Below are 71775 nucleotides of genomic sequence, written 5' to 3' on the forward strand. Positions count from 1 at the left end.
TCTTCTATAGCTGATACCACATGGTCAAATTTTGGCGTCAAGCTTCTCAAAACTTTCGCAACAATCTTTTCGTCCGAAATCTACTCGCCGTAGGATCGCATTTGACCGACTATTGCCATTGTTCGTGACAAGAAGTCAGCAATCAGTTCACCATTTTTCATCATCAAGGTTTCAAAGTCACGTCTTAGTGACTGCAATCTTACCATAATGACCTTTGAATCACCTTGAAATTCCTTCTGCAAAATTAACCATGCTTCTTTTGACGTAGTTGCTGCTGCAATTCGTGAGAATATAGTCTCATGGACTGCTTGTTATAGGATAAACAATGCTTTGGCATCTCTCTTTCTGGTTTCTTTCAGTCTCATATCTTCTTCTTCATTGGGTTCAAATATTTCAATAAAACCATATTCCACCAGATCCCATAGCTCTTGCAATTTGAGCAACATCTTAGTTTTGATACTCAACTACTCGTATTTCTCACCATTGAAAATGAGTAGGAGTGGTTGAGAAGAAGAAAACCTAGCTGCTGCCATTCTTATAGAACTCTGATACACTTGCTCACCTAAAGACCAATAAAACTCTTATACCAAATTTGTTGAGGAAAAGTAACGTGAAAGAGACAAAACAAAAAAAGAAGAAGAGAAAAATAAAGTTCTGATGCTTAGTTGTTATATAACTTACTGAGAAAAAAAATTGAATACATAAAGACTACGTAGAGGTGCCTTTTATATAGGATTACATCAGAACTTATCCAACATATATCTCGAACTATTTATTATTTGCGTCTAGCTTGAATAGTGGAAACAAATCTAAACAAAGACAGAGTCAAATTTTGAATCATTCTTCAACACGGACCATGTTGTCGAAGTAGTTTGCAAAAACATTCGAAGTGACCCAACCAATCGCACAGGTAACAAAAAACCAACAGCCTCTCATACCTGAACAATGCATATAAAGTTGTTCCATTCTGCAGTTGCAATTTCTTCCGTTGAAATAAAGGTTTGGTGACATCTATTACAATGCAAATTCGCATGACACCCTGAGGAGGAAAGTTTGATGTCTTAGTATCATTATCTATAAAGCCCCCAAGGACGTTACAAACTATTCTGTCATGTGTTCCAAGATATAGCCGACCAGTAAAGAATGAACCTGAACCCAGAAAGGACAACTATGTATGGAAACATTCTTCGGGGTCCTCTCCAGGCTCCTGTCTATGTGTAACAAGAAGATGACTTTTGAAAGTCCAAGGGCCTCCATTTATAATTCTTTGAATGTCTACCTCGTAGAAAAAACGAAACAAGATACGACCGGACCCCAGATCCTTAACACTAACACTAACACTGCCAAGGGTTCGCCATACATCCGCTAGTATGTTATGTATATGTTCAGACTTTAACTATCGCCTCTATTAGAAAAGGCCCCACTAAATAGAAGTCATATGTTTCTGGATGGGCGTGGATAGTTTTGGAGAGGTCACAGCCTCCCTCCTCTGCGGCAGTTATCGATAGCGCGGCCAGATTTATCTATGTGTCCATTAGTAAACGTAATTTAATGTGATTGAAAAGATGTATGGATGAAATGTGCCAAGAATGCAGACAAGAAATACGTGCCAAGAATGGCAAACACTTTTAGGAGTGCGTAATAATTCAATTATATGAGTTATTCTTGTTATTATTAAACATCTTATAAACATATATATTAATATATATATATACAAATGACCATAGATCTTAAGTTGTCCCAAATTATTATAATATATATTATATATATATGCGTGTATATAGCCCGTAAAACAAACTACGTATTTTGTTAAGCCCAAAGAGACCCAGTAATTTTATCTTTTTTAAAATCTAGGTTAGGTATATGTTCCTCTTTCTTTTTTGAATTTGCCGCTGCTGTTATCTGCTTTCTCCACTTTCTCAGGCTAGTCGCAGACTCGTAGTCCAAGTACTCCTCGCAGTCACCATGGGGTATGTTTTCTCTTTCAGGTTTCTCCTTTTCGCTAATTCTGACGGCATGGCTTTCAACATCCCCCAATTTTATTAGATAAATTAGCGTTTTTTTGCTCCATGCGGTAATGTGATTTCAGCATTCACGGGTATGTTCTTACTGTACAGTTTTGTGAGGTTTATTCTTGTTTTGGTTCTTTGTTTCTAACTTGATGGATGTTTTAGGATTAGCTGGATTATAGGCTATTTGCAGCAGATTCATATTTTGATTTGTTTTCTTGCAATTTTTAATTTTCGACTAGAGTCTAGGTTAAATTATTCCTCTTGAAGTGAGACAATTGGGAATGGAACTAAAAATTAGTTTATTCCTTTACATTATTCTGAAGAAAAATCAGCTAAGCTTGTTTTTAAGTTTGAGAGAGTGTATGTAAACCCCTGAAACTAAATTGACTCGGAAATTAAACTTCAATGATGATAGGAAGGCACTCTCATTTAAAGAGTAAAAGCGTATTTTTGTATCATTTGATTTTTTCAACAAGAAAACATTAAGTTTGTGGTATTATGTCAGTTGCTTGAAGGTAGATCTGGCATCTAGTCCACTTTGATGTCAAACATGTTTCTGGTTTGTATATGTAAATGTTAAAACTGTTAAGGGACTCGAAGCAATTTTTTTTAGAATGTCAAGTTCCATATATATATATATATGTATATGGAAAATACTAAAATGTCTTAAAACAAGCAGACATGGGTGCCCCTTGATACTGTTTATTCTAATTGGGTGAACTCTTATTTATAAGTAATTAGAATGTCAATTGTAATATTATGATATTGTTTGAATTCAAAATTCTTCCTATCAAGACAGAAAAGCAAATCGGTTTCAATGTTTTACTTTTCATTCTGTGATAAATATGTAAACAATGAGTATTCTTCTCAGGAAGACACGTGGTATGGGAGCTGGTCGCAAGCTGAAGTCCCACCGGAGAAGACAAAGGTGGGCTGACAAGTCATACAAAAAGTCCCACCTTGGGAATGAGTGGAAGAAGCCATTTGCAGGATCTTCTCATGCTAAAGGCATTGTTCTTGAGAAGATGTAAGCCTTTTAACTCTGTTGTACTTGGCATTCATTATGTGATTACTGGCATTTTTTAACTTTGCAAGTGGCTGTTTGATGTGCAGAGGTATTGAGGCTAAGCAACCTAACTCTGCCATCCGTAAGTGTGCTAGAGTTCAACTAATAAAAAATGGAAAGAAGATTGCTGCATTTGTGCCAAATGATGGTTGCTTGAACTTCATCGAAGAGAATGTAAGTACTCTTTGTGCATTTTCAATTTACTTCTATATTTTTACGTATGATTTTTCCTGCTCTTTAACTGAGTCCACGCGGATTCTATATTTGGTTATAGGATGAGGTGTTGATTGCTGGATTTGGACGTAAGGGTCATGCTGTTGGTGATATTCCTGGTGTCAGGTTCAAGGTTGTGAAGGTTTCTGGTGTCTCCCTTCTTGCTCTTTTTAAAGAGAAGAAGGAGAAACCAAGGTCTTAAATTTTATCTTTTAATTATCTTCTATTTACTGTATTAAATGTTACCCATCTTGCAATTTTGTCAGCTTTGGTACTTCTGCAGGGTTGATAACAACCTAAACCAGTTCTTTCTGTACTCACTGTGTCAACCATTATATGAGGAATCTGTGTTTTTGGATTACCATATAGATTATGTGATTAAAATATATATATATATGTATATATAGTTGAAATAGAGTCCTTATATTTTAAATCTATGATTTACTTCTAGAAAATAAAGTTTCTGTTTGGCTGATGGCTTTTGCTGTCAAAAAGTTTGGCTAAATATTAAAATAACAGAAAGTTAGTTTATGTAAAAACAGAAACTTTAATTTATTTTGTAATTAAATTAATTTCTCCACAGGTAAACAAATTATCTTATTAAGCGGTTGCTCGCTCTGCTACAAGTAATTTCAAAAGCTATGTTTGCAGAAGTTGATCATTTTAATAGAAATAATGAAGTCTATGCTCCTAGGAACTAAGTTAAAGGATCTTCTAGTGGACTTTCTTAAATTCAATGTAAAATTTTTTATATAAAATTTTATGTGCAATTATAATAATGTGTTTTAAATTTGTTAACTTTTTTTTTTTTTTCATTTTATGTAGATTTTTCAAATGAGTTTTAAGTTAAAAAAATTATATATGTTTTCAATTCTAAAATTTAGTTTATATAAGTGAATGAGGGTTGAAATTCTTTGTTTGCATGATGCATATCTACACATTACATCGTAATATAAACTACGTGTCAAGATTGTGTGATGCATATTCATATATTACATAAAAGTTCTAATTCTTTGCATCATAATTTTTTTTTTTAAAAAAAAAGAAGAAAATGAATATCTAAAATATGAAACGCCAAATCCCTAACCCTTCAAAACATTTCTTAATCACTTCCTCAGTCATCTTCTCGTCCTCTTTTAGCAATTCTTTCTCTATTTTCCTTGCATTCTTTTCTCTTGCTAATGCTCAAAAGACCACATTGTCACATTTTCGGTTTCTAGTCTCTCCTTCACTCTCTAAAATTTATCATGATATCTTGCTACAAACATTCTCTGAAGCCCTTCAATCTCCTTTTGCCTCTCTTGTTTCTCTTCCACCAAGGCCTTCTATCAATGAGGACAAACGAGAATTTGCCTCCCCATAAGCAATGTCAAACTCCAGGACTTGTTTATACATCACTCATATTCCTCTTCACAAATAGGTAAATCTCTCTTACTTTTCCTTATCCAAATTTAGCATAAAACATGATTAGGGTTAAAAAGATAGGAAATTTTTATTAGCACTACTAATAGAGTTTATTTTAGACTAGTTAGACCTTTTTTTATACAAATCTTTGCAATTTTTTTAATAAAAAAATTACTTCCAAACTTCTTTTAATAAATTCAATAATAACTGTAAAAATTTTAGAAAACTGGGCTTGATTCTTCTCTTGACAATTTTAAATTATGATATTTTGAAATATGTTTTTGAGTTCTTTTAATCATGCATTACCCTATATTATGACATAAATCATTTGTACTTCTATTTACTTTCCACAATTACTTATGAAAGCTAATTATTTTGTAGTCTACTTCACCACACTCTGATGTTTTCCAACTTAATCTTCCTTGCAAAACCAAATAGAATAGAAGATGAAATTTCATATTCATTTTCTCATAAGAATAAATTTACAACTGAAAGTCTATTTTGAGATTTAATGAAGGCTCAAGAAAAACATGAAGAATTTCTTTCTTAAATTTGAGAATAAATCTCTCGAGCTTATTTGAAATGATACAAAAAAAAATTTAATTTCGAAGTAAAAAAGAACTATTAGATAAAAAGAAGATATCATATTTAGACATTAAAAGCTAAAAAAGTTGTGTCCTAACTCTTTAGCTGTAAAACATGTCAGGTGGTGTAGTGCTCAAATTATTTGTCATACTCTTTTATAAAAAAAAATGTGAAAATCTTTCGTAATGCACTAGATGCACTTCACACATACCTAAAACATTCTCAGTTTATCGCAATATATGATATATTAGGTCACACCACATACTTGGAACACTTATCAATGAGTAATGGAATGGGATACACTATATTATATCACATATTTGTAACACCTAGTGGTGTGTCACAATATATATCATTATGCATAACATACTTGGAACACTTTTTGGATGTCATGACATGTTGTAAATTGAGTCACATCACATATCTCGAAAATCTCTTGATATATTGTGGTTTATGTCGACATTGCATCGCATCACATATCTTAGAACACCTCTCATGTTTTATAATATGTAGCAAATCATATTATATAATTAAAACATATCTCGATCTATTGCAATATGTGATGTATTGGGGCATATCACATACTTGAAACACCTTTAAATCTATCATAATATGAGATATACTATATTATATCAAATATTTGTCACATCAACTAATATCTTGTAATACGTAATTTGCTACCTTTAAGATGATTAAACTATTTTTAAGAAATTCATTTAAAAAACTTTCAGATCTCAATAATTTCACAAAATAATCATTTTTTAAATATTTTTTTACTAAAAATTATAAAGAACACTGTAACGATTTGAATTCTCTAAAGAGAAAAGAGTATCACCCCACATGTGAACCTGATAAATTTTTTGCGCAACATTATGTTGATCTCCATAAATCAACAATATATCTCTTGTACGGAATCATAATTCATGAGACTCAAAACAATCTTTTGACATTTTATAATAATAACACATTTAGGTCTACTTTACAATAAGCGTTCAAGGTAGCTAAAGGATTCTTCGAAGTCTTCCTTTAATCTTGAACTCCCTCATGACCTAAACTAATCTGCACTGGGAGGGGAGGCATGAATTGAGGTGAGCTTCACGGACTTAACAAGAATAAAGTAGTATTCAGAGCAGAGATATGCAAACATACATTCATAAAGTCTTGATAAAACCAACACAAATTTCATATTCGTAGAAATCCAATTTGTAAGACAACCTTACTCATCATCGTTATCGCAAGTACAACAAAAGAAACAATCAAGAACCACATCCTTTTCATTACTCATTCCAACATTTATATCTAGGTACCGTACATATTATTCTCATTTATAAATATCATCATATCATATTGGATTTATATTCAAATAATTTCGTTTCGTTTACAAATACCATCAATCACACCAGATACGCATCCAGATCATCTCAATTTTCATTACATATTGTCATTTTTCTTATCGATATTACTAGGGGCCCATAGGGATCCCCGCTACAAGTGGATGTACAAATATTTATTTTAAAGTTCATCGGTCGTCCTTATACCCCATTCGGTAATGGGCACCACAACTATAGATTGTTTCAATACCCTGTCCAGTATGAACGTAATTAAATCAATTCTCCACTCTGTCCGATATGGGACTTCCCAGCATTGTACAGCTGAGGACTCATCCGTAGGGTTCACCCTATGTACCAAGTTCGTACACTCTCTCCCATGATACCCGATAAACTTTTTCTTCTTCAAAGATTATTTCTATTTCATATCCCAATTTCAGAAATTCTAACATTTTTTATATTTTATTCTTTTTCTACCCAAATCTTATATTTATATTTTTGAAGAAAAATTTACATCCAACAATGGTATCAATTTATATTCTCATTCACACAGTCAACAACCAATCTCATCACTCTCACATATCTATTTACACAACTGATATGCGCACTCATTCCACTCATAATGAGTATACATAACAACAAATTACTCATACAAAATCATTTGAGCAAACAATCACATGCATACATGTATGTCCAACATATACAGTTTATATTGTATTAAACATACACCCAACGTACTACATAAGCAACAAGCAATCGTAATCTATATCTACACACATTGCTTACTTTAATTTATCTTGTTACCATTATATTTAACCATATACCTATTCTAATTATGTACATATATATACTTTCTTACAATATACATATTTCATCTAATTATGATTTAACATACATAAACCACTTATACTCATACAAAATACATACATCTATATTCTCACTTCAAATATGCATATAAGCAGTTTCTACAACTACGTAACTACTAACATTATTTTACACCTACACACATACGGATTCAATGCGTAGGACTATTTACAGTCATACCAACATACATGTATATCTATTTACATGTCATACAATTTCGTATGTATCAACATATTACATACTCACACATATATATAGCTATATACGTAAACATGCCCTAGAATCCATCTACTTTTTATACATGGAATCCTATACGTTAAACAACAACAACCTATTCATTCACGCATGACATGTCTGTATTTATACATATACCCTATACGACACTAACGCTCAATACACACTCACTCACATACATATGAAACTTTGCAAACCTTTCAGGAAAACACTTAAATCATCCATCAAACTTTTAAATTAATAATTTTGAAATCAATAAATTATTTTATGAAAACATAAAATCCTCGAATAAAAACTAATTTAATTCTTACCAAGATCTCCAACGAAAGAAGAAATAGCAAAGCTTTCACACGACTTTGGTTCCATACAATTGCCTCCCTTTTCAGTTTCATATTCCTAATTTTTCTAAAACTTTCATATACATGATTAAGGATTTAATTTAAAGTAATAACTGAATGTAAGGTGGAAGAAAATTTACCAAAATCAGTGTCGAATTTGGGCATTTTTATCCGAAAGAGTGGCTTCGGTCTCTCTATACGGTTCCCTAATTTTTGGCATCGCACGGATCTTTGAACAGATCTGGAACGCTGCATCGTGGTCTGCTTTACATGGATCAAGTCCGCCGAACACACACTTTGCTTATTCTTCCTCAGCAACACGCGCTGCGTGCCCGACATAATGCGTCAAGCACTGCGCGTCGCGCGCCGTGCGCCCAGCACCGTATGTTGCGCGTCGTGCACCCAGCACCGTGTGCTGCGCGCCGCAGGTTCAGCACTGCGTGCAATTTTGCCTTTTCGGCTGCATGCCCTACTTCCTTCCTCTTTCTCCTTCTCCTTCTCCTTCCTTTTTTATTTCTTTTTTTCCTTTTTCTTTTTCTTCTTCTTTGTCAGTGCGCACCACACACCCAACACTGCGCGCTTGACATCCTTTTTCCCGGCCCTGCGCGCCATGCCATATTTTTCCTCCTTCTTTTCCTCCTTCTCTTTTTTCTTATGCTAGGGTTTATTTGTCTCCTTTTTTTTTCCTAGCCTGGGTCTGCGCTCCCTTCTCTTCCTTGGGCCTGGTTATTATAATCTCTCATCCTTAAAAAAATTTGGTCCTCCAAATTTGATCTTACTCTGGGTTTGTGAATTATTAAGCATTTTAACTTTTCAATGGCTTCTTCAATAGAATGACAGTGTGATTATATTTTATCTATATGAAGGAATATCATCCTGGTTTATGTTGTGTTTCCCAATTTCATAATTATCTAATATCTCCCAATTACAACTCAAGTGATTGTCGTTACCATTTAGTATTGGGAGGACCATGACATGTTTGGTCACTATTCCAAATAGTCTCTTAATAAATCATGCATTTTCTATTCCTCACAACAATGAGTTCTTAATTACCTAGATAACCTCAACCCTATGGTATGTTTATATTCTCTCAAGGTTCATATCCTTAAGTGAAAATCATTTGTTTTATGACCTTCGAAATTACCCTTGGAGATTCTAAAAATGTTCTAGTATCAAAGCTTCCTCTTTTTTTTTTATATATATAAACAATTATGGAATTTATATTTCTTATGTAGAATCATTAGGAGTATTTGATATAAGGGTCATATAATGGGTTGACTAAGATTGATTATATTATCCACCTATTCCAATCTTCCCGGGGTTAAGTATTACACTGCTTCCAAATATTAAGGTGATTACTCTTAGGCATTACCATGAGATATGATCCATGGGTTTGTCATGTTCTCATTTATTCCGTGTTGATTTGAAAAAGAATTACTCTATGTGTTTAAATTTTAATTTGGGAGTGCCTATTTTATGGGTCTATCTGATGTCTTTGTGTAACGTACAAATTTTATGTTTCGATTTCAGAATGAGGAAATAATATGCAATCGTTATTCATACTAAGGATTTTGTTGTTAGAACATATTGCCAGAGATACTCTCTCTTTAGGAATTTAATTTAGGAGGGACAAGGTCCTTCAATAAGAGTTTCCATTCAAATGTATCATTTTTCTTAAAATGTTTGATTATGTGCTGAGAACATACCATTATGGCTACTAGCAAATGAAGGTTTAGTTGGGTTAGTTATTAATTTAGGTCATCTGAGTTTTACTAATAATCATATTATGTTTAGGAATTTTGCTTTTGGTAAGATTCTTTTTTTTTTCTTTTGGTATATCCTAATAGGATGTCAATCTTGTAGGACATTGAATTTACGATTGTTGCCCCCCCCCCCCCCCCACCTTTTTTACTTTAAAACTCGATTAGTTTTTCTAAAAGCCCTCTTGAGTGTACTTGGTGATTTGTAGAATTTATAGTTATTATTGACAGTCATTATGAGTTTCTTATGCGGGAGGTCATTTAATAGCCTTGTTACTAATGATAAAACTTTTCCTTCTTTTATTCTTTTGAGGTAAGGTATTATACCCTTTTGGTTTTCACATTTTTTGTGTGATCGTTCATATGTATAGTCCTGGGGTGTAAATCTCATGTTTATCCCATCAATAATTTCTCTGTCCATTCGAGAGAAAACTTTCATGTGTTATGGTCATGGGTCCACAACACACTTCCGTTGCGCTACTTTAATAGTGTTGCCTTTAAAGGTTTATCTTGGTATGTTGCATCTATTTTTGTGTTCCCTTTTGGTATAAAAGAATTATATTCCAGATTTATTTTTATATTATCAATGATTTAGGGTCATAACATGTCCCTAGGATATCCTCTTCTTCCTTAGAACTTAATTTAGGAGGAATAAAGACTTTCAATAATATGAATACTAATAAGGTGTACTCTGTCTCATTTAATATATATATATATATTTACCAGGCACTTGATTTATTTCATCTCTCATGATACTTTCATCCACGAGGTACATGAGTTGCAATGTGGAACCTTGATGGGAATTCGGAACAAGCAAGATATCCATTTTTCATAAAGGAAATTTTGTGGGGAGTTCTAAAAGGCATCAAAATATTGGATAATTATTTAGTCTTCCAAAATATTGCTTACAAGTCTACTTTTTTTTCTTTATTTTTTTATTCTCTTTATTCTTAGTCTCTAAAGGGTCTTCTATTTCGTAAGTAATCGATTAAAGGTAAATTATCTATTAACCAAAATTATCTGTAGTAATGTCTATTGCTAGAGATAGTAGTATTAGAGCATCAATAACCTAAGTGTTTGTACAAGCATAGATAAGGAAAATAAGAGGCTAAAGGCTGCCTCGCCTCGTAAAATAATTATCTATTATGAAAATCCAATGATATCCACAAAACAAGTAACTAAGTAATTAAGATTATATCGAAGCTTTCTAAGATGAAAGAATGGTCCAAACCTCCAAGCTCTCTATTATTTCATGATCTTGATATAGGTCATGACACAGTCAGCAATAGTAAACTCTTTGGTCCCCTTTTCCAAACTCGAGGGAAAATTTAATTCCCCCCTTCCGCCCAAACAAAATTTTACTTTAGTATTTTACTTTTATTGGATCAACTTTTCGGTATAGAAGTTTAAGCTCCAACAGTTTTATAAATTCACCATTCCCAATTGGCTTTGGAGTAGAGCTCTAACCTCTTATTTCCTAGACTTATCACATTCTTACTTATGCAACTCCTATCTCCTTAGAATTCAAAACTTATAATTATGCTTTGCCATGTTTTCAGAAGAAGTTTCAAAAAAATCTTTTAAGGTGTATATCACCTAATTTCCTTTGACTTTAAACCTCATAATAACCCTACACCTCATGATACAAGGAATAGTTCCGAGAAACGCGGCTCTGATAGTAATTGTAACGATTCGAATTCTCTGGAGAGAAAAGAGTGTTACCTTATATGTGAACCTGATAAATTTTTTTGCGTAACATTATGTTTATCTGTAGAAATCAACAATACATCCCTTGTACGGAATCATAATTCATGAGACTCACAACAATCTTTAGAAATTTCATAATAATAATACATTCAGATCTACTTTACAATAAACGTCTAAGATAGCTAAAGAATTCTTCGAAATCTTCCTTTGATCTTGAACTCCCTCCTGACCTTAACTAATCTGCACTAGGAGGGGGATGTGAATTAGGATGAGCATCACAGATTTAGTAAGAATAAAGTAGTGTTCAAAGTAGAGATATGCAAACATTCATTCATACAAGCTTGATAAAACCAATGTAAATTTCATATTTATAGAAATCTAATTTGCAAAATAACCTTACTCATCATCATTTTCACAAGTATAACAAAAGAAATGATTAAAAACCACATCCTTTTCATTACCCATTCCAACATATTTATATCTAGGTACCGTACATATTATTCTCATTAATAAATATCATCATATCTTATTGGATTCGTAATTAAATAATTTTGTTTCATTCACAAATACTATCAACTACACTAGATACATATCCAGATCATCTCCATTTCTATTATATATTGTTATTTTCCTTACCGATATCACTGGGGGCCCATAGGGATTTTTACTACACGCGGATGTATAAACATTTTTTTTACAGTTCATTGGCCGTTTTCATACCCCGTCCGGTAATGAACGCCATAATTATAAATTGTTTCAATACCCCGTCCGATATGAACGTAATTAAATCAATTGCTAACCATGTTCGGTATGGGACTTCCCAACCCCATACGACTGAGAACTCATCCACAGTAGGGTTCACTCTATGTACCAAGTCCGTACACTATCTTCCATGATACCCGGTGAGCTTTTTCTTCTTCAAAAATTGTTTCTATTTCATATCCTAATTTTAGAAACCCAAATATTCTTGATATTTTATTCTTTTTCTACCAAAATATTATATTTATATATTTGAAGGAAAATTAACATTCGACAATAGTATCAATTTATATTCTCACTCACACAACCAATAACCAATCTCATCACTCTCACACATCTATTTACATAACTGATATGCGTACTCATTCCACTCATAATGAGTATACATAACAACAAATTACTCACACAAAATCATTTGAGCAAGCAATCACATGCATACATGTATGTCCAACATATACAGTTTATATCATATTGAACATACACCCAACGTACTAAGTAAGCAACGAGCAACTGTAATCCATATCTACACACATTGCTTACTTAAATTTATCTTGTTACCATTATATTTAACCATAAACCTATTCTAATTATGTACATATATATACTTTCTTACAATATACATATTTTATCTAATTATGATTTAACACACATAAACTACTTATACTCATACAAAATATATACATCTATATTCTCACTTCAAATATGCATATAAGCGGTTTCTACACCTACGAAACTACCTACATTATTTTACACCTACACACATACGGATTTTTGTATTTACGGTCATGCCAATATACATATATATATATATATACATTTTTGTATAGTTTCCTATGTATCAACATATTACATACTCATATATATATAGCTACATACGTAAATATGCCCTAGAATCCATTTACTTTTTATGCATGGAATCTTATACGTTAAATAAACAACAACCTATGTATACTATATTTTTACCTATTCATTCACGCACGACATTTTGTATCTATATTATTATACATATACCCTATACGACACCGATGCTCAATACACACTCACTCACATATATATGAAACTTTGCAAAATACCTTTCAGGATAATACTTAAATCATCTATCAAACTTTTAAATTAATAATTTTGAAATCAATAAATCATTTTATGAAAACATGAAATCCTTGAATGAAAACTAATTTAATTCTTACAAGGATCTCCAATGAAAGAAGAAATAGCAAAGCTTTCGCACGACTTTGGTTCCATACAGTCGCCTCCCTTTTCAGTTTCATATTCCTAATTTTCCGAAGATTTTCATAGACATGATTAAGAATTTAATTTAAAGTAATAAATGAATATAAGGTGGAAGAAAATTTACCAAAATCGGTGTCAATTTTGGGCTTTTTATCCGAAAGAGTGCGATTTCAGTCTCTCTCTTCGGGTCCCTGATTTTTAGCATTGCACGGATCTTTGAACAGATCTGGAACACCACGTCGTGGTCTGCTTCACGCGGATCAAGTCCACCCAACACGCATTTTGCTTCTTCTTCCTCAGCAATACACGCCGCACGCCGGACACAGCGCGTCAAACATCGTGCATCCCGCACCGTGCGTTGTGCGCCGCGCGCCCAGCATCGCACATCGTGAGTTCAGCACTGCGCGCAATTTTGCTTTTTCGGTCGTGCACACCGCACGCCCGACTTCCTTCGTCCTTCTCCTTCTCCTTCTCCTTTTCCTTCCTCTTTTTCTTTTTTTTTTTCTTTTTTTTTCCTTCTTCTTCTTCAGTAGTGCGCACCACGCGCCCAACATCCTCTTTCCCCGCTATAGGCGCCACGCGCTATGCCCCCTTCTTCCTCCTTTTTTTTCTCCTCCTCCTTCTTCTACTAGGGTTTATTTATTTTCTTTTTTTCTTCCTTGGCCTGGGCCTGGGCTCCCTTCTCTTCTTTGGGCTTGGTTATTATAAATACTATAAAATAATCTAAACAAAATTTAGGTTATCAAAATTAAAGCACCCAATTATATCAAAACATAACATTGGTAGATTTGATTCTTTTAAGTATATTTAGATTGGCCATTTTCTCCAGGTCTTCAATTCCCGTTCATCTTTTCTTTGACATTTAAAGCACTTAGTTTATCAAAAACTCAATCAACGTGTACAAGTGATGTGATGTGATGTGGAGCAATACAAAATCCTTTCTAATGGCTTCCTCCACAATGTTAATTAATTTTTGTCAAAACTTACATTATAACTTTTTTATACTTTTTAGGAATTATCTTTCTTATGAATTACAATTTTTATACTAACTATAGTCGTTGTTAATGGGTTAGGTGTAGAATCAAGTTGGAATTTTTTTTTTTTTTCAACTTAAAAAATCTAATCATGTTGTTTATAACCACAATTTAATTTACAATTCAGACCAAGTCATTATTTAAATTTTTAATTTTAATTTTAAACTAAAAATAGGAGGAATTATGTATACGAAATTCTTATTTTTATCATAAATTATTCTAAAAATATAAATTAAATTGAAAATGGTCTTATTATTATCACACTTTATAATTGAAATGTCAAATTTCTTAACATATCAAAAAATTACCTTCCATCAAATTCACTTCAAAATTCTAATTGGGCATAAAAGATTTTAGCATATATTGCGTGCTACTATTATATTATTGTACTAGAAGTGATTAATCTATCGAAAAATAAATAAATATATATTTTTTTACTTTGATTAATTGAAATTCGATTTTTAATAACAATATTGAGGGTTAAAATTTTAAATACATTTACATGGGTTTGATTTTTAAAAATTTAATTTTACTACACGAAATTTATTGAATAACACCACTTACCATAGAAAAAAATAAAATAATAAAATTTTTTTTAAAAAAACACACCATCATGCCGACGTAATGGGCTTGATTTATGTTTATTAAAAAAATAAAGAATAAAATAAACTAAATAATAAAAAGGAATAAAATAAATTAAAAGACGAACCTGCCCCGATTCCTACGGATCGTACGTACAAAAATGTGTTTGCTTTTTGGCAAGAGCATATATATAATATACACACGCACACACAGACACATATATATATATGGTTTCTAAAAGGAAAATCCAAATGGCTAAGGTAAGCAGATAGTGATAGCACGAGATCCTGCAAGTAGTATTATCAGGGGAAGGTCTCTTCTGTACTTTAAATGATAAATTCTCCCTCTCCATAAACACCGAAGAAGAAAAAGGAGAAAATGGATCTGGATTGGTTAACGGAGTTCTTGAAAGGTATGCTGAAACCAGTTGCTGCAACTGCGGTGGTTCTCATGGCGGTTTTGTTATCGTTTATGCAGAAGCTTGGTCTGGAAGGAGAAATGATTTATTCTATTTTAAGAGCCTTTTTACAACTCTCTGTTATTGGCTTTGTTCTTCAGTTCATTTTCAACCGGCAAAACATTGCTTGGATCATTCTCGCTTATCTTTTCATGGTACTTAGAAGATTTAATTTCTTACTCGAGTTAATTAAAAAGCATGTTTGAATTCAAAGAAAAGAAAATTTGAATTCAAATTTCTTCAATTATTAAGATGATAATAAATGAAAGATCTAGAAGGACAGAGAGATCTAATTCAAATTTCTACATATTGCAGGTATCTGTAGCCGGTTATACGGCGGGAGAACGTGCTAAGCATGTACCGAGAGGAAAATATATCGCCGGAGTTTCTATACTCGCCGGAACTTCAATCACGATGTTCTTACTGGTTATTCTTCGTGTTTTCCCTTTCACTCCTCGTTACATCATCCCTGTCGCCGGTATGATGGTCGGAAATGCCATGACTGTCACTGGAGTCACCATGAAAAGACTTCGCGACGACATCAAACTACAGATGAATCTGGTAATTTCTCAATTAATTAATCGATTATGCAAAAATTGAATTGAATGATAAATTGAATTTGTTGCAGGTGGAAACAGCATTGGCGCTTGGAGCAAATCCAAGACAAGCAACAATGGAGCAGATGAAAAGAGCATTGATTATTGCAGTATCTCCAGTTTTAGACAATGCAAAGACTGTAGGATTGATTTCTCTTCCCGGAGCAATGACTGGTTTGATCATGGGAGGAGCTTCTCCTTTGGAAGCTATTCAGCTTCAAATAGTTGTAATGAATATGCTCGTAGGTGCTTCTACTGTAAGCACCATAGTTTCTACTTATCTCTCTTGGCCAGCTTTTTTCACAAGCGCTTATCAGCTTCAGACAAAAGTCTTCTCTTCTGATTGACCTTCAATCAAAATTCTCTGCAAATGTAAATTCAATTTCCTCTGCTTTCCTTCTACTTTATTGACTTAATTTTCATTTTTCTACTAAGTTCTTACCAAATTTTTGGGTCTTAAAATTTCTTCACATGTGTAGTTCATAGTGATTTTAAAAATTCGTAGTTAAATACATAAAACTATGATTAAAAGAATATATTTATATACAGTACATCATATTAATTTCTATTTTTTTTTTTCAAATGGTTGACTTGAGAATAATATGCAGGTACAAGATTCTTCTTTGCTTTTTCTTTATTGAAGAACATTTAAAAAGTTCCTTAGAATAATTAATTTAGAAAGCTTACATCTTTAACTAGTTACAAATTACTCGTATAAGCGCACAAAAAAGAGTGTGTGTAATTCACAAATTAGTATAAGGAATGTTAAATAATAAAAATTGAAGTATGAAGAATATAGAAAAACAAAAATAATTTTAAAATAATTCAATCCAATTAAATAGTTTGACTATTTATAATCAAGAACTTCAAAATACACCGAGAAATTATTTACTTTTACGTTTTAGGTATAATCAAGTAATTAATATACAGTCAATAGTTAAAACTTAATCAACGAATCAATTTGAACTTTGTATTTATTAACTTTAATTTTATATTTTTCTCTTACTACAAAAAATCACATACGAATCATTTTAATTTTTAGTACTAAAATTTTTTTATTTCTTATTTTTTAAAAATTATTTATATTCTATGTACATTACATACATTAAGATAAAATTTTAAAAAAATAAAAGAATAATTTCAAAAATTTTATTTCCAAATTTTCAATCAAATTGGCAAATTTAAATACAAAAATTAGTATCTAGAATTCAAACATTTTACAAGATATCCAAATTTTTTTATCTTGTATGAATTGCCTTCAACATTGGGTTATTTTTAATAAGAAATTTGAATTAGAAAGATATTTGTTACCATAAAAATTTTCAATATTTTGGTAAAAGCACAATTATTACAAAACTTAGATTATCAGAAACTACCAGAAACATAAAGTCAATATGGAAGTTGTATCATGTTTATTCTTCAAGTTTTTTTGCTTCATTTTTTTTCATAGACAAAACAGGGAAATTCACCTGCATTGTACATGCTTAATTTTTATTTCAAGTTATGGATGCCATTTTGAAAGAAAAAAAAATGAGTCTTACCTTCGACATCCCCCACTTGCGGTTAAGATAATAACTTCGGTCATGACCAACTTTCATAATATAACGAACAGTATGTATAAAGTTTAATAACGAATTTATTATTGTATAATTGACCGGAGTCGTCCAAAATTTAATTAATTTTTTTAAATATAATTAGGTTTCATAAAGTATTCAAAATGAATTGAATTTAACATATATGTGTATATATATATATAAAGTTAGTAATGGGGGCATCATATTAAGTTACATCACCAAATTGAAAATATTAACTACACATGATTAAATATGAATATATAGGTATAAATTAATTGTCTGTAAAATATATATGTATGTACATATTGATGTACATATTTACATACCTGTATAAATTCATGTATTTATTTTTTTCATACATGTATACATTACAACAAATGGTTTAATACCCTACGATTCGACCGACGTCCGTCGCACGCCACGTAAGATCGTTTCGCTTAACGTGGCAGAATCTTGACAGTGGGTGCGTAATGCGCACTCTGCGTATGCAAGACGCAACCCGACTCCAATAACACGGTGATTGAATCGGTCATGATCCGCCCACTAACTTCGCGCTCCCTCTCTCTGCACGCAAGAAGAGTTTAGAAACCGCCAAATAATTTAATGAAAGAAGAGGAAAGCTAACTTTAACATCTTCTCCTCCTTGATCATGGCCGCTCCTAATCTTTTCTTGGAAATTTGGTTAGTGGATTAATCAGTTTAATCAAAAGGTAATTGAAGATTAAACTAGGGTAATTGAACTAGCAATGCCGATCCGGCATATGCTTACGTCGACTCGTTGTTGCACTTTCCTTTTCTGCTGGATTTTCCTCAGCTGGTTTCCGGGTACATTTTCTCCGCTAACAAACGGATTCCATTTTATCTGATTTTAGTTTAAATCGTAGAGATTGATTTCATTCGATAACGTCTGCTTTTAATCCCCTAAACCTTTCTTTCAAATTAACTATCTACGAGGTTTACAAATTATCAGAAATAGAAACCTGTTCATTGAATATTTGATGGTAGCTATAACCTTAGCCTTTAGGTGTCAATTCGGAGTCTGAAGATGGAGGATGTCTGTTTTTCTTTTCAGGATTTCTATTTTCATCAGTAGTGACACTCGATTCTATTCAGATTTTTACAACACACGAGTGGTTTAAATCAAAACCAACAGTTTATTTTCAATGTAAAGGAGAGAACAAGACGGTCTTACCCGACGTTAAGGAACCTGATGTATTGTATAATTTCAGAGGTGAAGAATCTTGGCAGGTACGTAAGCGACTGAATTTGTTTGTAAGGACTTCTCAGATCGCATGCATTTCTGGGCTTACTTTTATCTCCGATTTGTAACTCATGTTTAGTTGAATAGAAATATTGGAGTTCTAAATCAATTTATCCACGAAATTTTGATGGAGATTTCTTGCTCTCTGCATGCATAGTACGTGGAGAAAGACATAACCTGCTAAACTTTTCTTAAGAATTCAATGTTAGTTTATGATCATGTAGAAAGAAAAAATAACAACTAAAAGTATTATAAAATAGAACTTAATGACCAAAAAATTGCAAGATTTTGCAAAAACTTTATAATGCACTCTGCAGTTTAATAGGTGCTGATGTTTGGCATTTACCAGGGAATTAAAAGGTAAAAAAGATGAAGATTAGAAATTTTGCAATAAAGTTGGAGGGACAAGGTGCTTCATTTAACCGACTATGTACCATGGAAGTAATTTGGAGTTGTATTATTTCTGCTTGAATATTTTCTTGGGTTTTCATTAGGAGATGGTACTGCCAGTATCATAGTGCATTATCTTTGTGGATTGATTTAAAACTGGTATTTTTTTTCAATTAAAACATTCCAATGAAGTTATCAATTTTCATTTGATGTCCCGAGAAATGTAAGCTTTTCCGACAATATATGATAGAACTTTTTGGCTTGGGTCTGCTTTGTTAATGATATGTTGCTGGAACTCGGATACAAGTTTCTGATATGGGTGTAGATCTAAATATTTGACTCGATAATTTTTTTACAGTCAATGATGCAAAAACTCAGTCAATTAAGTCCACAGATTGGATATGGAAACTTATATTCATTTTGTCTAAAGTAGTAATAAAACTAATATAACCTTTTTGGGATCTATGACAATATCTTATACATAAAAAATACACTATCTTTGGCACAAAAAGATTTTAGACTCATTAGTAATATACATACTTGATTAAGTATTTAATATTAAAAATTAAAAAGTTTAGACATTCAAGAATATGTACTTCTATGTATGGTTCCTTTTTCAATTGCTATCTTAAGTTTATCATCATCCTCATATTATCATTCATCATAAGCTTTTCTAGATCACTCCGGCTGAAGGCATGTCTGCCTGAGTATCACATACAGTCGCAAGTACTTTCAAAAGAAAAAATCTTTTCTAGATCACCAATTGTCTATAATGCCACCAAGTGCTGGATGCATCCCATGTCCACACCAATAGCTTGTTGTGTCTGACTCGGATATGACACTAAAATTAAAAATCTAGGCAACGTAGAGTTAATGTAAGTAAGATATTGAGCTACGATGGCAAATTTGATGGTTGCATAATCATTTTAGGATTTGGATTCCAAACCATATTTTTTGATGTTTGCACAAGCTTGTAACTCCATATGTTTTAACATCCTCCTTCATTTGACTTCATTCTTTCACTGTGGCATATAGCTTTAGGGGAGTTAATTGGGTAAATGGCTGGTTTGGTTAGAGAGGAGTTTTTGGCTTGGAGAGGTATCCACAGGGATGTCTTTCAAGAAGAGCGCAAGCCTTATTCCTTTGGCTGTAGTCTATGGGTTATATGGAAGGAAAAAGATAAAAGGGCTTTTGAGAACATAAAATTTTCTTTTGATAAACTTAAGGATACTTAGTTTTAGACCTTAAGTTTTTTTATTAATGGTCATCCTCTTTACGCTAGTGAATATTTAAGGGATTTGATCAGCACTTTGATAAAATTACAAAGCTTTTGTATGTGGGTTGCACCTCCTTGGTGCCTTTTTAATACTAGACCTTTTAAAAAAAAAAAAAAAAAAGAATTTGGGCCCATGTTTTCAGCTGTTGTTTTCTGTTTTTCTCTCTGAATTCAACTACAATATTTATATGCAAAATTGTGTTTAAGTATCTGGAACTTGCTTATTTACTGTTAGCTGAAGCAAATTTTTTCAAAATTTATGCATTCCTTGTTTTGTTTGATTCTATGGAAAGTTGCTGCTTAGTATGAAAATGTTTATTTGGTGTAGCTGATGCTCAGATTATGATTTTTATTGCTTCAGCCTCTTACAGATCTTCCCAGCACAAAGTGCAAGCGATGTGGATTCTACGAGGAAGACACCCTTAAATCCGATGACATATTTGATGAGTGGGAATTTTGTTCTTCTGATTTTATGACCAATGGAAAATATTTGCACTTCAAGGAAAAGGAATTAAATGTTTCCTTTCGATGTCCTGAATGCAAACCAAATCCAGCTGGTATGTGTCCTGCATTGTTTCTCTGTTGAAGTTTATGATATAGCATTTTTTACTATTTCTAGGAAAGAAGTTTGCATTAATGGATAGTCTCTAGTTGCTTCTTGATATCTTTTGAATTTCATGGAAATGAATCTTTTCACATTTACTTCGAAAAATAAATAATTTGGATGGATTTGCCAGGTCCAGGTATGTGCCTGGAATTGCATCCGTCACCAAACATTTTATATGAATTTTTCGCCTTTCAATTAAAAGTCCTGAATCTTGGACAATTTTGGATATAGTAATTTTTCTATGAAATTCTGAAAAATAGTCATGCATGAAATATTCCTCAAGCTGAGTGCCTGAATTTAGATTATGCCATTATAGGTAAGCAGAAAAGCTCTTTGTCGTGTGCATGTATCTCTTCTATCAAATGATTGAGGGAAATATGAGAAAACTCTCTATGTATCTTACTGTAATTAGGTTCATTATTCGAAAATGGTAGCTGATTTAAGTTTGTTGTGTGTTTTTAGCCTCCAATGCAATATCGCCACACCACAACAAAGAAAAGGGAATGAATGTCGCTCTTGTAATAGGAATCAGTGTTATGGTCTCAACTGTGGTGATTATTGCAGTTGCAGTGGGATATAAGTACTGGCAAAGAAGGAAGAGGCAGCAAGATCAGGCCCGGTTTCTGAAACTGTTTGAAGATGGTGATGACATTGAGGATGAATTGGGCCTTGGAACTGTAATATGATGACTGATGATGGTAACTTGATTACCTCTTGTACAGTAAGTTGATCTTACATAAAATTCTACTACTGAGGAAAAAGAAAATGGAAAATGTTTTTGTTATGTGCAAAAGTTTAAATTCCATATGAAGAACCATGTGTTCTGAGGTGTATAGTGCGAATCACTTAAGTGTCAGTCTCCTTGATGTCCAGGTTTATTGATCAATAGAATCGTAGTGCATATTTCTTGAATAAGATCTGCGTGAAACAGATTATTGTGTTGAAAGTAGGCAAAAATTTACCAAATCAAAGAAATTAGCAAAAAATGTGTGTTTTAGATTTATTGATCTAGAGATCGGCAATTCTTTGAAAGATGAACACTGGAGTTACACAGACATATACTTCACTAACTAACCATCACTGTCTGTTTGATTGTGAAGTAAACAAGGCCAATAGCCAAAAATAGATTCGCAAAGTGTTCCATCTATTCTATGATTGTATGTAGGTTCAAGATCTTGCCTGAAATAGTTGTGAGGATCTTCCTGTTCACCATCTCTGGACCATAACCCACAGCCAGACCAAGGATTATAATCATAATCAGCCCGGTTATCAGCATATCCACTGTAACTGATATTACTATCACACTCTTCTTCACTTTGGAGAGAATCTTGTAATTCTTCCAAACCATTATCGTATGTGTTATCTTTGTCGTCATCATTGTCATTGAAGAAGAAATTATCTCCCCAGCAACAATCAAAACGAGAGTCACGCTCAGCTTTCCAGTCCTCCCAACCACTTAATGGAGGCTCTACATATTCACATCCTACTTCTTGCCCATGAAAGTTGAAGCCAGAAATAGTATCGAATAGCAAAGGGGCTTCTCGATAAGCATGTTGAACATCATCAATCCAATCAAGAATACATGGATGATTGTGAACTGTCTGCATTTCTCGCATCTCGGAAGAGTAGTAAGTCATTGATAGATGCAGATAGCTTCAATACTTGTTCTGGAATTGAAATAGAAATGCTTTGTAACTTAGCATGAAAGATTTGTATTTTAAAGATGAATGTAAAGGAGGTTTGATGTTTCTGCAAAAGGTTTGTTGTACATTGAAGGTTGGCACCAGCTTTATATCAATAGGAGATTCGACTGTAACGTTTGAGGTTGAATGGAATCTGTTTTTATGTAGAAAAATGCAATGATAGAGTGGCCTCTTCTGCAAAAGATGATGTTGCCGGAGCATCTAATAAAAAATTTTGCAGAGTCGCCCAAAAAAGTAAATGCCTCCACTTTTGATCATCTCATCTATGATCACTTTGTTTAAAGGTCATAGATTCGCCCAAAACATCATGGGAATTTTTTTTTTTCCAATTTTAGAGGTCCTTATTTATCGATCCTAAAAACTAATTACAACTTAAATTGAATAGTCTATAATCTATACTCATAATAAGTTCAAACTGAACTATCAGAGAGCAGGTATTAAGAAGTTTGAGCTCACAAAAGACTATATGAGCACGTAATATGAAATCAAAAATCTATATTCCTTTCAGGTATACAAGTCACTTTTCAGCAAAGAAAATGCTAATGCTAAGGAAAAAGTTGGAATGAATATATCCATACACATATATTCCGGGTAAATAAAGCCAAATTCTGCACTACTAACATCTCAGTATTTACCAGAAGAGAGCCTGATACACCTCAAAACAACATATAGTGATGATCAAAACGTTAAAAACTATGAAAGACTTGTCAAAATTATTGAGGGTGAGTACTGAAGTTTACAAAATTTGAAATGTAAAATTGTCGTTGTAGGATAAGAAGCATTTTAAGAAGAGAGGACAGAAAGAAGATGGTTTTTCTTTTCTTAGAAGTATATAAAGTGCAATGACAATCATAAATCTCAAAGCAGGAACTTGTTGCTGGGCAAATAAACACTGTAGAATCTAAACATACCCAGAAAAAGAAAACAGTAACTAAGCTAAGCCTAAAAGAAAGGTATCTGGAGTAATTTACAAAGATCTTCTGCGCACAGCTAGAGCTTCCTTTTTATCACTTGCAGATGGTAGTGTATACCATTTGCACAAAATAATTTATCCGACAAGAATGCCATGCACCCCTCATAGCACCAGGACCCATCTGAAAAATCTTCATAGCAGCACCAATTCTGAAAATGCTTGAAGGAGAGCGGCAACTAGGTTTCCAAGTAAAAATGGCAAATACACCCCAAATATGATGGGATTACAGTTTGATAACGGAAGTGCTATTTTACTTGGCACTTGTTGAGCTTTACCACAATGGTGAATAGGTAATGAATAAATACTTTACCTTCTTCTTCACAAGTTTAATCAAGAAGCAAGGACCAACTTTGGAATTATACTAAGTAGAATCCCTTATTGCTCTGTTGAAGTTTTCCAGTTCCTTTGAATTAGAACCATATATATCTTTAATAGCATCTCTACAGCACCTGCAACGCCAGATAGTATAAACCCAGAAAGTTTCTAAGGAGAATGGTAATCTATCTATGACCTTCATTTGATTTCCATAATTTGAAGAAAAATAAAAGGAAGAACCTGCAAGCTTCCTTGTTGAACTTATTCTTCTTGACTCCGTATAATGATTGGAAAACTTCAGGCTCCACACGACAAAAAAATGGACGATCTGAAATGTAATGTAAAGCCCTTACTACATTTTGAAAAGATAATAGGGTTTTCAGGTGCCATGATTACATGAGTGTTTACCTGAATAAATTGAGCATTTACGTGTGTTTTTCTCATAGTGTATGCACCACCCATCTGGGCCAATCTGATTTCTGTACATCTGAAATTCAAGATATCAAGATCAAATGCCACAACCAAGAAGAATACAATGTGAAATTAACTTCACCATCTTCTCCAACAACAATGCCACTATAAATGATCGGTTAATGCACTCGTAATTCATGCAGTGAGGTTTAAAGATACTGCTGAAATAATTGTAAAAAACGTTATCACTTTAAATGTATGACTTTTTGTGGTTTCAAGTGCGAATTTTTATTAGAAGAAGCTAAAACTATAAGCTAAACCTATTTGGCTTTTCCTTTTGTCAAAAGGTAATTTTGATTTCATCAGTTTAGTTACAAAATTGCATTTAAAACAAAAAATTCAAAGTCAAAAACTACCCAGATGGATTCTAAGTCACCACGATAAATTGATAATGCAACTGAGCAGGAAAACAACATATGTAACAGAAGCGTCATTTTATCAAACAGATTGTGGGTAGAAGGCAACCAACCTCGACGACAGACGGATCAGTAAAGATTTCTTCAGGAGTGGGGAAGGCAGGGCCCTTGTCTAGCTTGCAGCAAGCACCACAGCCTTCGACGCACTGCCACAAAGGTTCCTTTCTCCGCTCGGCTCCAAAACCTACTGAGCTATTCCTTTGTCTTTTCTCGAGTTTGGGTTTCTTCGATGTCCGCCATGGCCGTTTTGCGGCAGAGCTAGGGACAGTGAAGCAAGCGACTGCCATTGACTGTGGCATTTACCAAATTCGACTGTTCAGGCTTGGAATTCCCTCAGTAAGTCAATTAAAGTTTGGAACTTTTGTTTTAGTTTTGGAATTTGAGTTCTTCAGTTATCAGGAGAGGATAAAATTTTTAATAGAAGATGATAAAGTGCTCATAAAAATTTTGAGATTTTGAAGAACATTAATATCAGAATGTACTTTGTTAATTTAGCTTGAAATTACACAGCATGTCGCTCTTTTCCTTTGTCTTTTGATTCGTATTATGTCCGGAACATGTATGATATTAGAGTGACAAATTACTTGATATTTCTCATAATTTGGTACTTAATATATATTGTAATTTTATCGAAGTGATTAGTGGCAGGCTTTGTATTCTGTTTTTGAAACAACATCAAAAACTACATTGAAAAGATTAGCATATTCACTCTATTATTTCAAAATAATAGTAAAAATATAACCATTTATATTCAACAATTTAATTTTTTTTTTTTAAATAAGAATAAAATTCAAACTATGTAACTAGGAATAACAATATATTTATATACAAATATATATGTAAATCTAAAAATGAAATTTCCAATAACCAAACAGGGCGTAGTTTTACCAGTACTGAATTTTCTATTTCATTTCACCATTCTACTTTCCAGTCAAAAACATGGTGGCATCAAATCATATAAAGGCATGTCGTTTAGCCAAATTAATGAACTTCAGATTCTCCCTTTTGATATTTTTCAAACTGAGAATACAAGACTTTTCAAAGCCATAATATGTCACAATAATTATAACTTCGGTTCAAACGATCTTGACAGTTTATAGAATTTTCGCAAAGATCATTTGTCATCAACATCAAAAAAGTCCCAACTCAGCAGAAAGTAACAATAGTTATAATTCTATGCGGTCTAGACCTGGAAACTGTTAACAATAGCTCTGAGGATAAATTAAAATGAAAAGTTACGGAAACTGATGTAAGAGAATTGAAGATTTTGATGATCACATACATCTCCGGATAGACATTTTTAGTTCAGATAAACTTTAAGGTGATCCACTGCCCCTTGGGGATTGTTGGTTATAATCATACTCATCATCAACAGGGCTTTGGTCATCTCTCGGACTCGGGCTGCTGCCACGTCCATTGCCCTCCAGAGGGCTTCCAGATTGGATTCCCACTGGGCTCCCTCTTTTAGGACTAGAGGGGCTTCTGCTCCTTCTCCTCGGGCTACCACTGTACTCTGAACCATCTTGTTGGGTCACTATCTTCCTACGTCTTGGGGAAGGACTATCTTTTTCCCTTGGGCTGCCTTCCTCTGGTGTTATGCTCCGTCTCCTCCCTTTGGAGGGAGGTGGGCTGTTCACGGCCTCAGGACTCTCTATTCTATCTTCACGTTCAATGCTACTCTCTCTCTTCACCGGAGACCTTGATCGACTGGCATAATACAAAGAAAATTAGTAAACTGTTTATGCCTAAAAAACACACAACTTGTTTTCTGACATGATTGAGGTTTAACAGAAATTGTTGTTCGTCAGGTCATGCCAGCCACTGCTCATTCAAAATGGTTATTTGCAAGCCTACAGCCTTTCCTAAAACTTCCACCTTCAAACATAATGCCAATTTGAAAATCATTTTTTTTCTAGAAAAACCAATTTAAATTCATATATAACCCCCACAAAAAAAAGATACCCAATCTATTACCTCCAATGTGGAAAATAAAGTGATAGTCACTAACCTATAGCTGCGACCACGGCTGTAACTACGACTCCGGCTTCTTCTACGGTAAGGGGAGCGTGATCTAACTGGTGATCTAGAGTAACTCCTCCCCCGTCTGCAATATAAGCAAACTATGAGAAATGCCAGCCACTGACACCAAAAGGATCATGCAAGAACTGATAAATAAGGTATCAAGTCAAGGCTTGAAAACATTTGCATGCCAGCCACAGGGTGAAGGACTAGCCTGATCAGCTCTCTGGGGCTATTTTTGCAGTTTCTCTCTATGTGTCCTCTTTGCCCACAGCGATAACATTTGTTCTTCCAGTCTCCAGCTTTGCAATCTCGAGCCCAGTGACCATCAATACCACAATTGAAGCAACGACCAGAACCAGGAGGTGGACCTCTGCCCAAATATTCCCGAGAACCACGCGGTACCTAGGACACAACAAAGTCAAGAATGCAAAACAATTTAAATAGGGTGACAAACAACTTCATTCTAGTTATCGATTGCTAAAAACTTTATCGAAATAACTTTGTAAATTAATATAAAAATTGACGAAGAAATAAAACAACTCACCCCCTTGGCAAACTCCACAACGATACGACTTCCATCAAACTCCCTACCATCTAAATTATACCTAGCATCATCAGCATCTCGAGCATCACTGAATTCCTGTAAACAAAATCAGAGGACAGAACAACTAACAAAGCAGCCATGTTCGCAGAATTTGATCAATGACCTGGTACTGAACAGTAAATTGCCATCTAAAGCCATGAGATGATTAAGCAATGGAAGAAAATAATAAATCAAAATGCCTTCTTGAAAAAAAAAAAAGGAATGAAATGAAATACTTACAACAAAAGCGAAATCATGCTTCATATCCACATCCCGTATTCTGCGTAAATTGTTGTCATAAACAGTAAGGCCATCATTACTTAAGTACTCCTAGGGTATGATACTTCATCTTCACAGTCACAGACGAACTAAACACCAGTTTGAGATTGTTGCCATTTCCATTAAAACACGCAATAACATTAGATAAAGAATCGCGAAGGTGCCCTATACATTTGGCAAGAATTTCCACCCATTCCACCAAAGCGACTCTCTCACCATAGACCTCCAGGTCAGGCAAACGCCCAGAAACCTTCAACAAGATCATTCAAGTTAAAAGAGACTATACCTAAGGCCACAACGTCCCAAGCAGATAACATGATGAATAGTTAGTATATATCGAAGCACAGAACAACCTTGGTCAAAATATAGCAGCACCCTCATTGTAAACTGAGAAGTTACTGAGACCCAAGACTGGAAGACCACGAATCCAAAGAAAGGTTTCACAACTTACACAACATTTTGACTCGATTAAATGGAATATGAAATAATTGCCCCATTCAAATCAAAAGAATCTTGTAGATAAAATCTAGAAGAACCAAATTATAGAAAGCAACCTTAACAAATAAAAGAACCAATGGGGGATCCATATCACATAGACATGGCTGATAAACACACACATAGATACGTGTATAGAGTAGTGCATAAAACACCATTAAATGTTAGAGGTAGATAATTTTTTTTTTTTGGAAATAAAATGTTAGAAGTATTACCTCCCATATCTGCTGAAAATGCGCTCCAGATCACGGGATCGCGTTCGAGGAGCCAAATGGCCAACATAGAGCCGTGTATTGCCATAGCGATCATCGTATCGAGGCATTATCAATCTGAAAAAGAAGAACAGAATATTTAATCACCCAACACTCAGTGAAAAACGCTGATTGACTGCAGTGAAGCATAAACTACAAAGTGCAAGCGCATCTATTTCACAATAGCACCAGAAATGCAGAAACACTTGCAAGAGACCCTTTTGCTTTGTAAAACTAAACGAACAGGAAAAAGAAAATTTTCCAATAGATTTCAGCAAGACCATTAAAAAAGCAATTTGTTGGAAACGAGTATGAAAAGAAACCTAATTAAAAAACATTTGATTTCAGTCAAGTTCAACAATTACAGATCGGTGTTTGATATTCTTCCCTCATACAGTGAATTACACCTGCAAGAGTTTTAATTCGCCCTGCAAACACAGCCACGTAAACCTAACTCTCTGTGCAGACAAAAGCAACACCGGCATGCATATTACAGATACACATTAAAATAGTTAAAACAGAGAATTCTATTTTCTTACAGAGATTAAACGAAAACTACAAATCAAATGGCTTCTCCCTTCCAAGAGGGAATTTCAATTGAACAAACAAAATGAATCAACTACAAACAATTGGAACAATAAAAACCCTAAAAAAACCAAATTTTTAATGCGAAGAGCAAATATACAAATTAAAGAAATCATACCTCGAAGGGAACGTCAAAGTAGCGAGCTCGTCGATGTTGTTGACCTAATTACTCTTTTTCTTGTTTGTGACGAGAGACAACAGACACCTCGGATTTATATACTGAAAATGAATCAAACTCGAAAGATTTGGACGAACAGGATTTGGTTTCGACTTGATCCAAGGGCTGATATTCAATTAGAGAAATTCGAACGGTGGTCTTCCATTGGGCCGTCACGAGACAATTATGACAAACCTGGGATCCATGGGCCTACTCTCATGCCTCTAATTTTTGTTTTTATCCCTTTGTTTTTATTCTTAAATATGATCCTCAAAGATGAATTCATCAATGTAGTACAAATTTCAACATGGGTTAAACATGATTTTATCGTGTACTGACCAATTCATATAAATCAAATTACTAACAGTTTGAAAAATTGACGAACAGAATGAATAAAAATATATTAAGACAGCAACTGGTTAGAAGAACTTTCGTAAAATTTAAATTCGATTAATTAATCAGATCGTACCTATCAATACTTTCTTCGATCCAAAGTCTTTAACTCTAAAGAACACGCAGTTCGAGGGGATGAATTATAGTAGTTCCTTCCATTTATCAGTATCAGGCAGAAATTATTAAGTGTTTTTACAGCTTAAACATGATTTGATCTTGCCCGCTGTAAAACTGTACAATTTAATCAATTTATATTCTACCTTCAAACTCTAATAATTTCAAATGAGTAATCTTAATTAAAAAAGAATTACATAATCAAACCTCGAATTCACAATATAAGTAAAATTTCAACAACATAATCCACATTCAACATGTTCATGAATGTGGAAGAGGTTAAGAAACTACTCCATAACTACAATTGCAGATGAGTTACATGAATTTCATGTTACCGTTTGACGTAGAAAAACATGAACTTGATGGTAAAACCAGAATCTGAATTAACAAATCACAGAGGAGTTTGAATTTGAATTTCTGAGTTTTGAAATTTGAAATCATCATCTTCATCTCCTCTTATTCTTACTCCCCAACAACAAAGCAAAGTAAAACAGAATCCTAAAGAAAAACCCCCAGGCAACACTGATCCAGAGACAGTTCCATTTGGAGATGTCTGTGATTCCTTGCTGCTCCAGAATATCCACGCCAGTAGTCACACAGGTTGAGCCCGTAATGTTCATGCCCAACGCACCGCTCATGCTTTTCAACAGTCTCAGTTTCACCGACTCCGGCACTGCGGCGAGCGGCGTGTTGTCGAACATCTGCACGCCGCGGACGAAGCATTTCGTCGGATCTTGGAATTCGTTTTGGAGAACACCTTCGTATGGGTATTTGACTAGAGAAGCGTAATGGAACCAGATCCAGTACGGAGGGATACGGTCTCGAGAAATGAAGAATCCGCTGAAGAGAAGGAAGTAGGCTAAGATGGCTACTACGATGGTAAACCCTAACATCACGTGAGAGACTACACCGGAGAGGAAAGTGACGAAGGAACTTCCTGCCCAGAAGGAGGCCAAAATTGTGAAGAAGAAGAAGAGGAAACCGGAGATACCGCCGGCGAGACGTACTGCCCAGAATGTTGTGGCAGCGAAGGCAATGGAGAGGATAACCAGAGAAGGAATGGAGATTATGGAGTGAGCGAGAACGTAAGATGATCGACGATATGCGTTGTAGGCGGTTTCTCTCATGAAGATGTATCTTTCTTGGAGGAAGACAGGGATGGCTTCTGCGCAGGTGTAGAAGGTGGTTGACATGGCGAAAGCGAAGAACCCTAATCTTTCTTGGACGCCTTTTGGTGAATTGTCGAGTTTCCAGAAGATGGTGGCCAAGATGATTCCTGTAACGAGAACTGCACCTAAACGAATACCAAACAGTTCTGGCGTTCTTCTAGAATTGGTGAGTGATCTTTTTGCGATTACCATGATTTCAATCCAAAATGGATTTGCAAATGTTGGAACATGATCTGGAGATGTTAAATTGGAATCATTGGTTGCTCCTGAAACTAGTTTGCCTCTTGAAATGCTGGCACTAATGGCGTCTTTTAGTGAAACAGAGGGTTTATTGGAGTAGTTGTTTATTGGTTTATTAGCAGCTTGCCATGATTTGTTGAATTCAACTAGATTCTTTGTTCCATCTGGGTTTTCTTCAAGCTCCCGAATTAAATCAAGAGCAAACTCTGTACGATTCTCGTTTTCTGGAATTGGATGTCCAAAATTTTCAAAGAAGAGAGAGAGAGTAGCAGGTGAGCCACTGTAAACTGTTTGTCCATGTGAAAGAAAGATTAAATGATCAAGCAAACCCAAAATTCTGTAACTGGGTTGATGAATTGACATGATCACAATACTTCCACTCTGTGCAATTCTCTGCAACACTTTGACAACCATGAAAGCACTGGTTGAATCAAGTCCTGAAGTTGGTTCATCTAAAAACAAGAGAATTGGATCATGAATAATATCAATTCCAATAGAAACTCTTCTTCGTTCCCCTCCAGAGACTCCTCTATGTCCTTCATCACCAATTATTGTCTTGGCTGCACTTCTCAGACCTAGCTGATCAATCAAAGCTTCAACTCTTGATCTCTTCTTCCTCTTGGAAAGTGAACGAGGAAGTCTGAACTCAGCTGAGAACATTAATGTTTCTTCAACTGTTAACATGGGAAATAAAAGATCATCTTGCATAACATAAGCAGAAATCACCTTCAACAGACGTGATTCCAAAACCTCTCCATTCAAAGTCACTGAACCCTTGAGACTCTCTTTTGATATCCTGTCTGCAACAGCATCAATCAATGTTGATTTACCAGACCCACTTGCGCCAAGAACCGCCATGATCTCACCTTCTCGTGCTTCGCCTGATATGTCGTTCAACAAAACCCTGGTGTCAATCTCACCGGATTCAACACGGTGTTTCCCCCACCAGGGAAAACCGAGCTTCTTTCCAACCTTAACACTGTAAGTTAAGTTGTTAAAAGAAAGAACAAAAGGTGAAGATGCGGGTATGGAGCTGCAACCATAGGCTAGATCAAGAACTCTGTGATCAGCCGGACTCTTCACATCTTCAACGCGCATTAGCAGCTCTGCTAGCGTTGGGGAGATGCTAGGCTTTGCTTTTCTTGTGTATCTTTGCAGCTCCATTGTTGACCTACTGGTGCCGAGATTGAAATTGTGGCCGGCGACAATTGGGTTTCCCGGCAGCTTGTTTGATCCTCCAAAACGAGACATCAAGGTTAGTATATTGAGTTATTAAAAATGGAGTTATGGGTGTGAAATGAATTTATAATAGCTTGAAGGGGAACATGAGAGGAGGGTCAATGAGGTTGGCGATTCCAAATATCTAACCATTTGTGTGTAGGTGAGAGTTGCACATCCTTTGTGAATGTGTTACTTGAGGAGTAAATTTATCTTTTGGGTCATACTATAAGTTATTATCATTTTTAAAAGTAGAAAATTCATAATTGGTTAATTAAAAATATAATTTCCAAATAAGGATGTACAGGTAATATTCAATTTGAATTTATAATTTTTTATAAAAAAAAAATACATACTAATTATTCAACTGAATAATAGTTGATAAACTAAAAATTAATACTTTTAAAATTAACAAATAGGTTCATTTAATTGATAACAATATAGAAGTAAATTACCGAATACAAGAAACCGATACCAATATGAAAAATTCGCTCTTATAATTTTGAAGCGAAAAAATTAAGTTTGAATGCATGAAAAATTTGCCCAAAATACTCTTTGTTTCTGATTACTATTTTTTTTATAAAAAAATTAAATTAATTTTTAATTTGTTATGATTAAAGAGATCTAACTTTTTATCATAAAGATAAAAAAAATATTCTGAAATTAATTCTACTTGATTATTATAAACACTTAAGTAAAATAAGTGTTCGGTTTTACCGAATCAAACATTATATATTATTAATATATTGTATACCCATAAAATAATAAATTTTATGTTTTTAATAAAATTCAAACTCGTAACTTTTAAATATAACATTAAAATCTTAATTATTAAATTATCGCATTTATTTTAATATTTATTTATTTATTTTTTTGTCTATAACTATATTGCAATCTTCACATTCTAATTCAATCTTGAATTCTAATTCAATCTTGAATTCTAACCTTGAAGATGACCATACAAGTGTGTAAAAAATTTATCATATGGGGACAAATCACAAGTTTATATATGTGATTTTGTGATATATTATATAATTTAATTCTCATTTAAACCAACACAAAACTTTTGGTTTATTGAATTGTGAACCCTCTTAGTAATATACTATATTGCTTCGTTAAATTCATTTTTTTTTTTATCAATTTTAAATTTGCTTGTTTAATTTTATTCCATTTAGATTAATTATTCATTTTTTTAATTTATTATAAATATTGTCTCGTTGAAAGCTCAAACACTAATTTTTTAATAATTTTTTAAACCGAAACAATTAAACTTCAAATGTACAAATTCAAATACTTAGTAGGAATATATGAATTAACACGAAACAATTTTTACCGTTCAAATTTTTAATATTCTTATTAAAACCACATTACGATCTCAACACATAATTTAAATATCAATAAGATCCAAATACTACAAACACAACAACTTTTTAAATACAACAAACTAACATTCAAAAGTGTAAGATCAAGTTATTGTTGGTATATAATTTGAGTGTTCATATAAATTTAAAAAGTTATATATTTTTTTAATGTGACATTGAGATAAAATAAATTTTGTTGATAGTATTAAATTATTATAAGAGAAAAATAACTTTTTTTAAAAAAAAATTCTATGAACTGGAATTGAGAAATGATTTAATTTTTATTATATATATGTATATATATTAATTTTTGAATACATTTCAATTAAGTATTTTAATATTTTATAAGATTTTTAAAAATAAGAAAAGGACAGGAAACAGACGAAAACTTTTCTCCATATAAGGAATGCAGAAATGTGGGGTAAAAAATTTTATACTAACTTTGGGTAGATGACATACGTATATACATACATACATACATATATATATATATATATATATATATTTATTAAGGGGAGGCGTATGAGGACATACATATATATATATATATATATATGTATACATCATTAGACAGAACAAGTAAGGTTATGATGTCAAAATCATTTTCATCTTTCCAATTCTCATGTCTTAATTCTGATTTATAAACTTTTAAATATCTTATATTTTTGTCAAAGAAATTACGAGATAAATTCTTTTAGAAAATCCAGAAATAAAAAATGGTTATTTAATTGAATTTTTTTTTAAAAAAAATTGAAGTAAAAAACTAAACTGAAAAATAAAATTTCAAATAAATAAATATATATATATATTAGCAACTTATGTTATATATAATGAATTTTACATTTAATTTATTAGAATATATCAATTTATATACTTTTAATATCATTATTTACGACTTAACCGATTTAGTTTATAAAAATTTGAAAAATGATTGTCGATTTATTATCTACACCCAAATAATTAATTTAATCCTAAAAAATTTCTAATAACATTTTATTAACTAATTAAATTACTCTTGACGGATATAATATATATATATATATATAATATGTCAAGAAGTAGATAAGATAATATCTTGCTCAATAATTATTTTTAATCTCTTTTTTTTATTAAATAATCGGTTTTTATTTTTTGTAATTTTTTTATTTATATATTATGGTATATTGAAAAAATATTTATTATAAAATTCCTAAGGCATATGGATATTTATATACCTATAGACATATCCATGCATCTTCTTGCAAGTAAATTTTAATTTTTGGTAAAAAAATAATAAATTTCAAGAAAGCGTGACGTGTTGTTGGATATGGTTTAGTTGTGGATAAATAGAGCATATGCATAATACATATTCTATACGTATGTGTGTGTGTATATATATGTGTATATATATATATTGGTGAGGTTTGATATATTAGCCAAGAAAGGTGACCCAACTCCCCTAATTTATTTTCCACACGCCTTGTTTAATTTTCCCTCACGAAAGGCCTAAACATGCCTTGTGAATATGTGATTGCATTTTCTATTTATTTTATGTTTGGTGCGGATGTTGTATCCACCATGATGCAATAACACATCCATTTTTTACTTTCATTAATACAAGAAGTCAAACTCATAAATTCTTGACAAACTTTTAAAAAGATAAAGTTGTAATATTCAGACCCGAAATTTAATTCGAGATTAATTTTAAAAATAAAAATATATATGTAATAATATAATTTTTAAATTTTTAAATTTTTATTTAATATAAAATTAAGAAAAAAAATAGGTTGAGAATGAAATTAAAAATAATTTTTAAAAAACAGAGTGAACATTTAGGTTCAGATGGTATTTTTGAAAGAAAAATCAGAAACTGGAGGTCAAAACGTAATTAAGAAAAATTGCGCCACGTAGGACCACCCAGTCAGCAGTCCCGATAAACCAGAGCGCGCTACGTGACAAGGCACGCTGACTCGGTGTCACGCAGGAGGCCACGCTAGCAATCCACGTGCCTGCGATCTGACGGTCCGGATGCATTTTCGTGCGCGTGGACGGTCCGGATCTGTTCCCTCATCAAGCGCGATCGGATAGTCGCGATTAAATGCGATGAACGGTCCAAATTTGTTCCTTCTTTAAACGCGATCGTGTTGTCGAGATCAAATCGCGATGAACGGTTTAAATTCATTTTTTCTTTAAATGCGATCAGACGGTCGAGATCAAACGTGATGAACGATACAGATTTAAGAGAAATGAGTATAAATATCTCGCATCATACCAAACCCAAACCCTAGCCGTCAGCCTCTTACCAGAGAAAAAAAATCAGTCACCGGAGAAGGGAGCCGACCGCCACCCACCGTCGTGCTGGAGCAATCTTCCACAGCTAAAAAAGGTAAAATTCTCTTATCCACACAGAATTTGATTCCGAACACCCCCATGGCCAAACCAGAGCAAAAAGAACGGCAGATGAGTCAAAAATCGCGGATAAAGCCCGACAGCGTCGATGCAGGCAAAACTCGAAACCTCCTCCGACGAGCTCATTTATGTTTTCCGTTTCGTGCGGTTTTTCTACCATTGTATTCACTATTCTATTTTTTACAGGTTGACCGAAGAAAAACGTCCATCTGCAAAGGTGAACCGGCAGAGCCGCTGCACCAAAAATTCCTCTGCTGGTAAGTTTTTGTTTTTTGATTTTTTTTGGGCCAACCAAGACCCTCTAACGTATTTTCTTACAGGGATGGGTATAAAACCAGCCAAAACTAGCCGAAAACGGCCAGGTCGAGGCAAACCGTCTCTACGGGCGGCGGTACCGTCGCCGAAATTCTGAAATTGACCGGAAAAAATTTTTAACACTAATTTTAGATTTTTTGGGATATTTTTAGGTACATGAAGTATGTTTTAATCTTCGCATAAAAATTCAAGAAACCTAAGAACCGCTAGTAAGCGCAGTAAAAAGTTTGTTATTTCGAACACCGATTTGGGTAAAAATCATTTACCTTATTCCCTGTTATGGAATTAAAATTTAATTATCAATAATATAGTATTTTGCATAATTTAGAAAACTTTGAGAATTAATTACAGGTTACTAATAGAGAGAGAACCAATTATTTATTATTGTTTGTCATGTTTAACTAATTGTTTGATTTTATAACTTTAAATGCATGATAACATACTCGGATTGGTAAAATGATTCACTTGTGTTTCCTTAATGCATATATTATTTGTTTTGCATTGATTTACATCTAAATCGTGAAATTGAAAATTAAATATAAATAGAAAATTGATTGGTTATTTAATGAATGAATGGTAACCTTATTAGATATCCTGAGAGATAGTAGACGGATCGAGTATATAGAGAGCCCTACTGTGAATGTTGCCTCATACCGGACGGGGTATCGAGAATTGGTATTTTGGCGCTCATACTGGACAGAGTACAGGGATGACCCGTTTCACTCTCATACCGAATGAGATATTGAGGGATGGTATTCTCGGCGTTCATATCGGATGGAGTATGGGGACAACCAGTTAGTTGACAATATTGAATAATGGTTCATACGTAGTGAGATATTCTAATGGGCCCCCAGGGATACCAGTAGACAAATAAAGAGGGAAAGTTACTGTTCTTATTCACTTGAATATAAGATTAGAATGTTATTTGGGTTATTGTCTCTATAGGTCGATTTTGAAAATCTTGCAAACGGTAAATCTATGCAATAAATGGTTTTCTTTATGATAAATGAATTTACTTAAATCAAGAGCTCCATTGGTTGTTTTTATTATTTTTACCAACCTTCAGTTTCTGTATAAGTGAGTAATGTAATATTTTTACTGGGTTAGTGTAGCTCATCCTTTCATTAACTATTTAAAATCAAGAGAAATAAGATCCAGATCTTGATCAACAAGAGAGTTATGAATAGTTCACCACTCGGACTCCTTTCAAAAGCTAGTGAAAGTTATCCTAGAATGCTTAACGTATTGCATTTTATTTATTTTCTTAATTTTGTTTATTTTTTAGAACGGTCGTTCATATATCCCTATTGGGCATTCTAAATTATTGTGTAAGGAATATAAACCTAAATTTTATTGTTTCGCTTCCGTATTCAATTCATAACTTTATTTTTGTTTAAGTTCTAGGCCGTTACTGTTGGTATCAGAGCCGCATTTCTCAGAACCATTCGTTACACAAAGACTTAAAAATACTAAATACAAACTATCACCTGACCTTTTCTTATGAAAAATAAGTACGAACACATGAAGAGATGAGCTCTGTTATTTAATAGGGTAGCCCGAGACGGGTTGCTTCAAAAGGATGTCGATAAGCTCTTTGAGATTTTAGAAAGAATCATCTCTGCCCAATAGGCTAGAGAAAATAGGAGGGAACTATCTGACCCTCCACCACTTCCACAATATGAGTCACCCCTACAACGAGAGGATCTAACGCCACCTCGGTGCAACCCTGCTCCTCCGTCGTATCATTCGACATCGTCACAATATAATTCGGAGCCTCCACCGTATCATCCGGCACTGTTACAGGGCTATCCACCCCCTCCCAAGCAATATCTGACCATTCTTTCACGGGACTCGATTTCACCCATGATAGACCTGATAGAGATTGACACGAGGGATCCTGATGTATCTCTAATAATGAATTGGTTAGCGGCGTATCACGCTATAGTGAATTATTTCTACGAGAAAAAACTTGTATTTAAGCCTCCAAACAAAGAGTCATTTGCAAGTTAATAAAAGTTTTGAATATTATTTCCTCATAGCAATTTCCTTACTACATAGTACTTTAACTCAATTATTTTCTCTAACTTGGTAAACCTAAGAAAGAAATTTGTATTCAAGAGATTCTGATAGTCCGAGACTTTCCAGATGTGTTCCCGGATAAACTATCTGGACTGTTAGTGGACAGAAAAGTTGAATTCACCATAGATCTTCAGCCAGGCACGCAGCTTATTTCAATTGCCCCTTACCGTATGAGTCGTGTTGAGATGGAGGAGCTGAGGAAACATATCAATGAATTGCAGGATAGTAGATTCATCCGGCATAGTGTGTCCGCTTAGGGTGCTAGAGTCACATTTGCAAGGAAGGAGGATGAGACATTAAAGTTATGTATTGACTATAGAGGACTAAACAGGGTCACGATCAAAACCAAGTACCCCCTCCACAGAATCGATAACATTTTTGATTAGTTGTAAAGTGCCTAGGTCTTCTCCAAAATAGACTTGTATTCAGGTTATCATGAGGTTAAGATCAAGGCAGAAAACATTCTCAAAACAGCTTTTCGAATCAGGTATGTACACTATGAGTTCTTGGTCATGCTATTTGGACTAACCAATGCCCCAATTATCTTCATAGATTTGATGAATAGGATTTTAAGACAATTCTGGATCAGTTCATCATTGTATTTATCGATGATATCTTGGTATATTCAAAAAGTAGAGAGGAACACACTCACCATCTAACTCAAATTTTGCAGGTTTTCAGAGAAAAAAAATTGTCTTCCAAGTTGAGTAAGTGTGAGTTTTCACTCGAGCAGACTATCTTCCTATGGCATATTATATTAAGGGATGGAGTATCAGTGAACCGCAAAAAAATTGAGGCAGTGCTCGGCTGGGATAAATTGACCTAAGTCAAGGAGATTCGTAGCTTTCTGGGGATGACAGGTTATTACCGTAGGTTTGTGGAATGATTTTCTAGCCTAACTGTTCCTTTGACTCGGCTCATAAAGAAGAACGTCAAGTTTGAGTGGAACGAAAACTGTGAAAGGAGTTTTTTAAAACTAAAGAAGCGGTGGACTACTATACCTGTGTTGGTCTTATTAAGTAGGACAGGTGGATATACAATTTATAGTGATGCATCCTACCTAGGGTTGGGTTGTGTTCTAATACAGCATGGGAAGGTCATACCCTGTAGATCCAAGTAGTTGAAGAGTCATGAAAAAAACTACATCACCCATGACTTAAAACTTGCCACGATTATTCACGCTTTGAAGACTTGGCACCATTACCTATATGGGTAGACTTTTCAGATCTATATCGACCACAGAAGCTTAAAACACATATTCACTCAAAAGAATCTCAACATGCGTCAGAGACGATGAATAGAAATCCTCAAAGACTACGATTGCAACATCTTGTATCATCCGGGTAAAGGCAACATGGTAGCCGATGCACTCAGCAGAAAAAGTACAAGTATATTAGTTCACCTAATGGTTTCAGAATAGAGGGTAATAGGGGCTGCACAACAAATACAACTTCAGGACTTGAAGAGAGTTACATGTTTGGCCCGCCTAACTGTTCAACCAGAGTTGATTCAGAGAATAAATGAAGCCCAATACGCTGATTCCACCCTAGCAGCCATTAGGAAAGATGTAGAACATGGAGTAAATTCAAAATTTCGAGTCTCTATCGATGGGTTGCTTAGATTTCAGGACAGGGTGTGTATTTTATGTGATAGTGAGCTAAAAATGGATATCATGACAGAGACTCATAACTTAAAGTTTGTCATGCATCCCAAAAGCCCTAAGATGTATTGAAGTATGCGACCCCGATTTTGGTGAAACGGGATGAAAAGAGATGTAGCCAACTTTGTTTTCAAGTGTTTAATGTGTCAGCAAGTCAAGGCAGAGTATCAATAGTCATGCGAGCTACTTCAACCATTACTAATTTCGGAGTGGAAGTGGGAACACATCACAATAGATTTTGTGACATGATTGCTTACAGCACGCTCGAGACATGATACCATCTGGATAATTATTGACTGGTTCACCAAGTCTTCCCACTTCTTGGCCATCAAGATGACTAACCCTTTAGATAAGCTAGCAAGAATATATATTCGAGAGATAGTTAAGTTACATGAAGTGTTAGTGACAATAGTATCTGACAGGGACCCCGGGTTCACTTCTCGGTTCTGGTCTAGTTTTTAGTAAGTCATGAAAATGAAACTGTCCCTTAGTACTACTGCATTCCACCATCAGACCGATGGACAATCAGAAAGGATGATCCACACACTGAAAGATATTCTCCGAGCTTCTGTTCTTAACTTCGGGGGCCGTTGGAATGATTATTTACTCTTAATAGAGTTCACTTATAATAACTGCTACCAAGCAAGTATCAACATGGCTTCGTACAAGGTGTTATATGGCCGCCCATGTAGATCATCGATCTGTTGGGAAGAGGTGGGTGATAGAAAATTATTCGATTCAGATCTTGTAGATGAGACTATAACTAAAATAATTAAGATCATGAAGAACATCCAGACGGCTTATAGCAGACAGAAGAATTATACGGACACCTGGAAGAGAGATTTAGAATTTGAGAAAGGTGATCGAGTGTTCCTTAATATTACTTCTTTTGAGAGAATCAGTAGGTTTGGCACAAGGAGAAAACTAAATCTCCGGTTTATTGGGCAATTTGAAATCTTAGACAGAATTGGTACCATCGCCTAAAGACTGACACTACCTCCAAAACTATTCAGGGTCCATAATTTTTTTCATGTGTTCATGTTACGCAAGTAGAACCTGGACCCCTCTCACATCTTGCCCCACGAGCTAATTCACTCCAAGAGGATCTGTCCTATGAAGAGGTACTAGTGGGTATTATGAACCAAAAGAGTAGAGTACTCCGCAACCGAAAAATTCACTTCGTTAAGGTTCTATGGCAGAATCACACACAGAGAGATGTCACATGAGAGATAGAATTAGACTTCAGAGACTAGTATCTCCAACTATTTAATTGAGTGAGAGAGAGACAAATTTGAGGGACCAAATTTCTTTTAAGAGGGAGAGAGTTATAATACTTGAAATTTGACCCGAGATTTATTTTAAAAATAAAAAATATATATATAAAAATATAATTTTTAAATTTTTAAATTTTTATTTAATGTAAAATTAGGAAAAATAATAGATTGAGGATGAAATTGAAAAATATTTTGAGAAAAAGAGGTGAAAATTTGTGTTCGGATGATATCTTTAAAAGAAAATTCAGAAATTAGGGGTTGAAATATAATTAAGAAAAATTGCACTACGTAGGACCACCCAATCAGTAGCACCGATGAACCAGAGCGCACCACGTGGTAAGGCACGCTGACTCGGTGCCACGCAGGAGGCCATGCTGGCAATCTGCATGCCCGTGATCGGACGACCCAGATGCGTTCTCGTGCGCGTGGACTGTCTGAATCCGTTCCCTCCTCAGATGTGATCAGACGGTCTCGATTAAACGCGATGAATAATACAGATTCGTTCACTCTTTAAACGTAATCGTGCAGTCGAGATCAAATCGCGATGAATGGTCTAGATTCATTTTCTCTTTAAACGCGATCGGATGGTCAAGATTAAACGCGATGAATGGTTCAGATTTAAGGGAGACGGGTATAAATATCTTGCATCACACCGAACCCAATCCCTAGCTGCCAGTCTCTCCCTGGAAAAAAAGAACCAGTCGCCGGAGAAGGGAGCCGACCGCCGCCCGCCACCGCGCCGGAGCCACCTTCGATTGCCAAAAAAGGTAAAAATTCTCTTATCTGCTTGAAATTTGATTTCGAACACCTTCATGGCCAAATCGAAGCAAAAGAAACAACGGATGAGCCGAAAATTACGAGCAAAGCCCTGCGGCGTCGCTGTGGGCAAAACCTAAAACCGCTTTTGATGAGCCCCTTCCAAATTCCCGTTTTATGCAATTTTTCCACCATTGTATTCATCATTCTGTTTTTTATAGTTTGACCGAAAAAAAAATACTCAGCCGTGAAGATGAGGCGGCAGAGCCGCTGCGCCAAAAAATCCCTCCGTTGGTAAGTTTTTATTTTTTTTTGACTTTTTTGAGCCAATCGATGCCCCCTAACATATTTTTTCGCATAGATGAGTATAAAACTGGCCGAAAACAGCCAGACTGAGGCAAAGTGCTGTCATGGGCGGCGGTGCCGCCATGTCAAAATGCTAAAATTTATTAGAAAAAATTTTTAATACCGATTTTAGGTTTTTTGGGATATTTTTAGGTATATGAAGTGTGTTTTAATCTCAGTAGGAAAATTTAGGATACCTAGGGACCACCAGTAGGTGTAGTAGAAAGTTTGATATTTCAGACATTGATTCGAGTAAGAATTGCTCACCTTATTCCCTGTTATAGAATTGAAAGAATTGAATTTTAATTATCAATAATATGGTATTTTGCGTAATTTAAAAAATTTCAAGAATTAATTACAGGTTACTAATGGAGGCAGAACCGGTTATTTATTATTGTTTGTCATATTTAACTTATTATTTTATTTTACAGCTTTAAATGCATAATAATATACTGTAATTGGTAAAATGACTCAGTTGTGTTTCCTTGATGCATGTAATATTTGTCTTGCATTAATTTACGGTTAAATTGTAAAACTGAAAATTAAATGTAAACGAAAAATTGATTTGTTAAGTGAATGAATGAATAAATGGTAGCCTTACTGTATATCTTGGGAGATGGTAGACGAACTGGGTATATAGAGAACCCTACCGTGAACATTGCCTCATACCAGACAAGGTATCGAGAATTGATATTTTTTTCGCTCATGCCGGACGAAGTACGAGGATGACCCGTTTCACCCTCATATCGAATGGGGTATTGAGGGATTGTATTCTTGGTGCTCATACCGAACAGGGTATGGAGACGACCGGTTAGTTGACAATGTTGAATAATGGTTCACGCATAGTGGGATATCCTTATGGGCCCCCAAGGATCCTATTAGACAAATAAAGAGGGAAAGTTATTATTCTTACTCACTTGAATATAAGATTAGAATGTTATTTGGATTATTGTCTCTATAGATCGATTTTGAAAATCTCACAAACAGTAAATATATGTAATAAATGATTTTCTTTATGATAAATAAATTTACTTAAATCAAGAGTTTCATTGGTTATTTTTATGATTTTTACTAATATTTAATTTCTGTATCGGTGAGTAGTGTGATATTATTACTGGGGTAATGTACATCACCCTTTCATTAACTGTTTCAGATCAAAATGAATAAAACTCACATCCCCATCAACAAAAGGATTGTGAATAGTTCACTACCCGGACTTCCTTTAAAAGCTAGTGAAGGTTGTCCTATAATGCTCAGCATATTGTATTTATTTTTTCTTTAATTTTGTTTGTTCTTTTAGAATGGTGGTTCTCGTATCCCTGTTGAGCATTCTAAATTATTGTGTAAGAAATAACCCTAAAATCTATTGTTTCGCTTCCGCATTTAATTCATGATTTTATTTCCTTTTAAGTTCCAGACCGTTACAAAAGTATATATTCATTTATAAATATATATATATATATGTATATATAACACATACACATACACATAACTCTTTGATTTTTTGGTTTAACTATAATCTCTCATTTTTCTCCCAAAATTGGTATGAAAATTTTATATATTATTTTATCATCGTAAAAATTAGAAAAAAAAAACAATAAATTAGAGTAGACTCTTTCTATAGTCTTTTATATTTATAATTGATTTTTTATTATAAAAGTTTAAATTCAAATTCTAAAAAATATAACAATTTAGAAATGAATTCTAAAATAATTTTTGCAGTGAAAAAAATTAGACAAACTGGGGAAAGAATAAAAATATGTTGCTGATGATTAAACATCAATGAGTTTTAAATTATGGATTTCACCTTGTGAAAAGGGAATGGAGCCAAGAACAGTTTTAAAGATAATGTTAGTAAATTATCACAAACACAAGGACGAGTTTAAATACGTATTTTGCTTCAGACAAATTCTGTAACTAGAGTAGAAATATCATGTTTAGCTGAAGTCGTAAAAATTAGCTACAGATTATGCTACTGATGTTTAAATTTGTTGTAAATATTGTAATAGATGAATAATTTAGAATTTTATTTTTTATACTTTATCTATTATGTGTTTATTAACTACTCGCATGATTATAAAAAGATCATTCTCCTAAGCAAAAATTGACTAATTAGCACTATTATTAGTAAGTGGCCAACATTTAGACTAGATTGGTAGAATCCTTAGTTCTATAACCTTCATTAAGTTGTGCTTATATTTTGAACTCATCAATAGGATAATTGGTTATGTTTCATGGCAAGGGATAGTCATGTAACTCTAGTGGTTCTCAACTATTATTTGGGTGGTATTGTTTTTGCATTGTAAGTTGCAAGCTAGATTTTTTATCACTAAAGCTTTGAGTTCTACGGTGTTATAGTTACTGAAGAGAAGTTGTAAAAATTTATGCCTATAAATTGTGACCCTATTAGAGAGAGGAAGTTGAGTATTCTAAATACAATCATACTATCAACTCGTCTTTTGTTCTTAATAATAATCTTGTGACACTACACTTACATACATTGTGCATATTAATGTTGATAACCTATTAGTATAGTAAAGCAATTAACATGTCCGTATAAGAAAAATGTGCTTATATTCCTCTAAGATCCATGTAATTTATAGGTGTACCTCCCGCAAGCAATGCAAGAAGTCTTCTAATGCATTAACTTAGAAATTTTCATGAGAAATACCATTTTTTTTACATGTTTTTGCATCCAGAGAAATCATTGAGGTACCTTTGTATTTGTAGTAAATATATAACTTTGTAGTAGGATGATTTAGTTGGCATTGCATTTTACATAAAATGATCGCTATTTTTATAAAATGTTCCTTTATGTATGTTTTTTAGATTTTGAGAGTTATTTAATTTTTTGTTATTCAATTTTGGTGTCTCTGCTAAGATCTATGAAAACTTGGGGAGAATGATGATTGAAATGAAATGAATATAGAAGAAGCAATGTTAAAAAAGCTTTACACGTTTTTGAAAATTAAACATGAGATATGATATAACATGGAAACATACATCTATTATATATTGTTGACGTTTTGTATCGCAAGTATTATCTTTCTCACTTGAAATCACAAGAGATCGTTGTCAATAACTTAAAAGAGCACCTTAGGTATCCAAGGGTAAGACCATGATGTCAAACCACATTAACGTTGAGGAACCCAAAGAAACTTTAGAAACATCAGACAAGATGCTAAAGACCAAAATGTGAGCCATGAGGAAACAAATTGATGAACTTATGACTAATATAATGGGAAGGAATAACTTTTAAAGGACTAGCCAAAAGAAACAAGCTAACATTGAGAATTCATGTTTCTAACAAAAGATAACTCAATGCAGAACATTTATATCTTGTAGGAGAAAGAACTCACTCTAGACGGTAATGATAAATTACCACCTAGATTTTGTTTACCAACATTGTAAATTTGATAAAATAGATGATTTAACATACAACTATTAAGACAATACTTGAGTATTATGAGTAAAATTTTCCTCTTTTTCCTAGAAAGAATTGTCATTTCATAATACTACAAGGAAGAAGAATTAGTAAAAACTAATTGAAAAATATAATTATAGATTTTATGAAATAATACGTCTATAACATTGAATTATATGTTATACTTAAATATTTGACAATAATATCATCGAATTCTTAATTAAGTAGCAACAAAAAGCTACTAAAGAAAATAAATTGATCTACAATAAAGATGTAGTTCAAATGGTATTCGTGTATCTTATCAAGAAGCACAACATGGTCCTACTAGCCAAGACATTGGAAGACCTTTATGGCTTTTAAGTCCACATGAGTTGCTCAAACTCTCCATTGTTAGAAGAGCTCAAGTGATTTATTTATTTTCTTTTTCCTTGAAATCAATATACTTGAAATTCCAATAATTTTTTTTTTTTATATATATTTGATGGATGTATAACTAAAAATAGATCATTTGATTTATAGTTATACATTTGATGAGGCACTTTTTAATAATGAGAATTCAATGCATTTCGTTACCCTTTTATTTTATCTTCGTTTAGGTCCCCGTTTGTTCTACTTGAATACATTCTACTAACTAAATTCTTCCTTCTTATAACCAATGCTGCTAACTAAATGCTTCTTTTACTTTTGGTTATTTTGGCACAATTACATGATTAATTGAGTCAAGATTCATAGTAAAAAAAAAAAATGCAAATATGTGGTTTGAAATTTTGAGTTCAATTACATCTTTGCATGACACATTTCGTACACATTTAACAAAAGAAAAATAACAAATAAACAAAGACAGACCCGTAAGAGATGTAGTTTTTAGTTGGGAGAGTTTGGATGCCTAACAATTTTTCATGAGAATTATTTCCACATTTCTGTTGGGTCAAAATATATCATCTTTTCTATAATAATTTTAGCTACGTAGATGATGTATTTAAGTCCAACTAATTTAATTTTTTCATTTGGTCTCAGCTTTAGAGCATTATACTATCAATAGGAAAATATATATATCTATATACTATTCAAATTTAACTCTTCATTTATTTTCTCCTCTCTAAACAATTTAGTGCTACAAACATTTAAATTAGTAATTTAATTCGGTCATTACCTCCATGGAAACATTTCTTGCACAATCAAAAATACTGACATGAACCAAGGTGTTAGAAACGTCTGGAAATTTATCAACTTGATTGGCTTCGGACATGATCTAATAGTTTAGTTAAACCCAAGAAGCAAGCTGTACCGTGAAGCATGGAAGATTCGGTTTAAGCTAAACCATATGGCTAAATCTGGTAATAGGTGATGACATCAAATTATTTAAGCTCATCCTTCTCAAGAGTGCAGCTCCTGATTAAAGCAACCCATGCAAATACAAAGAAAAACCATTTGTATAACATATGTGTTTAGAGCTATTATGATCTGATGTTTAGGAAGGTTACTTTAGCAGGCATTTCAATATATGATGTTTAGTGTGACCGCAATCAGTGATTTGTCGAGCTGCTAAAACAGGCATTCCCAATGTAACAGCTAGGAGCTCCATGTTGAGTTGCTACAAGATCTAAAACTGGCAACAAAGGAAGCAGAAGTCAATCGCACGAATGAATAAAATTAGCTGTCAGCAAATTGAATTCTTGAAGAACCTATCTTTGGTAAGTCTTTTCCCTCGGCAAGTCAACCAAGTAGCAAGTTGAACACAGTTGAACTGCAAAATTTGTTGAATTCCTCTAACAGTAAAAGAATGAGTTTTGTTTCATAAAACTTAGTGGGTGTGGGGAGGGAAAACACTGCCAGTTCCTGGCACCCCAGAATATCCGTTTGCAATAAATGGGCTGAGGATTATAGGTCTGTCGACTAACAAAACTGATAAAAATTTGCCCGTGTAAGATTACCATTTCACTTGGCACCAGGACAAAACAACTCCTGCATGAACGTATTAGAATCTTGCATGAACTTATGATGAATTGTGGCCTCAATCTGACTTGCGTTTTGAAGATATCCTTCTGGCAGATCTTTGAGCTCCATTAGCACATCTTCCCCCAAATTTTAGCACCTCATCAATTAATATAACTGGCAATGCAACAGCTAAAACCAGCAGCCACTCGTTGAAGCTTAGAGGTACAATCCCAAATACTTGAGCCAAGAATGGGACATATAGGATAAGGAAGTGTAGGCCAAATGAGACAGACATGGCTACAAGGAGCCAAGGATTGACCCATGGAGGCATTGTTAAGAGACTTCCATTCTCAGAAAGGGCATTGAGGGAGTTGAACATTTCAATAGCAACCAACACAGAAAGGGAGAGTGTCATTGCTTTTATTTTGCCAGCCTGGAAATAATCACAGGGATTACTGAAAGAGAAGACCTGATTCCCAGCTGTGAAGGGTGAAACAGAAAAATTCTCCCATGTTGAACATTGTCCCCAGTTGGAAAGCTGAGAATAGGTGACAAGGGTGTGCCCATCCCCACTCAGGTCAATTCCCAAGAAGGAAGCATGTGTATACCAGATGATAAATATGCCAACGGTAGCTATCCCCACATACAAACCTATTACCTGCAGAGTATTGCAATAGATAAAGTGACAGTTTCACTTCCAAATAAATCTTAACAACTCTGCTAAGAGATTTTCCAAAATGAAGTTGATTCTGTTTTTAGATGTCTAGAAGTTTGCAAATGAATTACCAGATAGCGGAATAAAATCCACGCAGTGATAAGTGAATCATCACTTCTACGAGGCTGCTTCTTCATTACATCTTTGTCTGGAGGATTGAATCCTAATGCTGTTGCAGGTGGTCCATCAGTAACAAGATTGACCCACAGAAGCTGGACAGGAATCAGGCCTTCAGGGATACCTAAAGCCGCCGTCAAAAAAATTGAGGCAACCTCACCAATATTTGAAGAGATCATGTACCTGAAAAGCAGTTCAAATCATAAATGAAAATTAACACATGTCCTGGTATATCTTAAGATATAACTGGTAACGAGAAGACAAGAACAAATTAAAAAATACAGAAAGGTTTCATGATCAATACAAATCTACAATACCCGAGGTTTAAACTTGAAACAATACAATTCAGGAGAGTGACATTTCATGGTTGTTACTGGAAATTTGTCAGGGAATACAGTTTAATTTATGAAACAATGACAAATGACCTATTAATAAACATAATTAATACAAAGCATTGGTTACGCCACAATTTCTCCAAATATGCAGTTTAGAATGTAATTTATTTGTACAGTAACACCATCATGCCCTAATATTCAGTGGACGAAAATGAAGTAGAACTTTATGCACCAGAGTTACATGAGCTAGAAAAATAACCCAGAAAGAGTTAAGATAAGTATCAGGAACTTAGAAAATTATTTTCTCAATGGAAGTTAATTATACAAAAGAAAGATTCACACACCCATCAAGCAACATGAAGATATAAGAGGAACAAACTACTCTAACACAGGTACTTTCTTCTAAATCGGACTTTCTCCAGAATAATCATTAGTCAGTTATTCACCCCAAAAAAAATTTGAAATGCCTGCTAAGCCATTTTATCAATTTTTCCAAAGTCCAGGAACCACTTAACTTGTATTTGGTTAAAACCTGTTTCATTTCCATTAATTTCATGAATTTAATTAGTTAATATGTATGAGTCATAACTTACGTATCTAATACATAATGAAATCCCTTTATTCATAACTTCAACCAAAATATGTACTTGTACCCCTAATGATTATGGTAAGAATAAAAAACAATCAACTTGAACTGGACATGGAATAATATTTTTATTCCAATTTCTATTCAATTTGTTTGTATTCCCTGAACCATTGAGAGTGCAGGAAATAAGTCTCCATACAGATGTACGCATTAAAACCTAAAACATCAGCTTTCATAGCAGTTCAAAGCACACATATAATAATGATAATAAATTTGGAAATTGCTGAGGGTTTGGAAAATATACAGTAAAAAAATTGAACCATCTGGCACCAAACAGATTTGTAGAATGAACAAGCAAACCTGATAAAAGCCTTCATATTATTGTAGATAGATCTACCCTCCCCAACAGCAGCCACTATTGTACTGAAGTTATCATCTGCCAACACCATGTCTGATGCTTCTTTTGCAACCTGCAAAGAGAGAAAATTAAAAGTTGAGTATTTAGATTTAAGCTGATGAGGAACCACCAACAAAAAAGCAACTAAATAATTTACACTAACACAACAGAACAGCAAGGTAAATGGGGATGTCATTAACGACAATAATTATGGGGAATATATTCTGATAAATCTGGTTATTGCATTGTATAGGCCTGTAACCAGTTCCAGAGTTCCAAAGCCACCATCACTCCTCTAACCTATGCAACCCACAGCTAATCGTCTGTACTCCAATTAAAAATAATCTGACCATGCTGTTAAACTTCAACATAAGATAATCTGGTTATTGCTTACGTAGTGTGGTATGCATTTGATAAAGAAAACAACATAAGATAGAAACAAACAGGACTAATTAAATTAGTATGATGTTTGGAGGTTGCAAAAGAAACAAACAGGACTACATAGCACTGGATGGTACAAATTTGATTTTACGTTTTTTGGTCAATGAACATGAGAAGATAGACTATATACTTAAATACCCTTACAATATTTAAAGTTCAATTATTCTGTCTTTAAGAGTATTAAATCAAATCTTACATTCTTTTAAGTTATAAAAATGAATTAAATTTAATCAATTAGTAAATAAATTTAGAAGGAAATTAATAAATTAAATAAAAAATAATTGTTTCTTGAGTTATTAATCATTCTATAATAAGTAAGCTAAACATAAGTTTTTTTTTTTGAAATAACACAAGTTAAGTTTAATTCATTAATAAGTTTAATAAGCTAATTAATCCACTCAATCAAATCATTAAATGAAATTAAAAAAGAATTTAAGATAAAAATTCATCATCCCCCTCTCCTCTCTACCTTCCACCATCATCCCAATCAATAGAGTTGCATCAGGAAGGCCAAATCATGCCTTAATGAACATGGGATGGCCAAGGGCAGGAGTGCTTTAAGCCTACCCTAAGAGAGAATGCGACAGTTCCGCATGAGTGGATTGAGGCACGGAGGAATAGGATTGGCTTTCTGCACGAAGCCGGTTAGAAGAATTCTAACATGGGGGCCCCTTCCTCAGTCCTAGTTAGTTTTTGGGGCTGGAATTTCAAATAAATAAATAAATTTGTTCTCCAATTTAGTATAGAACAGTGTTTCTCAGTAACAAAGTTGTTCAAAACAAAAGTTTTTATGCTGTTCAGTTCTGTATTTTTTCTCAGAAAAAGAGTTGAACAATATCCTGGAGTGCAGTGCTATAATTTTTGCAATACCAACACTACCTTAATTTTCTTAGCATTTCCATTGTTTTATATTTATTTGTCTACAACAAAGAGATGAAATATGCCTTCAAAAGAAATCATGAGATAACAGCTGATGAAAGATGAAATACCTCTGTGCCGGATATGCCCATTGCAATCCCAATATCAGCCAGTTTCAAGGCAGGTGCATCATTTACTCCATCACCAGTCATGGCAACAACCTCTCCATCTTCTTTCAGCAACCTCACTATCTCTTGTTTGTGTCTTGGCTCAGCCCTAGAAAACAAAAGCCCACCACTTTGTCTCAAGTGTGCTTTCTGATTATGCAGCTCCATGAACTCTTTTCCCGTTAAACTCCTTGAACTGATGTCTTCACTAATTCCAAATACACCAATCTCACAACAGATAGCTTCAGCCGTATTCTTGTGATCTCCTGTTATCACCATCACACGGATGCCAGCTGCTCTGCAATCCTCAATTGCCTGGTAAACCTCTTTCCGAGGAGGATCCTGAGAAAATTAAAAAGGTACAACCAAGTGTCATTGGAGAAACAACAAAGGATTTGAACAGGAAACAAAAGGCATGGATCCCAGTTTTTCTTTTTCGACTTACCCTCAGTCCAACCAAACCAACAAAAGTTAGTCCACTTTCAATTGATGAATAGTTGGATGGTTTAAGAAGAAGCTCATGAGCAGGGTGATCTTCACTACCATCGTAGGTTTCAAATTCAGGCAGCTCATCTTTGTATGCAAAACCCAAACATCTTAATGCACCGGAAGACATATCATTAAGTGCTTCTAGGATAAGCCCCCTCGAATGTTGATCGAGGGGGACAACAGAACCATCAAGCAACTGCATCTTTGTGCTTCTCTCCAATAAATTTTCTACAGCACCCTGTCAAATTAGCAATTGATATTATAACTCCGGTGCAGCTTTCACAATTACATGCTAATGTCACAAAAGATCCCCTATATGCAGACACCCTGCATTATTAGTGATTATCACACAAGAAACTGATTAAAAAATCTCGGAATGAATATGAAGTTAGGGAATACTTGACTGTCTACAGTCACAGACTGCTGCTACACAGTCCAGAATCAAACTCTAGAAAGACTACCTGTTCTTATTTCTCAGAATAAGCATGGCCCTTATAGCCTGCAACTTAATATGTACAATAATACCACATCACAGCTACGAGACAGGAGTAACAAGAATCCTCTACAACCTAATTTTGATATAATAAAATCCTACCATGCATGCGGGATTAAGAGATTCTGAACACTTCTCTTCTAAAACAAACGTAAATCTTCTCAAGAAGATGCTGAACACTTCAAAATTATCTGTTTCGCATTTGATATGCATAATGGGGAATGTTATGGACTTGAAAATAACTGGTTCTTTCCATGACAAAGAATATCCATCAATCAATGGAACTCATACGCAATAAAAATTCAGAGAAGGAAGATTGTAATAGAAATTTCACAATAATTTTCCAATAGTCAGGACAAGAACAAAACCCACCTTCACTAAGAGTGATTTCTTGCCTGCACGGGAGTCGACGATAACACCCATGGACTTTCTATCACGATCAAACTCTAGAGTAGCAACCCGACGTGCATATTCATTCCACCACTGACAACAGCCTTTTGATATAGAAAATAAAGCAAGTCAAATTCAAAGGGAAACATTAAGAATGAAAAGAGAAAAAAAAAAGGGTCCAACAAGTCTCAACTTACGTAGAAGATCATTGCAGCCGGTTGCCCCTTCCGGAAGGCCCATTTTCTCAACTAGAACCTGAATGACAAGAAAGAAAAAATAATAAATTTCAGCTTCACTAATTTGACATCTTAACTGGCTAGTTTCAATAAGAGTAGACGTTCTCATTTTACTGAATGCATTTACTAAAGACCTCTGTCATGTCCCCTGCAGGAGTCATCGGGAACCTTCACTAATAAAAAGAGAACAAATACCTCAATAAAATACACGAATATGAGAAACGCTAAGTGTGTACTACCTTTAGAGCTGCTTCAGTAGGCATTCCATGGGCTACAAACTTATGCTCTGACTGAGAAATACCAGCATCATTGCAAACGCCAGCTATCTTCGCAATCATTTGAAGATTAGCATCCAAGCGACCTGTAGGCCAGTCATGTATTTGCCCATCGCGGGGATCATATGTGGTTCCATCAACCTTAAAACTCCTGAATCTATCAGCCGTGCGACCCATGGCTACAAGTTTCGCCACAGCCATCTGATTGGTAGTCAGAGTTCCGGTCTTATCAGAACAAATCACCGTCGTACAACCTAGGGTTTCAACACTGGGGAGCTTACGCACAAGGGCGTTTTTTTGAGCCATCTTACGGGTGCCAAGAGCTAAGCACGTCGTGATTACTGCCGGCAAACCTTCAGGAATTGCGGCCACAGCCAATGCCACGGCAATCTCGAAATAGTACGTGCATTTCTCAAAAGAAAACTTAAAGTTTCTCGGCCATCCATTAATATACTCCCAAGTAAGGAAGTATTTAACGTTAATCAGCCACACAAACACGCATATGACTCCAATTATCATAGTTAGCACCTCCCCAAACTCATTCAGCTTCTTTTTCAATGGTGTATCCTCCTCGCTCTGTGACGCCACGTGAATCTGCGCATGAACCTTACCAATTTCAGTATCCATGCCAGTGTGCGTGACCAAACATAAGCAATTCCCATTCACAACAGTCGTCCCTGCAAAAACCATGCATCTCTTCCCTTGAAGATCAGCATCACTGGAGACTGCCTTGTTGGTCTTATTCACGGCCTCACTCTCTCCAGTGAGCGATCCCTGCTCCACCCTCAGCGTCGAGCTAATCAGCTCCACTACTCGCATATCCGCAGGCACCTTATCGCCTACTTTAAGCTCCACGATATCACCCGGCACAAGCTCTTTCGCAGACAAGTCAGGGATCTTACGCCCTTCACGAATCACCGCCGCGTGCTCCGATTGAATCTCTTTTAACGCTTCTAGAGCCTTCTCGGCGTTATTCTCTTGCCAAACCCCGACGATCGCGTTAACAATCAGAATCAAGAATATGACGAGAGGCTCAACAAACGCAGTTATTCCCATTTCACCGCCTTCGTCACCATCATACCAAGCAAGCACAAAGGAAATAACCGCCGCAACGAGTAAGATCCGAACTAGAGTGTCATTAAATTGTTCGATGACTAAACTCCAAATCGATGGGCCTTCGTGTTTCTCCAACTCATTGAAACCATAGATCTTACGCCTCTCTTCGACTTCGGCTGTCGACAGGCCCAATCTCCGGTTCACTCGGTAGTATTTCTCGCACTCCTGAACATCTTTACCCCAAGCAGGGAAAGCCTCTGGATCAGTCTGTCTTCGGCTAATGATTTCTTGCTTACCGTAGTCTTGGCCACCTTTCCCCATTTGCGAAATCGAAGTTGAAATTTTCTCGCAGGACTTCCCCGGGAAAAAATCCAACCGCCAAATCACTGAAAATCGAATATGTGAAATTTAAAAAAAAAAACATGCAGACAAAATATGAAACTGTATTAAAATGAAACGAAACAAAACGAAAATATCACTGGAACAAGTATAAGATTTTGGAGATTACCGAGTTTGAAAGCACCGAAAATCGAATATGTGAAATTTTTTTTAAAAAAAAAAAGATGCAGAAAAAATAAGAAAAATGAAATGAAACAAAACGAAAATCACTGAGAACAAGAAAGTCTTTAAGATTTTGGAGATTACCGAGTTTGATTCAGTTATCACGAAAGGTTCGCCGGTGTTTGTTTCTCGAGAAAACAAAAGTGAAATGGAAAACAAGCGTAAAAAGAGAGAGCTCATTCAATTCAATGGCGATCTTCTTTCTCACGCTCGCATCGAGGGGCGCACTACTCCCACCACTATCTCTATCCCTATGTGTATGTCTCTGTCTCTCCCCTCTTCTTCCTGTTGCTTTTTTGCTGGTAGAAATCAAATTATAGCGACGATAATTAGGCTGAGTTGATTTTAAATTTAAAAGAAAAATCAGGAGGAAATTTCTCGGTACCATCCTCGGTGAATTTTTTATAACGGCGGAGCTGGTGAGGTGAGGTGACGTGGTTTGATGTGACAGCTAATAACCGATATAAGTCTTATGTTGTTGATTTGGCGTCTTTTTATTGGGTTAGTGTTTTAATTAATTTATAATAAAGTTAAACCAAGATTAGTCTTAATTTAATTACAATATTAAAAATATTCTTTTAATTTTAGATATTTACACTCCTTAATTTTATGTAAAACTCAATTCCAGATATATGTTTGATAATCAACCCTTCGTGTTATATGGAGTAAAAGAAGTAGTCTTAACCTAGTACAATTCTTGTCCAAGTAAATAATTGTTAAAAATAAATTAATATATATTGATTGCTATATATAGATATATTATATGCATAACAAAGTTGGACTAAAAAACCCTAAAAAGTTAAAAATGTGTCCTCTTCTCTTCTCAAGTTATTGAACCTTCTATTTACTCCGACTCTTACTTTCTTATTAGTTTCTCATTTTTTATTTATGGTATCTCTCGTCCTTTAAGTTTAATCTTCTTCCTCCTTCTTCTATCTTGTTATGTCTAAATTAATGTACTAACACGATAATACCAACAAACAACATGGTACTCACTTTTTATTAGCTTTATTACTCAACGTCTTTCTCATTTTTTACGAGTTAAAGGAGAGCCACTAAGATAAAATTAGATTTAGTTTGACTTGACGTAGAAAAAATAGAGAACAAGAACTTATATTAAAAGACAATAACTGAATTTACTACGATACAATACTAGCAAAGGAAAATGAAAAGGAGAAAAAAAAAATGATGTTTACAAGACATTTTTGACACTTTAGGAAAATACATGTCATCTAATAGATCAAGGATTGAGATATGACTAATTTTCTATCTTATGTATGATTAAGGAATTTCTTAAACTACTTTTTTGAGAGATACTAATTTAAATTTATATATGGCGTTATCAAATGTTATTAGTTTGGTTTTTTCCCTTGATAATTAAATTACTAAATTAGAGACTTGTGTAGATCGTACTTGTTAACCTTGATTGTGTGGTAACTTAAGAAGGGAAATGAATTGAATTTTTGGGTATTTTTGTTTTTGCAAGTTTCTTTTTTCAATATTTATTTTGAAAGCCTTGTGTTAAAAACTTCTACAAAACATTCATTTTATTAACTTATTAAAGGTTATTAGTACCCAAATACTATGATAAATACTTTTTCATACATTATTTCACATTCTACGAAGTACCAATTAATGGATGAAGCAATAGCTTGTTCTCTTTCTATAGGATTTAAAGACCATCAAGCAACCTGATATATATTATTCGTATCCATCTTCAACTTAACCTACTATATCATTAAAACATGCATGTACATTTAGATGTATGACGATGAACAAGGTAATCATGCAACTAAGTCCAAAGTCAAACCAACACAATTGCAACAATCAAATATACCTTGCACAACAACTAAAGTAAATGGGTAAGAAAAGACTAAATACACACAGTATTTATAGAGGTTCAACAACTCATGCCTACATCCTCTCATCGAGCAATCATTTTCACTAATAGCTTTATCAAAGTGCTTATTTTATACCTTGCTCTCGACTAAACTGTTGTAGCTTGTTTTATCTTCGAATCACAAAAATTGGTCTTGTTTTCCTTGGCTTTCAAACAACTATGTACAACTTGTTTTGTCTCTAGATCACAAGTAACTAGTCTTTTTTTTCTGTCCCACAAGTAACTGTATATACTTGTTTGGTCTTGACACAAGCATAGGTTAATTTTAATTTTTTGTCGGCTCACAAGCAACCATATACACTTGTTTGTTTTTGGCACAAACATAAAAGGATTAAAAATGGTTGCATAAGACAAAGTTATCTAACTAGACTTTATATAATATTAAGTCCTGATAACATTCTCATTACAATATGAATATCTTCAGCACAATGTACTTATACTCTTTAGCTAGAGTAAATATATTAAAGCAAGAAGCTCTTTGATCATCATTTTACTCATCGACGTCACATGCACAATCTTTTTTAAAAATCAAGTGAAGAATAATTAAAAACTTATTTTTATAAAGTAATACCAATGATTCTTTTATAAAAAAGAACATAATATCAAAATAATAAACTTGAGAAAAATCCATTTTCTGTCAAAGAAAAAAATTTTCTGTTGAATTTCTTTATGAAATCATCTTTGAAGAGTTTAAGTGTATTCCATAGTAAAAAAAAACTTTAAAATGTTATCTTAAGACTTTTTCTTTAAAAATAAATAATTTGTCATGTAGGTTAAAAGAGGAGGAGAGAAAATTTTCAAATGATAGTCAATTTGTTGCTTTTTTATTCTTTTTCACTCACTCTTTTTTTAATTAGTTGAAAGATATTTATAGATTAGATAAGAAAACTAGTCGTTAGATAAAAACAATTTGAAAATTGCAATGTTTGTCTTTTTCTGACGATAAAAAATATATTTATTTACAATTAGATATTAAGGAAAAAAAGAAAATATATGACCTACGAAAGCCATCCATCATGTTGGAGACTGTTATAGGTTTTAACCGACTTTGAATCAAACTAGTATGGATTAGGCTGAGCTCTTTAATCTACTTCACAAATGTGAGGCGAGTTCAATTTTATATTTTAAAATCTGTCCAAATCCAACCAGGTACTTTGTATGTATTTTATAAAATATTATATATTAAAATTTATAAAAAATTTGAAAATATATTAGAGAACCTGAAAATTCTTAAAATCTAAAACACACATTCTACTGACAAGCACCCACTTTTTCCCTTCATCTTTAAGTTTCTTCATCTTCATATATGTGACACTCCTAAACGGTTTCTATTATAAGATTATACACTATTCATTCTTTCACTCCAAATATAATATTTATAATTTTTTAATCAAATCACACATATTCATTAGTTAAATAAAGAAATCAATTCTCGTACAATGAATAATTCTATAATAAAAAAAAAACTATTCAACTATCATTATACACATAGAAGTTCTAACACTATTCCAATACTGTAAGTGTATTACTATGTCTCATCATGATTGAGAATATCTTGCTACTTTTAAGCCCGGTGCTCTGTTGCTAAGCTCTCCATTTTGATTCCCGCCTCAAAGTATCTGGAATAAGAGTAATGAGTATATATAACCCAATAAGATGAAATTTTAAAAATAAACTAATGAATGACAATTAAATGGCCTCCCTCCTTATTATCATTTCTCTTATTTCTATCATTATGTTTTCCTTTCTTGATAACTATTAAACAATGACACTACTCCCTTCGAATCCTACCTAACCCCTTACCGTTAGCCCCTCGTTCTTCCAACCACATAACGGACCCGCACTCTACCCGTTTTGTTTTAACCACAACAACTTGCCAACTCGACACCATTCTAGTAGTCCATATGCCACACCCATACATCCTCTCCATCAACCTCATCCCTATCATACCTCTCACCACGCACCGCCCGACCAAGACCACACACGCACACTTTCGCTGCATCTCGGGACCCCTCCCCGATAATAAACACAATCCTCATATCGGCCGTTACATGACTCCATGCACTACCGCACCACAACGTCAAATACACACCGTTATTCCTGCGGCTACGACCACTGAATGGCCCCATCGAACTCCACTAATATCGGCCATATGGCCTCCCACATACTTGACCAGGGGGATGCTCCATCGACCACGGAATGGCAATACATATAACATGTCACTACGCATCTTATCGACGCATCCATATTTGCAAGCATCGGCCAAAGGCCTCACACACACACAACGTGCCACTGATTTCCACACTAGTATACCAGAATCCCCCAACATCGGCGAAGAGGCCTCCCACACCTAAATACCTATACATACACACCACAAAGTACCCAACCTACCCACTGCATCATGTAAGCCCCACTCCACCTACAGTTTCACACATACAACTCACGAACCACCATCCCTGCATAACAGAAGGATTCATTCTCGGCAAGTAGCCCTACACGGACACAATTACACCTACACTAGCCACCGATCACCGCTATCTATACTTACACCTATACAACAATGCATCCCACTCTCACAGTGACCTCACCCTCAGTTACACACAACTCATCATCCACAAGCTCCTTTCTTGTCCTCATGACATCTCTCGTTCACTCCTCTCCCTCACACAATTAACTACCCACACGTACACTCTTCTCTATCACTTAGTCCCTCTTTTCCTTCAAACCTCGACCCCTCTTTCACTTCCTCAGTTAACACCGCACCTCTACTTCCATCTCCTTGACAAGGAGCCTCTCCATGAATCTGTACACACAATCTCACCAGTTTGCCCTAAATTAGTTTAGAAATTTCAAATTTCTCTTACCTCTTTCCTTCATCCTTCTCTATCTCCCAAAGCTACCGTGACCTCACCTCATTCTCAAACTTCTGAACAGTTCTCCTTCTGCACTCACCTTCAATTTCTGCCTCTCTCGCAATCATCTCTCTCTCTCACTCACTCCTACCCTTTCTGTTTTTCCCTTTCTTTTCTTTCTTCTCTTTTTCCCCTCTCTCTGCTCGATGCCCCCTTTTTATACCTATCACAATCTCACATCACAAGCGTTGATTCCACCCATTCCATCCTAACAGTCCATCTCACTCTCTCTCATCGATCTAGGCTATTACAATTCTCTCCCTTTAAAAGAAATTTGTTCCCCCAAATTTCGTTAGACTACATTACCTGGAAAAAGTTATGGATAGTTGGTTCTCATCTGGTCCTCCCATTCCCAAGTTGCCTCCTCTTCCGAGTGATGTTGACATAGTACTTTCACCATTGATATTGTCCCACTTCTCAATTTCCTCTCTTGTTGTTCAATGATACACAATAGTTTTTTTTCATACGTCAAGTCTTTCTTCAAGGGTAACAACTCATGGTGTATAATATGTATCAGATCAGCTTGATACTTACGTAACATTGAAACATGAAACACATCATGCATCCCCACATACCTCAGAGGGAGGGCTATCCAGTAAGTCACTGAACCCACCATTTCCAAAATCTCAAAAGGCCCGATAAAATGGGGAATCAGTTTCCCATTCTTTCCGAATCTCAACAAACCCTTCATGCGTGACACCCTTAAAAATATATGACCACCCACTTCAAACACTAGATCCCTCCTTCTATTATCTGCATACCCTTTCTGCCTACTTTGAACAACTTATACGTTCTTTCTTATTACTGATATCTTAGCAGTCGTCTCCTCCACTAGCTCTGGATCCAGTAACTATTTTTTTCCTACCTCATTTCAATAAATCGGCGACCTACAGAGCCTACCATAAAGAGCTTCATAAGGAGGGGGGGGGGGGGGTCATCCCAAGACTAGTATGATAACTATTATTGTAAGTAAACTCTATCAATGGTAGCATCTCTTCCCAATTCTTTCCCATATCCAGAACACATGCTCGTAACATCTCTTCTAACACTTGTATAGTTCTTTTGGACTGTCCATCAGTCTAGAGATGAAAAGTCGTACTAAAGTTCAACTTCGTACCCAATGTTGCCTGTAAACTTCTCCAAAACCTCGAAGTAAACCTGGGGTCATGAGACAATAAAGACAAGGATTCCATGAAGTCTAACTAGTTCCCTCACATACAAACAAGCAAGATGACCACCGAGTCTGAAATCTTCATAGCTAAAAAATGTGAGGATTTGGTAAGTCTATCCACAATCACCCAAATACTATCCTGACTCCGGCGGTTCCTTGGTAGACTAGTCACAAAGTCTGTAGAGATGTTCTCCCACTTCCACTCTAGTATGGGTAACGGTTGCCATAACCCTCTGGGCTTCTGATGTTCTGCCTTTACATGTTGACAAATCAAACACTGACAAATCAAACACTTTGACACATAATCAACAATATCACATCTCATCCTCTGCCACCAATAATGAATTTGCATATCCCTATACATTTTAGTACTCTTAGGGTGCATGACAAATCTTGTGTTGTGGGTTTCCTTGAGAATTTCTGTCCTTAATTCCCTGACACTGGGAACACACATCCTACCCCTATATCTGAGTACTTCATCCCCAAATAGGTTAAAATCAGTTGAATTCCCTTGCTCCACCCCTTCCTTGATCAACTATAACTCTACATTGGCCATTTGACACTCCTTAATTTTTTTGAACCAAGGTCGGCTGGGCTCTCAAACTGGCTACATACTTACCCTGTTGAGGTCCCTGAATCTCCACCCTCTGCATGGTCCCCCCGTAATTCCCACTCTATCACCATCAAATGGGTCAACGTTTCAGTATTCTTACAACTGAGAGCATCGGCTACTACATTCCTTTTTCCTGGTTAATAACGTATTCGATAGTCAAAGTCCTTCAATAAATCCATCCACTGCCTCTGTTGCATATTGATCAATATACACATCAAAGGTCTCCCTATATAGGTAATGCTGCAACAACTTTAAGGCATATATCACTGTGGCCAACTCCAAATCTTGAGTCGGATAACTTCCTTTATGCACCTTTAGTTGTCTTGAACCATACGTAATTACCTTCCCATGTTGCATTAATACACACCCCAAACCCAAACCAGAAGAATCACTGTAGACTACGTAGCCTCCACTTCTCAAGGGTAGAGCTAGTACGGGGGCAGTAGTGAGTTTTCATTTGAGCTATTCAAAACTGTTCTCACAATTTTCATTCCATTCAAATTTTGCACTCTTTTTCGTCAATTTGGTGAGTGGGGCTGCTATGCTCGAAAACCCTTTTACAAACTGATGGTAGTACCCCGCAAATCCCAAGAAACTTCTAACCTCTATTACAGTGCTTAGTTTATCCCATTTTACCACTGCTTCTACCTTTGATGGATCTACTGAAATCCCCTCTCTTAACTCTATATGTCCTAAGAAGGCTATCTTATCTAACAAAATTCACATTTATTGAACTTGGCATATAATTTGACTCTCCGCAGTAGTGTTAATACTATTGTGAGATGTTCTGCGTATTCCTCTGAATCTTTAGAGTATATTAATATATCATCTATGAACACAATTACATACTAGTACAGTGGGGGTCGGAACACCTAGTTCATCAACTCCATGAATACTGCAGTGGCATTTGTTAGTCCAAAAGACATGACTAGAAATTCATAGTGTCTATACTTGGTGCAAAAGGTCGTCTTTACTATATCCTCTGCCCTGATTTTTAGTTGATGATATCCGAATCGAAGGTCTATTTTTTAGAACACTTGCACTCCCTGTATTGATCAAAGAGGTCATCTATTCTCGGAAGTGGGTATTTGTTCTTGATTGTTACTTGATTCAAATCCCTGTAGTCTATACAAATTCGCATCATCCCATTGTTTTTCTTTACAAACAACACGGGCACGCCCCATGGCGATACACTTGGCCTTATGAACTTCTTATTTAACAATTCCTGTAGTTGTTTACTCGGTTCTAGCAATTCGGATATAACCATCTGGTATGGAGCTTTAGAGATTGGTTGAGTTTCGGGTTGTAATTCTATAGTGAATTCAACTTTTTTGTCTACCGGTAACCCTGGAAGGTCGTCCATAAATACATCAGAAAAGTCCCGAACTACTGGTATATCCTGAAGTGTGGCCTTTTTTACTCCCATTCCCTATCAAACATACTCATTAGATATTTGCTGTATGATCAATATAATTCAAAAGATTATACATTAGATGTAGCCTGTGCACAACAACACAAATTTAATAAAGACCAATACTAAACAACCATTATATTATTTTACATAAAGAAAGGTTCTTCATTAGGGGCTTCAAAAGTAATTATCTTACGAAAGCAATCTACGTGGGAATGATGTGTACGTAACCAATCCATCCCCAATATTACATCAAAATCTCTAATGTCTAACAAGATTAAGTTCACTCCTAGTTTTTTCCCCGCTATTCTACCTTACATGACTTATACACTACATCCGTATACATGATGCCACTAGTTGGCATGGCTACCCTGAGCATGCCCTCTAACTTTACCCGCTCTACCTTCAGTTTAGATGCAAACTTATACGAGGTGATTGAATTTGTTGCTCCTGGATCAATTAGAACTTTAGCAAGAAGGTCTGATATATAAAGTGTACCTTGAATAACCTCTGGAGTGGCTTCTGCATCCTGTGTTGTCAAGGCAAACACTCTGCCTGGAACCAACACTCTGTTATTCTCTCTGGGTTTGGGACAATCTCGTACCAAATACCCTGTACTACCACATCTATAACATCTACGCCCAAAATTCGGGCACAATCTATCACCATGACTACAACCACAATGCGTACACTCGGCATTCTTTGGTTGTAACTAATGTCTTAGGGTCATATCATGTACTATCCTCTGCCTCTTCTCTATTTAGACGGAGGGTGGTGGTACACGCTTATAATGTGGGGGGGGGGGGGGGGGGGTCCTCTTCCATCTGCTCCTAGTATAGAGTTTCTACCAACTGTGTTTTCTCTAGTATTGCCTGATAAGTAGGTAAGGCAAACACTACCACTTGTTGATACAACTCTGGCCGTAGTCCTTTCTCAAATCTTCTAACCTTCTTCCATTCATTCAGCATAACTTCTAGAGAAAAACGACCCAATTCTATGTACTTCTCGTCATACTCTACCACTGACAGTTTCCTTTGACGCAACTCTGCAAATTCAGTCTCTTTCCTCTGTCTAAAAAAGTCAAAAAAATATTCATTATTAAATACTTCTAGGAACACTTCCTAAGTCACTGGAGGGATTAAAGCCCCTCTTTTCATATTCCACCAACGTTCTGCAAATCCTCTCAACACGAAAGTGACTAGTTGTACTTTTTGTTCGGTTGTTACCTCTATTACATTAAATAACTTCTCGGTTTCCTTAATCCAATCTTCTGCAACTAGTGGGTCGAAACCTTTATTAAATGTAGGGGGATTTAATCTTTGATATTTTTCAACATTACTCATGTCCACCCCTCCTTGGCCAGCACTCTAATGTACTTAGAAAGATGGCTCTGGCCTTAATTCCCTCCCCTGAATCATGATGGCCAAACTCTTTACTACTCTGTACAACTGATTAAAATCATCTTGGTGGCTAGAGGTCTGTCCCATCGGCGACACCTAGGGTGGTCTAGGATGAGTGGCGAGTGGTAGCGCTGTGAATAGGGGCGGCCCTTGAAAAGCAAAGAGTGGCACCTGCTAAAATGACGAAGTCCCGTGGGATGCTGCAGGCATCTCCCGAGGTGCGGATGTCGATCTCTGTCGGAGTCGGCCCCTACCTTTTTTCATTATTTTGCTTTGTTTACCTACATTATAACACCCTGCATTAGTCTTCTTTGTATTGAAAGATAATAGGTATTATAACTTATTAAGTACTCTCTGTCCTTAAGATGATACTCTGATACCAACTGTGACACCCCTAAACGGTTTCCACTATAAAATTATATATTATTCATTCTTTCACCCCAAACACAATATTTATAATTTTCTAATCAAATTACACATATCGATTAGTTCAACAAAAAAATCAATTCTCGTATAATGAATAACTCTATAATCAAAGAAACTATTCAACTATCACCATATACATAGAAGTTCCAACACTATTCCAATACTTCTCATTATGATTGAGAACATCTTGCTACTTTTAAGCCCGGTGCTCCGTTGTTAAGCTCTCCATTTTCGGTTCCCACCTCAAAACATCTGAACTGAAAGTAATGAGTATGTATAATCCAATAAGATGAAATTTTGAAAATAGACTAATGAATGACAATTAAATGACCTCCCTCATTACTATAATTTCTCTTATTTCTATCATTATGTTTTTCTTCCTTGATAACTATTAAACAACGACAATACTCCCTCCCAATCATACCTAACCCCTTACCGTTAGCCCCCTCGTTCTCCCAACCACATAACGGACCTGCACTCTACCCCTTTTGTTTTAACTATAGCAACTTACCAACTCGACACCATTCTAGTAATCCATATGCCACACCCATACACCCTCTCCATCAACCTCATCCCTATTATAGCTCTCACCATACACCGGCCGAGCAAGACCACACACACACACTCTCGCTGCATCTCGAGGCCCCACCCCAACAGTAAACACAATCCTCATATCAGCCGTTACATGGCCCCGTGCACTACCACACCACAACGTCAAATACACACCGCTATTCCCACACCTACGACCACTGAATGGCCCCACCGAACTCCACTAACGTCGGCCACACGGCCTCCCACATACCTGACCAGGGGGATGGCCCATCGACCACGAAGTGGCCATATACACAACATGTCACTATGCATCCTATCGACATATCCATATTTGCAAGCATCGGCCAATGGCCTTACACACATAACACACACACAACGTGCCACTGATTTCCACACTAGTATACCAGAATCCCCCAACATCGGCCAAAAGGCCTCCCACACCTATGTACCTATACATACACACCACAGAGTACCCAACCTACCCATTGTATCATGTAAGCCCCACTCCACCTACAGCTTCACACATACAGCTCACGAACCACCATCTTTGCACAACAGAAGGATTCGTTCTCGGCAAGTAGCCCTACATGCACATAATTGCACCTACACTCGCCACCGATCACCGCTATCTATACTTACACCTATACAACAATGCATTCCACTCTCACAGTGACCTCACCCCTCGGTTACACACAATTGATCATCTACAAGCTCCGTTCCTCTCCTCACGACATCTCTCGTTCACTCTCTCCCTCACACAACTGACTGCCCACACGTACACCCCTCTCTACCGCTTACTCCCTCTCTTCCCTTAGACCTTAACCCCTCTCTCACTTCCTCAACTAACATCGCGCCTCTACTTCTATCTCTTTGACGAGGAGCCTCTCCATGAATCTGTACACACAATCTCACTAGGTTTGCCCTAAACTAGTTTAGAATTTTCAAATTTCTCTTATCTCTTGCTTCCATCCTCCTCACCTCCTTCTCAAACTTCTGAGCAGTTCTCCTTCTGCACTCATCTCCAATTTTTGCCTCTCTCGCAATCATCTCCCTCTCTCACTCCTTGCCTCTCTATTTTCCCCTTTCTTTTTTTTCTTCTCCTTTTCCCCTCTCTCTGCCCGATGCCCCCTTTTTATACCTATCCCAAGCTCACATCCCAGCTATTGATTCCATCCATTCCATCCAAACAGTCCATCTCACTCTCTCTCACCGATCTAGGCTATTACAATATACATCTTCATACACCAACATAACACCATGAGTTCATTAGTGAGAGGTCGGTCGACGTCTTTAACTTCACAAGACAATCCACTCCTTTCTTTATCTTCAAATTGATAAGAATTGACCAATTTTCTTATTTAGTTTTAAAAATATATTTTTTATTGAAAATTTTTAAAAGTTATTTAAGAGAAAAAAATATATCCATTTGTTTAGAAATATAACCAAGATCATTACATATACTTGAAAGTTATTATAAACTGAGTCGTGCACGGTGAGTGCCCTTAATAAATTAATTTATAGTGGATTATTAAATTCATCAATTGTACACCTTAAGTGGCAAGTGGAGTGAGCAAATCTCCAAGTTACATAGATAGTAAAAGAAATTACAACCATTACAAATAATTCAACAATCTATATATATATATATATGTGTGTGTGTGTGTGTGTGTGTGTGTCGCGTATTACCCAAATTCCAATGTATTGAAAGTAAAGAACAGAGTGGGTGCCACCAATTAGGTTGTAAACGAAGGGAACGAAACTAGTGCTTTGCCTTTTATACATATACATATATACATATATATGTATATATGTTGTCACAACACAACGACGACTGCTCTTTTGAATCTTTGTCGAACCACCCATTGAAAATGTGATTTATGATTTATTTTCATTTTTTCTTTCAGAAATTGCTTTTCTAATTTGACCAATAAATTAAATAATACCATCTTCTTAATTTTAAAAATAAAAAGTAAAAATATTTTCTTTAATTTTGTAACTTTAAAATTGTTGAAATTTCAACATTTTCTAAAATTCAAAAAAATATATATATATTATTTTGTTTATATTGTCAAAGCATATTATTAAGATGAGTACTAGACACCTTAGACATCATTCTGCATGCCACCCATACATATATATATATATATATTTATAGACAGCTTCAGACATTTTTTTACTAGTTTGTGGGTATTATTATTATTATTATTATTTTAAAATCTCGAGTTGTACGGTGGGAGGTTTCTGAGAATGTTCAAGGCGAAGGGAAAAGATTGAACCAGCTCATCTTCTCTATTAATATATTATATAAATCAATTCATTATTTTTGAATTCAGAATAATTAAATGAGGTTGTACTTATGCAGGACAGGGGGTGAACATCTTGATTCTCGATGGGGACTATATATATATATATAGAATACATACATATATATATATATATATAAACATTTAATATAAATCCATTAAGAAATCTGATGGTTCCAAAATGGAAATAATTTTAAAATTAATTTTTGTATAACATTTTTCTGACAAGATTAATGAATTTTATTTTTCTTGGAAGTAGAAAAATTGGTAGATATTTTCTGACAAAATATAGAATTATATTATATAATTAAAAGTTAAATCACAATTTTATTTGTATTATCGACTTAATATTCTTACGTTTATATTAATCTTAAAATATTGTTAAGTATAATTAATTTTTTTTTTTAAAGTAGAAATATTTATATATTTTATTGGTTAAGTTATATACATATATATATATATATATATACTAATAATAGAAAGTATACAAGACATATAATATATGAACGGATTCTATATTTTCGTAAAAAAAAGCAAAAAAGAACATTTGCTATTTAATCAAAGAATGATTGATAAATACAATTAAATAATTATAATATAATAATTTTACTTATTTATATTATATATTTATACCATAATTATTTTATGAAATTGAACTAATAATATTCATTGCTTTAATCCCAAAAGAAGTAATAAAATTAAAACCATAATTTGATTAAAAAATTGAACGTGCTCAAAATTTAAAACCCTTTTAGATGAAATTATATTTTATTTAGTAATGTATGTGTTCGTATTTTTGTTAATAGATATATATCTAATATCTTGAATTCAAAATATTTATTGAGGATAAATTATTTTGTTATTTTTATATATCAATCAAGATAATCATTATATAAATCTACACTTAGAAGTTCGTTCGGAAGAGATAATTACTAATCAAGATTACTAGATTTTAAGCCTTTTTATTAGAAAAAAATTATCATCGATATATATATATATATATATTTTTTCTTTTGAGTAGATAAAATAAAAATAATATAGTTTAAAAATTATTTACCCATTGAACTTTGTGTGAAATTATTGTTTGATATTAATAGTAAATACAAAAATTTAACAATATCTTTTTAAAATTAATAATAATAGTATATTTTTGTTAATGAATTTTTTTAATAACTATTTAACACTTTAATCTAGTGTCTAATCATTTACTTAAATTACATTTCTTTCTAGAATCCAAAAGATGATGGTCAATGAGTAATGTGAAAAAGGAGGAAGCATCCAAGAAATAAGACTCTCTCTCTCTTGTTGTCTTTAGATTCCACCAATGTACTAAAAGCATATACTTTTTTCAGTGAGCTCAATTATAATATTTTTATTAAATTAAATACTTTTTTTTAGCCCAATAGGGAATATTAAAGTCAAAATAAGAAAATAATATATATATTTAAAAAAAAAAAAACAAAAGATGTAAAGCCAAAAATTCTCAATCCCTAAATAAATGGTAATATAAAGAATCTAAGTTGACCGAAGGGTGTATGTACGTACCTGAGTTTAAATCTGATGGTCAATTAAGCTTTTCTTTCTTTTGATAGAATGGGCTGGGCCCCATATTATCAGAGGTCTGATTCAATCATGAGGTGGGCCTACACATTTTGACTGAATACCATGTGATGGGCAAACCTTGATTTGATGGTGGGTAGGGTTTCAATAAGTTTCATGCCAAAATGTACTTAGAGGTTTATAATGTGGCTTATAAATGTTTTTATTTGGTTGGTCTATTTGACTTCCTCCTTTTGAAGACTCACTTACCCATATGAAAATTTTTCTTTCCTTCAACTCTTTTCTTTGTTCTTTTCTTGTCTCATTTTCCTCTTCTATTTATCCTCTCTCTCTTTTCATCCTCATTTTTTGATTCTCTCTTCCTCCCCTTCTCTCTCTCTCATCTCTATTTTCTTATCCATCTCTTATTTCCTCTGTTCTTCTTATCTTCTACTCCATCTTTATACAATTGTAAAATAGTTTTCTCATCGAGACCAAACCTAATCTATCTACAAGCATTGAATTAATTATGAGCGAGATCGATAACTTTATAAAATTAAGAAGACACTGACATTTATAGTAGAGATGAAGATACTTACTCATGGGATGTAAGTTGGGATAGATTTGCATCTAGTTAAACAATGAAAAGAAATTGGTGTGAGGTTTTGTGGTGATGAGTTTGGAAAAAACTAGTTCCCACGCCCCCAATCGTCCTCCCGGAGGAATATGTACTTCTAAAAGATCTTTTATACTATGCCCAATTCTAAAATTAGTTCTATACATATGACCCACAATGAGAAAAATAAATGCAATAGCTAGATGGTGATGAGCAATATCGGTTAGCCATAAACTTTGTGTTTGTGGATGGAATCCCCCAAGAAGGGTTAGAATGACAGTTTCTGATCCTTGAGAGGTACCAAATAAATGACTACTTGAATCAGGATTTTGAGCATAAAGATTCCATTGATCTGTAGAAAGTGAGCCTAACCCTTGGGGATGCGGTAATACATCTAAGAAATTATTCTACCGAACATATTCCCCACGGGATCCAGGAATAGCAACATAGACTAAATGCCCTATCCAAGCCAATGAACTTATCCCGAAAAGTCCTGACAAATGATGGTTGAGACGAGATTCGTCATTTTTGAATCACGAAACGCTCGATTTTCATTTCGGTTGTAAGTGTAACCAACCCCTATTAAGGATATAGCATAAAGAAATAATAGAAAAAGAGCTCCAGTAAAAAAATCTTCATTAATACGTAAATCAATTGTATACCACCACTAATAAACACCAGAATAAACAATACTCACTGGGCCAAGAACACCCCGTTGAGTAAAAGCTTTCACAGCCGGTTGACCAAAATGAGGATCCCAAATTGCATGAGCAATCAGTCTTACATGTAAAGGGTCCTGTTCCCATGCCTCAAAATTTCCTTGCCAAGCTACATGAAATAGATTTCTGGAAGTTCACAAAAAAATTATTGCTAATTGCCCGAAGGGAGAAGCGAAAATATTATAATAAAGACGTTCCTCAATAATATCATCATGACTCTGGAAGTCATGTGCGATAGCAACACCAAACCAAATACAAGTAGTGAGGTCCTGATATCATATTCAATTATTTTTTGTAAATAATTTAATTAGTTTCGATTTCTTCTGATGTCGTATTCTCCAAAAATAAAATTTTAAAAATAAATGAAAAATCAGTATAAATTTTATCAAAATCAATATTGATCATTTTGTAAGAGAATTGAGTTTATAAATGTATAGGTTTTTAGTTATGATATTTATTAAATAAAATTAATTAAAAATTTAAAAAAATTACAAATTTATAATATAAAATTTAAATACATAAATACATTTAAAAAAAAAAAAAATCACCCTTCATGTTGTCTAGTCTCTTCGGTAGGTCATGATATCTTAAACTCATTCACGATGAAATAATATAAGGATCTAAATGGGGCAACCTTAAGATAGCTTTGTCTATTCTCATATTCGCTCTAGTTAATTAATTTTATTTGTAAGTGGGGTAAATTTTATCTCAACTCTATTGATAAGTGTTACTAGCTCTCACCAATCTCACCGGTTCATTTACTCCTAAAAAATAATTAAAAGATAGAAAATCAGACAAAAAAATGATTTTACCTAATCAATAAGAATATAATTAAATAAATATTCGCAGTAATTTTTTAAATATTAAAGAGTAAAAAATATAATCATGCCCTCAAG

General features: G+C 34.4%; 8 protein-coding genes across 12 annotated transcripts; 3 read left to right on the forward strand and 5 right to left on the reverse strand.

Annotated features, from left to right (window-relative positions):
- The first annotated feature begins 1804 nt into the window (after positions 1–1804).
- On the forward strand, positions 1805–3652 carry LOC110809891 (small ribosomal subunit protein uS12). Its single transcript, XM_022035857.2, has 4 exons — positions 1805–1970; positions 2884–3039; positions 3126–3252; positions 3353–3652. The coding sequence occupies exons 1-4, from the start codon at positions 1966–1968 to the stop codon at positions 3491–3493; spliced, it is 429 nt and encodes a 142-aa protein (XP_021891549.1). The 5' UTR covers positions 1805–1965; the 3' UTR covers positions 3494–3652.
- Positions 3653–15380: 11728 nt separating this feature from the next.
- On the forward strand, positions 15381–16599 carry ALS3 (aluminum sensitive 3). Its single transcript, XM_022035860.2, has 3 exons — positions 15381–15728; positions 15889–16134; positions 16202–16599. Exons 1-3 carry the CDS (start codon positions 15495–15497, stop codon positions 16514–16516), a joined length of 795 nt encoding a protein of 264 aa, XP_021891552.2. The 5' UTR covers positions 15381–15494; the 3' UTR covers positions 16517–16599.
- Positions 16600–18277: 1678 nt separating this feature from the next.
- LOC110809910 (uncharacterized) lies at positions 18278–23107 on the forward strand. 2 transcript variants are annotated; one of them, XM_022035887.2, is made up of 5 exons: positions 18278–18568; positions 18816–18991; positions 21032–21227; positions 21740–21998; positions 22443–23107. In XM_022035887.2, exons 1-4 carry the CDS (start codon positions 18490–18492, stop codon positions 21961–21963), a joined length of 675 nt encoding a protein of 224 aa, XP_021891579.1. In that variant the 5' UTR covers positions 18278–18489; the 3' UTR covers positions 21964–21998; positions 22443–23107. The 2 variants fall into 2 exon arrangements, with proteins under 2 accessions (XP_021891579.1, XP_021891578.1); XM_022035886.2 differs by lacking the exon at positions 22443–23107 and having other exon boundaries at positions 18279–18568; positions 21740–22061.
- Positions 22253–25748, reverse strand: LOC110809892 (zinc/iron-chelating domain protein). Its single transcript, XM_022035858.2, has 4 exons — positions 25209–25748; positions 24677–24755; positions 24509–24596; positions 22253–24402 (listed from the first exon to the last, which is right to left on the reverse strand). The coding sequence occupies exons 1-4, from the start codon at positions 25452–25454 to the stop codon at positions 24315–24317; spliced, it is 501 nt and encodes a 166-aa protein (XP_021891550.1). The 5' UTR covers positions 25455–25748; the 3' UTR covers positions 22253–24314.
- A 477-nt stretch (positions 25749–26225) lies between these two features.
- Positions 26226–29636, reverse strand: RS2Z33 (arginine/serine-rich zinc knuckle-containing protein 33). 4 transcript variants are annotated; one of them, XM_022035861.2, is made up of 7 exons: positions 29489–29636; positions 28750–28863; positions 28001–28040; positions 27722–27817; positions 27389–27579; positions 27164–27259; positions 26226–26862 (listed from the first exon to the last, which is right to left on the reverse strand). In XM_022035861.2, exons 2-7 carry the CDS (start codon positions 28854–28856, stop codon positions 26472–26474), a joined length of 921 nt encoding a protein of 306 aa, XP_021891553.1. In that variant the 5' UTR covers positions 28857–28863; positions 29489–29636; the 3' UTR covers positions 26226–26471. The 4 variants fall into 4 exon arrangements, with proteins under 4 accessions (XP_021891553.1, XP_021891554.1, XP_021891555.1 ...); XM_022035862.2 differs by having other exon boundaries at positions 28001–28289; positions 29489–29551; XM_022035863.2 differs by having other exon boundaries at positions 27722–27809; positions 28001–28289; positions 29489–29507.
- Positions 29637–30227: 591 nt separating this feature from the next.
- Positions 30228–32817, reverse strand: ABCG2 (ABC-2 type transporter family protein). The gene has a single exon (XM_022035885.2). The coding sequence runs from the start codon at positions 32692–32694 to the stop codon at positions 30481–30483; it is 2214 nt and encodes a 737-aa protein (XP_021891577.2). The 5' UTR covers positions 32695–32817; the 3' UTR covers positions 30228–30480.
- Positions 32818–47567: 14750 nt separating this feature from the next.
- On the reverse strand, positions 47568–55647 carry LOC110809862 (calcium-transporting ATPase 4, endoplasmic reticulum-type-like). Its single transcript, XM_022035827.2, has 9 exons — positions 55402–55647; positions 53665–55142; positions 53387–53444; positions 53172–53293; positions 52263–52544; positions 51782–52159; positions 50315–50424; positions 48988–49216; positions 47568–48859 (listed from the first exon to the last, which is right to left on the reverse strand). The coding sequence occupies exons 2-9, from the start codon at positions 55075–55077 to the stop codon at positions 48278–48280; spliced, it is 3174 nt and encodes a 1057-aa protein (XP_021891519.1). The 5' UTR covers positions 55078–55142; positions 55402–55647; the 3' UTR covers positions 47568–48277.
- Positions 55648–60445: 4798 nt separating this feature from the next.
- On the reverse strand, positions 60446–60820 carry LOC148240402 (uncharacterized). The gene has a single exon (XM_088209771.1). It carries the CDS (start codon positions 60818–60820, stop codon positions 60446–60448), a length of 375 nt encoding a protein of 124 aa, XP_088065897.1.
- Between the last annotated feature and the right edge of the window lie 10955 nt (positions 60821–71775).

This window comes from Carica papaya, chromosome 8 (assembly GCF_054855325.1).
Source record: "Carica papaya isolate Zhongbai chromosome 8, ASM5485532v1, whole genome shotgun sequence".
NCBI lineage: Eukaryota > Viridiplantae > Streptophyta > Magnoliopsida > Brassicales > Caricaceae > Carica > Carica papaya.

Bases quoted from the DNA above. Each gene is read 5' to 3' on its own strand.
- LOC110809891 (XM_022035857.2), top strand. The intron at 3,040-3,125 runs GTAAGCCTTTTA...TTTGATGTGCAG, and splicing joins GGCATTGTTCTTGAGAAGAT to AGGTATTGAGGCTAAGCAAC. The intron at 3,253-3,352 runs GTAAGTACTCTT...ATTTGGTTATAG, and splicing joins TGAACTTCATCGAAGAGAAT to GATGAGGTGTTGATTGCTGG.
- LOC110809892 (XM_022035858.2), bottom strand. From the start codon at position 25,454: ATGCCACAGTCAATGGCAGTCGCTTGCTTCACTGTCCCTAGCTCTGCC. The intron at 24,597-24,676 runs GTAAACACTCAT...ATTACATTTCAG, and splicing joins TAAATGCTCAATTTATTCAG to ATCGTCCATTTTTTTGTCGT. The intron at 24,403-24,508 runs GTTCTTCCTTTT...CTGGCGTTGCAG, and splicing joins TTCAACAAGGAAGCTTGCAG to GTGCTGTAGAGATGCTATTA.
- LOC148240402 (XM_088209771.1), bottom strand. From the start codon at position 60,820: ATGAAGGGTTTGTTGAGATTCGGAAAGAATGGGAAACTGATTCCCCAT.
- LOC110809910 (XM_022035887.2), top strand. From the start codon at position 18,490: ATGCCGATCCGGCATATGCTTACGTCGACTCGTTGTTGCACTTTCCTT. The intron at 18,569-18,815 runs GTACATTTTCTC...TTTTCTTTTCAG, and splicing joins TTTCCTCAGCTGGTTTCCGG to GATTTCTATTTTCATCAGTA. The intron at 21,228-21,739 runs GTATGTGTCCTG...GTGTGTTTTTAG, and splicing joins ATGCAAACCAAATCCAGCTG to CCTCCAATGCAATATCGCCA.
- ABCG2 (XM_022035885.2), bottom strand. From the start codon at position 32,694: ATGTCTCGTTTTGGAGGATCAAACAAGCTGCCGGGAAACCCAATTGTC.
- RS2Z33 (XM_022035861.2), bottom strand. From the start codon at position 28,856: ATGCCTCGATACGATGATCGCTATGGCAATACACGGCTCTATGTTGGC. The intron at 27,818-28,000 runs GTAAGTATTTCA...TTTTGTTTACAG, and splicing joins AGCATGATTTCGCTTTTGTT to GAATTCAGTGATGCTCGAGA. The intron at 26,863-27,163 runs GTTAGTGACTAT...GTATTATGCCAG, and splicing joins AGCCGTGGTCGCAGCTATAG to TCGATCAAGGTCTCCGGTGA.
- LOC110809862 (XM_022035827.2), bottom strand. From the start codon at position 55,077: ATGGGGAAAGGTGGCCAAGACTACGGTAAGCAAGAAATCATTAGCCGA. The intron at 53,294-53,386 runs GTAAGTTGAGAC...CTATATCAAAAG, and splicing joins CGGCTGCAATGATCTTCTAC to GCTGTTGTCAGTGGTGGAAT. The intron at 52,160-52,262 runs GTAAGTCGAAAA...TAATTTTCTCAG, and splicing joins TTGGTTTGGTTGGACTGAGG to GATCCTCCTCGGAAAGAGGT.
- ALS3 (XM_022035860.2), top strand. From the start codon at position 15,495: ATGGATCTGGATTGGTTAACGGAGTTCTTGAAAGGTATGCTGAAACCA. The intron at 15,729-15,888 runs GTACTTAGAAGA...TACATATTGCAG, and splicing joins TTCTCGCTTATCTTTTCATG to GTATCTGTAGCCGGTTATAC. The intron at 16,135-16,201 runs GTAATTTCTCAA...AATTTGTTGCAG, and splicing joins TCAAACTACAGATGAATCTG to GTGGAAACAGCATTGGCGCT.